General features: G+C 45.0%; 1 protein-coding gene across 5 annotated transcripts; it reads left to right on the top strand.

Annotated features, from left to right (window-relative positions):
- Window positions 1-19,301: 19,301 nt before the first annotated feature.
- Window positions 19,302-70,742, top strand: cep162 (centrosomal protein 162). 5 transcript variants are annotated; one of them, XM_064343203.1, is made up of 27 exons: window positions 19,302-19,404; window positions 20,094-20,188; window positions 21,795-21,951; window positions 28,156-28,320; window positions 29,213-29,396; window positions 29,529-29,599; window positions 29,764-29,825; window positions 30,086-30,116; window positions 30,254-30,367; window positions 31,180-31,380; window positions 32,928-33,009; window positions 34,561-34,744; window positions 36,044-36,260; window positions 38,050-38,189; window positions 40,207-40,449; window positions 43,334-43,471; window positions 45,664-45,776; window positions 49,016-49,121; window positions 53,885-54,011; window positions 54,529-54,692; window positions 55,337-55,438; window positions 56,762-56,983; window positions 61,992-62,659; window positions 67,995-68,136; window positions 68,739-68,837; window positions 69,114-69,248; window positions 69,662-70,742. In XM_064343203.1, exons 2-27 carry the CDS (start codon window positions 20,129-20,131, stop codon window positions 69,872-69,874), a joined length of 4,140 nt encoding a protein of 1,379 aa, XP_064199273.1. In that variant the 5' UTR covers window positions 19,302-19,404; window positions 20,094-20,128; the 3' UTR covers window positions 69,875-70,742. The 5 variants fall into 5 exon arrangements, with proteins under 5 accessions (XP_064199273.1, XP_064199243.1, XP_064199263.1 ...); XM_064343173.1 differs by having other exon boundaries at window positions 19,303-19,462; XM_064343193.1 differs by having other exon boundaries at window positions 19,305-19,457.
- Window positions 70,743-72,089: the final 1,347 nt, after the last annotated feature.

Below are 72,089 nucleotides of genomic sequence, written 5' to 3'. Positions count from 1 at the left end.
CACTAATTTCTAATTCTCTCTCTCTCTCTCTCTCTCTCTCTCACTCTCTCGCTCCCTATCTCTCTCTCACTCTCTCTCTTTCTCTCTCTTATATCATGTCATTTTTTCTTTTTCCCCCTTTATTATGTGTAGATTTTAGGGGTGGTCTTTAGTATATGTTTGGAATCCATCATTCAGCTGGAGAGGGGGTAAATCATATCAGGTGATGAGGAGAGGGGTGGGGTGGGGTGGGGTTGGGTGAGGCCCAAGGTGTGTGTGTGGTGGTGGGGGGGGGGGGGGGAGCAGCAGCTTCTTTGACAGAATTGTAAAGCAGCAGAATGAGCAGATGTCTGATGATGATAAATGTGCTTCTCTGTGCCAGTGCATCATCCACCTAGAAAAATAATCTGAAACCTTCGGTAAATCTTTCACAGAGACTGTATGCATTGGCCCACCTTCAAGTCTTGTCCCCTAAAAGTTCCTGTATCCCTTAGTTTAAGTGTCAACTTCAACAGTTTCTCTGTTCCTCAGGTCTGGTCCTCTCACAGAAACCAAAGCCCTAAAGCCCTTACAGTGTAGACTCAAGAATTTCTATCGATATATGCATATATTCTATATAATACATCCTTTTCCTCTTTATAAACTTGCCATTTAAGTACTGAAAGGGTGATAAAAGGTGGACCGTTTACCCAGTGTAATGTATTAGTGTCAGAGCAAAATATAGGGCTCATTTTAATTAATTTTTTTTTTTTTTGGGGGGGGGGGGCTTTTATTGGACAGGACAGTGTAGAGAGACAGGAAGAACAGGGAAGAGTGAGGGAGAGACGTGCGACAAAGGTCGCACGGTCGGACTCAAACCGCCAACATCGCGGCTCGCAATGAGCATGTGGACAGTGCTCTTCAGGCTACGCGACATTTTAATTAAATTCTAATACGGTCCAAAGGGGATAGTAAAAGGTGTTGTATCAGATGGCATTTAATGGTTAACATTTTCCTCTGCATCAGTTATAAAAGTGAAGCAGTGAATGAACCTCTTAGAATTGTCATTTTTCAGTGCTTCTGCCCTGTGCAGTACTTCTCCTCTCATGGCTCCAATAGTCTGAAGACTTCCGACCCAAAGCATTTATTCTTTTTACTCTATTTCCCTTGTGCACAATGTTCTGAGAACAGCGCATTGTGAGCAGACTTCTTGGAATTCAGTGAAGTATTCCCTTTTTTGTTCTTTAGAGCATTGAGAGAAGTAGCCTGAGCGAGAATCTTGGCCTAACATTTGTAAGAAAAGAAGGAGGGCATGCATGAAGGAGAGAGTGTCTAATAGCGCAGAAGTTGCAGGGGTCACACTCAGACTGAGCTGGTGTAGCAAGGGCACGCTCGCAGGGAAACAGTATCGATTGCTTTCCACGCGCAGGGGCGGGCAGGTATGTGGAGCTCATCACCATGGATACAGCAATAAGTGGTGTGGCGTGGGGGGGTGTTTTGGGTATTACGTGCAATATCCCACTGAACAGAAGAAAGGTCCTACAGGAAAGAAGTGCCATCGCTCCACAAAAAAGAAAACGTTTTGTCTCCTATTGAGGCAATTTATGGATATGCAAGTAGAGCCTCCCCTCACATGGTTCAACACTGACCCCTACTGGTATGCTGGGGTATTACTTATTAAAAATCCATCTAAATTGTTCAAGATTTTGGTGATCTGTATACTCTCTCTCTCTCTCTCTCTCTCCCTCTCTCTTTCCGAGTGAGCGTGTGTGTACACGTGTATATTTATATGCTACATACAGTGCCATAGGAGAGACTGCATTTTTGTCTTACAGGAATTATTATTACTGGAAAGGAAAAGTCACTTTCTAAACAGAAATAATATCCTACTCTTTTCAGATATTAAATTATTAATATCAACAACTATAAAACCTCAAGGTACTGAAGGTCTGGAAAAACATTTCACGGTTCTAATTAAGTATAAAATGTAAAATATCAAAGGTATAAAATATCCTTCTCAGGCGAAAAGCCAGTTGTTCAAAAGTTCACCTTTTGTTGCGTTCTGTTTCATGTTTCTTCATTGAACCTAGCGAGTGCTCTATAATTGTTTAAGCCAAATTAAATTAAATTTCACAAAAAGGCAGGAAAACACAAGGACCTAAAAAACTTTTAAATGCTGATAACCAAAGTTGGAAGAAATAGATGAGTAAATATTTATGCTGTGTATAGTAGTAATTTACAATGCCTTGTATTTATTAATAACAATGGTCTTGCCATTTCCAGGTTGTTCAATGCTGTTTTTGGGTGAGCACATATTTTATGATTTCCTCACTGTGGGATTCCTTCCTGACTTCTCTCTGCCAGATGATATCTGCTGGCTGGCCGGTGGTTATGCAGGGCCGCAATGTGCTTCTTGGTTTGTCAAACCAATATTGGCCAAAGGATGGCTGCTACAAGTACTAGTTGGGCTGTCATTGTTTCATTTCTGTACATGCAAAGTTCTGTAAGTTTCCAACCTGACAGTAAGCAAGTTCCTTAACTACTATACACGTCCTGAAATTGTGACCTCCAGTAGCTGTGCCAGGCTGCTCTCTTGTTTTCAGCGAGAGTGAGGTTGCTGCTGAGTGACTTTCCCAGTTTGACATTACTGATCTTCCATGTCTGTTTGGATTTTGGGGGAGCATTTCCAGTTCTCCAAGATCAACTCCGATATTTCAGGGTGGGATCAAACCTGAAGCTTCCCCTTTTCAATGTATCAGGTGTCATGTCCGCCTGATCGGGGTGTAAACATTTCTCAGGCTTCTTGTTGCTTTTGCTCTAAAGGGATGCAGTCAATGTGTGGGTGTGAGACTGGGCTAGTACAAGATATCTTAGAGGCTTTCTAAAGGCTTCTTTGTATCTGACGTGTTTCCCAGTGACACTGAGTAAGGGTATTTCTGGGATCTGTGGCTCCTGTTGAACACACACACTCTCTTGATAACCTCAGTTATACACAAACTTTGAGATATACTGTATGCCTTAAGTCATCATTGTGCACAGGAATCAGAACAGCCTGCCCTTCTAGGTATAAATCCATTCTTAAATGGCTACAGAACTTCAGGTCTCAGGCCTCAAGAAATGTGGTGAATTCAAATTGTCTGAAGTTGGGTGAATAGTTTTTTCTTTATATGTGTGGATTGACAAAATAGGCGAATTGAATGCATGTGACTGGCTACCCCCATTTTAATTTGTTTCAAAAATGTAATACTCTTTGAGTTAACACTGAGGTCTATAATGAACCTGCTGTTTTCTGTTTAATTCACAACGACATGTTGTTTTTGTCATATCTACCTATTCTTAGCTTGTTCTCATGTTTGCTTAAGCATGTGTTCAGGTGACAAGAGATTGTGGGAGAAAGCATCTGGCAGGGTTCTTGGGGATTCAGTATTTTTGCAGGAAATTGGATAGAACTACATATGAAATGCACTGTGTGTGTGTGTGTGTGTGTGTGTGTATCCGTGTGTGTGTATGTGCGTGTGTGTGCGTGTGTGCATGTGTGAATGAACGTGTACATGAGGGAGGGGGCAAATGAGAAAAGCTACTTGCCATAATTTCATAGCGAGCTATTTATTGACAATGGACCCCCCCCCCCCCCCCAACCCCCCACCTTAGAGGTGTGGCTTAATTAGAAAGCTAAACAAATATACAGCATGCCAGTCTGCTTTCAACTGCTGGAGCCTGTTCCACTCACCTTGCACTCGGGGCCCAATGAGTTTGCAGTTAATTATGTGTGTGGGGATCTATAATGGCTATAGTTAATAATGGAGCACCTCGGAAGGCCAGAGAAATGAAGCCAACCTTTCCTAGCATGCTAATAACCTCAGACCACAGTCGCAAGCACTTCACTACAGTATAAAGGCCTCTTGGAGGAAGTGAAAAGGGAAAAACAATGAGGAGCGCAAGTTTTCTTCAGTTTTTTGTTTGTTTTAACCCGTGACAATTCCATAATCTCTGGAAATGTGTGAACCTTGCAAAAGTGTGAACCTGAGAACAAATAGCAGCTATTAACATGGTTATTGCCATTGTGGGGGTGGATGAGGGGGGTGGGGGACAACAAGCTTTCATTACACGAGCCACATTTGTTTTGCTTTCCGTGCCTCTGCAACATCCATCTGGGACACCGGTGGGATAGCGAGACCGAGTCACCAGCCCGGCACTTTGACCAGAAGAGAGGCTATTCATCTAATGGAGTGAATGTGTCTGATCACTTCTGCCCCCTGCCCCCACCCTCAGTAACACCCCCTCCATTCCCCACGACCAAAATTAAGGCAAAATTCTATCCCTCGTTCACCTCTAGGTCTCAGGTTAAGCGTGTGAGAATACATATACTTTTTGATTGTCTTTCTTCAGCCCACTCTTGCTCTCCCTTTCCCTCCCGCTCACTTTCTTTCTCTCTCTCTCTCTCTCTCTCTCTCTAAATCTCACTCTCTCCCTTGCTCCCTGCTGGCCTCCACCACACTTTGATGTATGGCGTTATTATCATCCAGGGCAAATTACGATCCCCAATTACTGCCTTAGCGGGTCTATTGATTGCCAGCTCTGTGGCACAGCCAGGGTTATGAGCTCTCGCTGTTTAATCCACACCCCCACACCCCACCCCACCATTCTCCTGTTGATTTATCCCCCATTTTCTCATCCGGCGGTCCCCTTTCTGCTGTGTCCAGGAGGAGGGGGGGCATTACTGAAGAGAAGGAAGGCGGGGCTGGAGGAGACATGGTTCGAGCGGCAACATAAAAGGGGCTAATCGTTCATTCCAAAAATCATCTAGTGGCCGATGGGTGATTGACAGGCACCATATTGGGGAGGGGCAGAGCCCCTTTGGCACCCTGTCAGAAGGCCCATTGGACCGTACTGTCAACAACATGGTCACTCAGCCACCACCATCATACTGACAACAGCAAAGTAAACTGATTCGGGGGGTGTCAGGGGCTTTGGGCTTGAGGCTGTGTCAGTGTGAGACGACACTGGCCACCACCAAAGGAACAACCGTGAGTCTGAGACTTGTCCAGAATGTAGTGCATGCCACTACCCTGTCTCTCAGTCAGATCCCAACCCAAGAAATAACAAATACCTTCCCACTGCTTGGTATTTGGTACCGGTGAATGTAGCCAAAACTGCTGTTGAACAGGATGCTTAATGTAATGAAACCTTGTGACAGTACTTCACTAACCACTGCTCCACACTGCTGCTCAGACCATTGCTCCACACTGCTGCTCTGACCAGTGCTTCACACTTCTGTTCAGACCACTGCTCCACACTGCTGCTCAGACCACTGCTCCACACTGCTGCTCTGACCAGTGCTTCACACTTCTGTTCAGACCACTGCTCCACACTGCTGCTCAGACCACTGCTCCACACTGCTACTCTGACCAGTGCTTCACACTTCTGTTCAGACCACTGCTCCACACTGCTAATTAGACCACTGCCCCACACTGCTGCTCTGACCACTGCTCCACACTGCTGCTCAGACCATTGCTCCACACTGCTGCTCTGACCAGTTCTTCAGACTTCTGTTCAGACCACTGCTCCACACTGCTGCTCAGACCACTGCTCCACACTGCTGCTCAGACCACTGCTCCACACTGCTGCTCTGACCAGTGCTTCACACTTCTGTTCAGACCACTGCTCCACCCTGCTGCTGTAACCACTGTTCCACACTGATGCTCTGAAGACTGCTCCACAGTGCTGGTCCAATAACACCATGATGTAGTTGATGGAAGGTCAGTCGCTCTTCAGTTACTGCACATGTTTTCACTGTTATACTGTTTTCCTTCCCGCAGGATCGATGCTCTGTATAATCCTTGGATTATCTCCGTGGGTCTTCAGAGATCTCCATGACTGAATCGTTTCGGCACCCCCTGCTGGGCAGTCCCCGCCGCAACACCTTCCGCGCCCCCGTAGGGCATGACACGAAAGAAGGGCGGTATTACACCCACCGCCCCATTCACCCCTTCCACACGCGTCCCCCCCACCATCACCCCCAGGGCAAGGGCCACTGGTACGCTCCCCTGTAAGGTAATGAATACTAATCCCCGCTAAAGGGCTCACATTAAATATTTACTCCCTCCTTAATATTTGATGTAGCAATTTTGTATTTAAATTGGATTTAATATTTAATCTAAATACAGTCTTAAGTGGAGAATACCTTTCTTAAAAGTCAGACCCGGGCACTTTTTGGCAAGGTTGCAATCAACCACGCTGTCGTTATCATGCAGTGACATGGCACGCACGCGCCCACACACCAGCCATACTGTATGTCACAGACGCTTATTACTCCACTTCCCGTACCCCTTACCTCAGCCCAGACCTGCACTGACACAGCAGGGAACAGGAACGCTCTGCTGTCATTTCTGGGCCTATGAGAAAACATGAGAAAGCTGGCGGAATCAGCCAGCCCATCCCCAGCCCAGAAAGCGCCGAGAGCGGCGGAATGCAGGCACCATGTCATCTCTGTTTTGAAGCGTTGCGCTCCTGCCCACAGGACACAAATCCAATTTGAGAAAAGGCTCCAGCCCCTTGGAGACGGTTAATGAAAAATGTGGGTAGCATGTTGTCTTCTTTCATGGCATGTAGGCTGTCTGAACTCACCGTTGCAGTGCTGCGTTCAAACCCCTTGAGCCTGCCGATAAGGAAGCGTCCCGGTTAGACGAAGGGGAAGGGATGGCCTGGCTTTACACCGAACTGTGCGTACGCTTGTGTCCCTGTGTGTGTGTGTGTGTGCACATGTGTACATACTGTATATGTGTCAATGTTGGAACACTAAAATGAACTCTGTGAAGCATAACCCTGATCTGTATGTTGGCTGGGGGGCAGGGTGGGGTTGTGGGGCTGTGATGGTGTGTTAGCCGATTTCTATGGCTTTGTGTGTGTGTGTGTGTGTGAGAGAGAGAGAGAGAGAGTGTGTGTGTGTGTGCTTGTGGGGCAGTGGGTCTGTGATGGTGCATGTGTGCCCATGTGCATGTATCTGTTTTTGTGTGTGTGTATGTGCTTGTGTGCCTGCATGTGTGCGTGTCTGTGTGTGTGTGTGTGTGTCACTTAAAGACATCAAATGTGCATAATTGTAAGACTTAAATTGTAACTATAAAGCATGCCCCTGTTCCTTTTGTTGCAGCAAAGTGACTGTGTGATGATGAAACAATCAGAGCAAAGCCAGGCAACAAAAAAAAACAACTGAAAAACTACCCTTCTTTCCACAGAACGTACCCAAGAGTCCAATCAGACAATTTACTACAAAGAGACCAGAGAATAAAGAAAGACAGAGACAGAGCAATCACCTATTTACTTAATGTTAGATTGTGAATTCCTTTGATGATGTCGAATTGAACGCTAAATTACAAATTCATAGTGAGGGGCCAATTAATTTTACTACCAGTAATTAAGACTGAATCAACACTGCTGGAACCATTGTGTTCTCAACTGAACATGGCACATATCACGCTTGAGCAGTTTCGTCTCTCTCTTCCTTCTTCTTGCATGATTCTGAGCAAATAAAACCCCGGGAAGCTTTTCGGTTGGCCGTACGGTTTATAAATCATCCCTGCAAGGGACCATTTCCTTGACGTGTGCTTGTTACGTTCAGCTGAACAATTTGCTAGCTCAAATTAATTTTCCACGCATTTAATGACTTCTCTGGGAAAAGTTCAAATTAATTTCATCAAATGAATTACCAGACAATAAACTGCGCCGTAGCTGAAATGAGATTGACGAGGGAGCGTAGACGTCTCTGTTCGCTCCAGACTCGTCCGAGGAGGGATCACATCTGGCCGCTCGGATGAGGTTGATGAAGTCGCCTCTCGCCGCTGCCAAGCTGGTGAAAACTGAAGCTGGGCTTCGGTGACATGATCCATTATTGGCAGTTGTGCAGTGTAGCTTATCCCGCTCCCGGCAATCTTCAAAAAAATGGCCCGTCACTTGTTCTCCCAGTCCCGCTAAATCAGTCAGCCGTGCTTTAATGCCCCTCTCGTATTCTGCCCCGCGCTGAGCCGGGCTGCAGTGACTGCGCTCTGCGGCAGCGCCCATGCAAAGAATCGGCTGAGATTTGTGTTGCGTTGCATTTTGCCACGAGAGGTCATGAGAGGTCAATTATAGAGACACACTCGCGCGTCAGATCAGCGAAGACTCTCTGGGTAACTTCAACTGAAAGGACTTACCCGGAGAAAGGCACTGCAGCACACGGATCTTCTTTTAAATATTTATTATACGAACACGACCAACGTTTCGACGCTACTGAGTCTTCATCAGAGTCAGAAAGGTCTCATGGTATTTGTATACAGAATTATCCCCCCCCCCCCTACCCGCCTCCTGCCGCCCTCCATTTGCAATTGCAATCTACACCCACATCCCCTCTCTAATCCACAATCACAATCTTAATCTGCAACAACCCCAAAACCCACCCTCCAGTCCACAATCTTTATAAAACCTTTTTTTTTAACGTGACTCTTCTTAGCTTGTGCTTTCGGTCCTGGGTAGGATTCCCTGGATCAGAAACCACTGAAAGTTTTTTGCCACAAAAATATTAAACTGACCCACTAGATACACCATATTCTGAACATTTACTGTTTTCTCTCTCTATCATTGAAGCTGAAACACGATTTGATATTTCTTATGAATATTCATGGAGCCAGACTCCTTGTGTTCCACACATCTCAATGTTCCCCACGGTCGACCCTTTCATCAAATAGAACACTAAACTCATCCAGGCTGTCAAATCAACAGAGCAGTAATATAAAGTAAATGTTCCTCTTTCTGAGATCAACTGCCTGCGGTCATGGCTGGTTTCTGCAGGTTTCTTACTTATTTATTGCACATATTGACAATCCACCTGACTACTCTTTGACTGCGGGGTGGAGAAGGGTCAAGAGCAGTCGGGGGAAGCATGCTTTGAAACATAGCATCAATTTCCCCTGTCCTATTCCTTCAATTATTTAGGCTGTTATAAAAAAATAAAAACACACTTAGCGTCCATATTCACCTGACAAATGATCGAATGAACACCACTGAGGTCACCTCATCAAGATGAAGCAATGGCTGAATGGGACAAATATGGCGCCCACATCAAGTATTGTGTCACCAGACACCCCAAATTAAGGTGTCAATGATTGCGTGCAGTATGACTTGTAATTTCTGGGTCCACCTAGCGTGAAAAATAATGTGATGTGGCTGTCAGAACCTGCAGAAAAAATGGTTGTAATACACACGAAAGTGTACAGAACACTGTGAGGTGTCATTTTATTCCATACACAAATTTTCTTTTCTTTTTTTTTCATGTCTCCAAAATAACATTGGTATAAATCACATCAATCAATGCTTGGAACGTAGCTCTGAAATATCCCCAGACAATAAGGTTAAACTGACCAATTTTTTATAATGGGCTCTTCCCAATACTCTGAGTGTATGTAACACAGTGAGTCTACCTTAGAGGATTGAAGCAAAGCAGGAGCTGGCCATCTTGTTAGCCTATAGAGTTTGTGTTCCGGTGTGGGTGGAGTCATTCTGAAGATGGCCCGTCTCTATGTCCCACTCTGCTTCTGCTCACTGCCAGGGCTCTTGTTTTGCGAGATTTCATCCGTGTGCTTTTGCAGTGTCCATTCCGAATGTCTTCATATGGCAGATTCTGTACCCTTCGCATGCCTCCGACCGTCCCAGAGATTATTTTTAGGCAGCCAGCATTGCCAGCCTGCTTTTCTGAAGCTCTGAGATGTTGATGAAATTATTTGGGGTACCTGGAAATATTTCCTTTAGTGACACTGCTGATCTGGATCTGTGAGAGGCTGGTGGTATTTTTGCTCCAGGTACCAACATTTGGGGTATGTCCTGGGCCTAAATGCTGTTACCTCGGAGATATTGCTTACCAGAAGCTGCGAGAAGGTGATGGAAGATTATTTTGAGGTACTCTCAGGGCATAGTCAGCTTGGTGTCATTGCTGATATAGACCTGTGAGTCACTGAGAGTAGCAATAATAGTGCTCATAGAGACTTACCTGAACACTGTTTATAGAGTTATTTCTAGATGTGGCAGCCAATATGCTACACACAGGAAATGCTAAGGACTTTCCTTTTTATCTGATAATTATTCCCAGCCTGTTCCTGATTGTCTTGCATGATTAACAAGTGTGCCTGTTTTAATAATATCACCTACCGACAGCTCACTCACTTATATACTTTGATTGCATCTGAAGTGGTATAGTCCCTCAGCCTTTGTGCACTCCACATTAAATCACTTTATTTATTATGATGGAAAACATTTTTTAAAGTTGTTTTAAGTTCAAATGAGAAATCTCCAGTATGTAATCAAAATGATTGCATGCAGCCCTACTGGTTTAGAAATGCGAAGAGCCCAAAGGTAATGACACGCCAACTGAGTTAAAGCATTAACCGCTGATGTGCAATCCTTTCTTAAACCTGCAACCTTAGTTACCCAAGTCACATTCAGGTAATTTAAAGGCCAGCTCATCCAAGCAATATTATATCTCTATGGGTTTTTTGTTCTATGCAAATTAAAGGGTTAAAGGTCTTCCCCCTTCGTGTCTTCAGGTTAGTTCCAGCAATAAATTACCTCTAAATAGATGGCTCTTGAATGCAGCCACAGGATTTGCACCGAGATACATCAGCAGATGGTTTTTATACTAAAGATTTTTATATTGTAAAGCGCATAGTGTTATACATCTAACTGCAAATGTGTGAATAGCGATCTCTTTGTTCTTTTATTTTTAAACAGTTTTGCCTACAGCTCAGCAGCATGTGGTAACCCGATAAGGGTAGGCTATATTCTTGATATATGTATATCTGGACTGTAATGAAATGGCTGTCGGGTCCTCCGTGGCTGGTAGAGGAGTACTGCTCCACCACAGTGGGACGATAGTGCTCAATTATCCTAGTGGCAGAATGTGCACAGTTCTTCCTTTACTTTTATATGCACTTTGGACAGGTGAGCATGGTTGGTCAAGCAAGGTTTTGGCTTTCACTGATAATATAGCCTACGAACCAGGGCGAGAGTTTTTGCAAGGGATGTTTGTTGGCTCAAGTAGGAAGGGTGACATCATGCTTAGAATAGTTTTGCCGTAGGTGGATAGATGCCAGCTGTGTTCTTTGGTCTTTGTATAAGCCCCAGTCTTTCATTGGCCTTATGTAAATGTCATAGCTGCTGTCATAACATGGAGATGTTACCACAGCTGTTTGAGTGGGGATATTGTGAATGGTGTGCGAGCCGGATGGGACCACACTGGCTACCTTCAGCATATGCTCCAAGTACGTTTTCCACTTTTACCGGACCCTGCGAGGAAGACGAGGCTCGGGTGTTGTCATGGACGTGCCCAATCACATTCTGCCTTTTCACACAAGCCCAGGAGCGATTTCAAACTGCGCACATTCACATTTTACCGAACTGGCTTTGATGTCATTTGAGTGCCTGCCCCTCCAGCTGGTGCAGAGTAAATATCGTTTCAGCTCATTGGGCTGTTCGCTCCAAGGCCAAGCTGGCCTTTATGTCGGAATTAAGTCTTTTTTCTGAATTTTTCTGGTTTCTCAATTATACACGCACACACACACACACACACGCATGCACACACACGCACGTGTGCGTGCGTGCACCCACGTACTTACACACACATACACACATATACACATACTCGAATGCGTGTTTTACAATTGCCTTTCCCGCAATATAGAAGAGATGCACAGCAGACAGCTTCCCATGTCATGTACTGTCACCCTTCATTTCGTACAAAGCGATGATGGTCACATTTATAGTCTGTTCTGCAAATGGAAGAAATGACAACAAAAGAACAAAATATCATATTGCCTGCATATTGTTCTTCTTTCCTGTCCTTCAGAACTGTGAGGTGTTTCCATAAGGTGAATGTATCCATCCTTTTGTTGAATCCTATTCTGTCTAATTTTGTCCTTTCAGCAGATTTATTTTTATAAAAAGGTGAGAGGTTATTTTTTGACCTAAGTGAAGTAGCCTCACTTGCTGTCATGAGCGCATTTTTCAATCGGGAAAAAGAGAAAAAAAACCCTAAGCCATCCAATTACACAATGCACTAAAGATTATATAAAGCCAGATAATCACCAAAACTGCCACGCTTATGAAAACGTAATGTATTCAATGCGAACTTTAATTCCGAAAGTCAAAACAGAACTGCAGCACAAACCTGCACATCATTTAAGTGCATGGGAAGGTCAATATTCTTATCCTTCAAGGAGATGCACCCTCCACCCCCCCCCCCCCCCCCCACTAAAAATATATTAATCAGGAGAGCTTTGCATAAATATGTATAGGAATTACAGGTGGCTGTGGGGGGTGGGAAAAGGCTGTCTGACGATCACTGTGGAGACAGGCTGCTGCATATGTCCAATGTCATAGCGACAGAGGAGGACACTGTCTTCATTATGGGAACAAATTTCCATTGGGGTGGAAGGGGGAGGGGGAAGAAGCACTAACCAGCACCCATTCCGTCACCCTCCCAGACCCCAGCCTCTCAATCCCCAATCCCTGCCCCCCACCCCCCAAGTGGAGCAGGAGTGTGCACTCTCATCGTCCTGAGGGCATGCTACTGCAATGTGTTAGATATTCATTTTAAGTGATACGGAAGAGAAAAAGAAAAGTATGAGGGGCAGGAAGATGCCTGCTTTTGCTTATTATTCTACAACGGATCTATTGCTGTCTCTGTATCAACAGCTACACAGCCAAAAGGGCATCATTGGTAAGGACAGGAGGGGCCCTGTTGGCATTTCTGATCGTTTTCTCCTGATCACTTCCTGTTGCAAACATGAGAAGTGACCCTATGGTGAACAGACATATTATCTGAAGGGATTCATTTCATTTCTTTTTTTAATGATAGGTCAGATACTGTACATGTATTTGGAGATGTGTAAAGATAAAAAGCAAAGGTGTTCCTTTGCAGCTCAGACAGATTGCTAGTGCAGATTAATATTCACATGACTAATGGTCAGATTAGGTTTCACATCAACTGATAGATATTCTGAGAGATGTGCTTGGACAACAAGCTTAGCTTAATTAAAATAGAGAATAGATGATCGAGAATTAAATGGAGGATACCAATTAAGCTAAATTTGAGAATTGCTTCTCTTTGCTGTAGTCATTTTTATTAAATTATCCCACAAAAATATGCATTGACACAACGCACATTTGAACTGTTCATATTTTATACAAGTTAGGTTTGAATTTTCCGTATTTTATGCAGCGTATAAAATTCAAAACGAAGCATCTTTAACGAAGTTATTAAAGAAGAGATGAATGGATTCAGGCAAAATGACAAAATAATATTCTATGACTGCAACACCCACAATTTCCTTCATTCTACACATGTGAGAATCTTGAGTGATGAATAGAAAATAACCGACTTTTTGTTAAATAACTATCTCTTCTACTGGCATTGCACATTGATAGACAGTGAAATTAAAGGGGAAAAATGTGTTGCTATTCTCAGTAAACAGTAATCCAAACACCCATGCATGACACATGTAAAACCAAAGATTTTGATAAATCAAGACAAAACGTTGACATAGGCTATGAGAACCCTCTCCTGCATTATACCAAAATTGCATTTAATTTCACATTCATGTTGTCTGTTACTTGGCATTGCTTTAGTGACACCAGCTGGGGAGTTGGAGCGCTGTCCACCAGGGGGCAATGCTGGCCCACAGGTGTGGCAGCAGCTGTGCCTTGGGAACCTCTTTCTAGATGGTGGCGGCGAATTTTGTTTGTGAACTTTTTTGCCCTGCCTCTGGTTGTAGTTTTTGCTTTGTGTCTCCTTATTTGTTTTCTGATTAAGTGTTGTTTTGATCGCCAGGCCTAATAAAAAGCTTCAAGCTAATTATCCTTTTTTGCCAATCTTTGTCTGTTCACCATGTGATGCAGAGACCATCCCCAATGAGCACCACATGTTATGATTTTAAAATCTATGTGAACTGCTTGTCCTCTGTCAATCAAACAATTTGGTACATCAATACAATATAACTATCTTTTAAAGCATGTCTTGAAAGACACAGCCAATTTCATATTTCCCTTATCTCAAGCTCCCACTGTTCATTGACGTCTATGATGTCTGTGATATGTGGCTGAAAGCAGCAGACCGGTTTTGATTAGTTTCATGTAGAATGCAGAAGGCTGTTTTTCACAAAATTATCTTTTTTTCTGTCACATTATTTTTTATATACAGTGCCCTCCAAAAGCATAATAGTAGAGTGAAAGTAGTTATTTTGCTATATACTCAAGGCATTTGGATTTAAGACCAAAAGATGAATATGAGACAAAAGTACTGACAATCAGCTTTTATTTCAGAATATTTACATGTATGTACATGTATGCATTTGTCATTTTACAGACACAGCTGTTTTTGTGTTGTCCCTCCATTTTCAGCTGTAGAAAATGAAGTAAATGGATGAACTCAAAAGTAAATTTAAACAACATTCTGATATTTCATTGCATCGCCCTTAAGCACAATAACAGTATCGAGTCTACGACCTATTGACATCACCAAACGTTTGATGTCTTCTTTGGAAATGCGTGCAAGTAGAAGTCTCCACTTCAGCAAGTGAAATGCATGCTTAATTGGATTTAAATCAGGCAACTAACTTGGCCAGTCCAAAACTTTCCACTTTTTCCCATTGATGAATGCATTGATTGCGTAGGCAGTGTGTTTGGGGTCATTGTGTTGCCGCAGGACGAAGGGCCTGCCGATGAGTTTGAAGAAATTTCTTAGTACATAGCAAGACAAGATCTGTCTGTACACTTCTGAATTCAAACCATTGTTGCCATCCTCCATTACATCATCAATAAAGATGAGTGAATCTGTTCCAGAAACAGTCATACTTGCCCAAGCCATGACACTACCTCCTCCATATTTCATAGAGGAGGTGGTATGCTTCGGATTGTGGGCTGTTTCTTGGTTTCTACACATTTGCAGCGTTAAAGGTTTATTTTGGTCTCATCTGTCTAGAAAACTAGTCTGGCTTATCTCTGTATTTTCTGGAAAATTCTAATTTGGCCGTTTGCTTCTTGCTGTGAATGAGAGGTTTGCATTTAGCCCCTATAATTCTGCTCTCAATGTCTACTGCATCTGATGGCTTGTGATATTTACACCCCTGCCCTGTGGAGATGGCTGGTGATGTCACTGACCACTGTTTGATGGTTTTTATTCACAGCTCTTTGGATTGGTCTTTCATCGACTACAGTTGTCTTCCGTGGCCAATCTGTATGGTGTTTGATTCTGAGTCCACCAGTGCTCTCAAAATATAACAGTTTTGTAGCATATATGCTACTGTTAAATGAATGTGAGGCAAACACAATTTATTAAAAAATACTAACTACAACAAACAAAAACAATTACATATACATGAAATAAACTACATGTTAGTCTTGCAGAAAGTAAAGACTATCAAGCAGAACGTGTTGGCGATTTGAGAGATGTACTGCCCCTGCCTGTCTTTTCATATTAAAATCGCAATGTTTCATTAATATGCACAGACACAGCCCACTTTCGTTTGAAAGGCTGCAATTTTTAAAAAGTAGAGCATATTGCAGGCTTTTAATTAAAAGTTTACAATCCCTCAGGCCTGTCCTACATAATTGTGCTTTATTTTTCATTTTTTAAATAGTGTCATTGTCAAATAGGCCCTTAAGAACATCTCCAATGAGTATGTGTTTCCCACTACGTGCTGTACACTGTAGGCGTGCTTACTGTAGTCTTTATACATGGAGTTTTCCATTTTTCTGTGTGTGTGTGTGTGTGTGTGTTTGTGTGTCTTCATGTCCCAGTATATACATAGTAAGAGTATATAGTAGGTGCTATAATGTTGTAACAAGGTAATAATATGGCTATAACATTAATAACTATGAGGGATTTTTATGCATACAAAACTTTTAAATTCTGCTTATGGACTCCAGATTTTATTGTTGAGCAGAAAAAGAAAAGGTTGTTGATGCAGTTACACAGTGTGTAGTATATAGAATGTTACGTAAAATGTTCCAATAAAGCTAGATCTCAAAAATCAGGTATTATATTACTATTATTCCTTGAGATTCACAAGTAATACTAATAATAATAATAATAATATAACACATTTTTTTTGTTGGAGCAGCAAAAGGTGTTGTTCTTTAACAGGGGCGCAGTGAAGGAGACTGGGAGGTGGGAGAAAGTGAGTGCTTTAAATGGATGTATTTCAACCTCTGAGAAAAGACAGGCAGGACACAGCAAGGAGTTTATTAGATTACCACTGATCTCCCCACTGTGATGACCTGAGAACACAAGCAGTCATTCTCTCTCTCTCTCTCTCTCTCTCTCTCTCACACACACATGCCAGTGATGATAAAAGGAGACCTAGTTGTAGTACAATACTGCCCCCTGCAGTATCTCAGCAGAACAATTCACAGTTTGGCTCACTTCCAGAATAGCACATAATGTTCACACAGTCTGTGCATGTGTACTTGTAGAAATTATATTGTAAAAGAAATGCTGATCTGATGGTATTTTTAAACTGAGTCGTGACAGAAGCATCAGTGTCATACCCTTCACAACACTGGAAGTATGTTACCTGTCAGTCGGCTTGTGATAGAATCACATTCACCATTTATTTCCACTGACAGAATCCTCTCTGAACCTAAGGGCAATAATAGCTCTGTCTGCTGCTGTCTGTCAGGGCTGAAGCAGTACCTATCAAGACAGTCTGGCACTCGAACATTTCCCCCTCTACCTTTTCCCATTCAACCTGAATGGGAGATGACCCTCCTCCCAAATTGCACAGCGTTTCAGTGTGATTGTAGGCCACAGGGAACGTTTCTGTCACACCTCCCCATCTCACAAATAATGGGACTCACAGCAAATTACTCTACAGCTTAGGCCACAGCGCAATGGAGTTTGACAGTCTATGTTCAAAACTCATTCATGGTTTTTCCTCATTCTTTAATCAAGCTCGCTATCCATTTAAAATTACCCAGAGACATATAGGGTCATTTATCATATATGGAACATTTTTGTTGATCTATTATATGGAGTATTGCCTTAGTGCCTTTACTTACATGGCATGACCAAACTTGCCTTGTGCACAGTTAATGTTTTATCTGTAAATTCTCACTCATGGCAGCTGCATTACCCATATGATGCACGTGGAAATTTCCATTCACATCTGAAACCAGCCAATCAAATATGACAATGTCCAGTTCTTGTGTTATTTTTTTTTTCACATGTGAATATTTTAATTCACATTCCAAAATGTTAAATTCACATGTGAATTAGTGATTTTTACATGCGAAAAGGCAAATTTCACGTTTTTTTTTTCAAAAGAATATAAAAGGTTCAAGACCAGCTCCTTTATACATGTGGGTACAGGGTTGTCCAACTGTGGACCCTGTCCATAAGAGGGTGACAGAACAGTATTATCAATGGAAGCACTACCTTGTCCTATAGATGGAAGATATATGTCAGAAAAAGTTGTACCTTATTTTAGACACAAATGTTTTCAAAGGAGAACTTTTATGTGACAATGGGATAATGGTGAACGAAATAACAGCAGCAAAAACAAAAGCTATTTCAGAGGGGTTTTTTTTTTTAATAGCCAGCATTTTTTTTAAAAATATATACATTTATAAAGTTTCCAAAGTTTCAAGTTTACAGGAGTCCCGCTGTTATTTCACAGTCTGTCAGACATTACCAAGTGGTAACTCATTTGTCTGAACCTGATGCCTCAGTTCCGCTCTGGCTTATGTTGATGGGTGACGCACATTGGCATCTATTAGCTAGGAAGTGGAATCAGTGGAATCCAGCAAAACAATTAACTCAAAAAAAGCCCAAATGTGATTCTCCCTACCAACAGACCAAAGTCCCTGTTAATGCAGGGACTCTACCGAGTGGACCAAATACCAAAAACAATTTATTGGTGAATAACGAGTAGTTGTGTGCAGATTGACAGAATACTAACAGAGAGAATGAGCCTGTGCTTCCAGCTTCCTTTGTATGCACTGTGCAAAAGTCAGAGACCACCCTTCCATTTATTCAATTTCCAGTCAAACCAACCACTCAGTGAAAATGTTTTTTTTTCCAGTTGCAGGCAATGATGCAGTAAACATTTACTTAACAGAAAATTACAGAAAAGCCTCCACCACTACTTATAATATTAAATATATCAGTATGTGTTCACTCTTTCTCTTGTGCATCCTGCTACCACTTTGTCTTCCGTCCTTCCAATCAACAAACAAGTTACAGCTGTGGCCTCCCAACAAAATTTGTTACTAAAAGTGTACATGGTATTGTTAGAACTCATTGCCTTCACAAATGACTCTAACGTACAAACAAACAACTATCCAAACACACCTTAGCTGTACTGTACGTGCATCTAAAATGGCTACAGAAAATGAAAATAATTGAACTGCGTAGGGAAGGTGGAAGTCAAAGGAAAACAAGTAAAACTGGAGTTCAACAGATTATTGCAATATACAGAGAAAATGGCACTACCAGCCGTGCAAGAACTGGTAGACCAACAAAACTATCACCATCACAAAGGCAGTACTAAAAGATTTTTGTAGGAGATCTTTGAGAGAGAAAAAGTAAGTTCCGCTCTTACTACATATCTGTACACATTCACAGGTGTTTATGTGGGAAGACAACACAATGCTATGGGTCTGAAAGGATTTATGGCTGTCAAAAAGCCACTACTGAGAAAAGGAAATAAAAGGGACGAAAATTTGCACTAGCACAATGAAACTGGACACCTGAGATGTGGAGCTAGATTTTATGGATCAACAAGTCTAATTTTGAGATTTTTGGAAGTAAGAGAAAGCAGTATGTACATCACCAAAGCAATAAAAAGACTACTTGAACCATGTCTGCAACCATCAGTCAAGCATGGTGGAGGATCATTTCAAGTTTGGGGTTGTATAACAATATCTTGAGTTGGTGATAAATACAAACAAATGTATGTAGCATGCACTAGGTAGTATGCACTGAGTAATATGTTATATGTAGTATGCATGAGAAATGTACTAAGTAGTGTGTACTATGTAGTCTGCACCAGGTAGTATGCCCTATGCAGTGTGTACTACATAATACTAGTCAGAATGTGTACTAGGTAGAATGCGAGCTCAGATAGTCAATATCGTTTGTGGTAACGTGGACTCATTTTGATATCAGTACTTTTAATGGCAGTGCTTTGTACGCGTGAGTAACGTGGCATTTTAGTTGAAAACAATTTAAAAAAAAATTTTTATTGATATGTTTTTTTCCCATCTAGTTATCGTAAGAAAACCCGGAAGTTCATGAAACTCGGATTCTGTATGACGTCAAAGCTAGCCAATCCGCTTAGAGACAGGGAACCGGTCGACATCGCGGGAAGGACGCGACGCTATGAAATATCATGGCTGGGTTTTTAGGCTATTATTTGTTTAAACTATGTGCGCTCATATGCACTTTTGAAAAGTAACTTTAGTATTAAATTGGTTAGAAAGTAAGGTAAATCTTTGTAAAGTATAACTTTAGCAGTTAGTTTGCCAGCCCGTTGCATTGGTGAAAACTCTTAAGACTAGCTCTATTTGACTGGATAAACCAGCTAGGTTGCTAGGATAACACATACTCACGTCCGCTAGCCCAGACGCACAGTAACTGGGCGTGTAAGCGATTTCAGTTGCTAGCTAGTTTGACGGCTGTATATCATTTTACTATAGATGAAACTTGACGAATTGTATTAGCCTGCTAATTTGCCTAAGTAGCTGCTACATCAAATAGCTAGCGCTAACTTGCTATCTGGCAACCTATCCAAAGAAGGGATGCAAACCAACTACTTTACCCATAAACCCGTATGAATCGTGGTAGTGAAGTACTTATGTTGGATACGTTGAATTAGCTAGTCGGTGGCATTTATGTAGTCTTCGTCTGTGACATTGTTAACATAGCCGTATTGATGTAGCTATGTACGTAGCAATATGGTGTAACTTAGCAACTGACTAGCTAGGTTAGTGCAATTGCTAACTTGACGTTTAATCCCGTTGGTAACTACAGAGCTTAGATATCGACTTGTCTTAAGACGCCCCATCACAACCTGCCTAAAGTTACTAAATCAGATATGTGTGTATATTTCCTGCAGTGCACACCGTGAAGACTATATTCATAGTATGAATCATGTCCCGCCGACTTACTAAAGAGGAATTGGATGAACAGTTTGAGCAGTTTTTGAAGGAGGTGGGTAACTAACGTCACAGCATTGTAACCAATATACAAAAATGTATTTTATTTATTTATTTGACAGTGTCCCTGAATTAGCTATTAAGCTAGATTTCGTCTGTTGTGCCTAGGGAGGTATCAGTAAAAGATGATGTTTATAGAATGTCAGTGTTAAAAGACATACAAACCTATTACCATTTTAGTTAAGAAGGGGAAAAAAAAGAAAAACACACCATATTCTCCATAACAGTTTCATAGCTGATTAATGATCACATGATCGGTTTGATTTCAGTTGTGATTTATAACTTTTAAAACTGATCCATTTTCTTATGCTGTTAGGTGTTGCATTCCAAATATTTGTTGCTTTGATTGTAAATATTGATTGACCAAATTCAGTTGATCTATGATGTTATACAGTACACCATCGCCTATAGTGGATGTGCTAGTTTGCCTAGGCATATGTGAACACTGCAAACTTAAGTCATGTGTTATACATCCCGCAGGTATGTGCATGCTGCACAAAGTTATGTATTTATTTATTATATTACAACAATGATATTTGGTGGTTTTTTGTCTAAAACTTTCTAATTTTGCTGATATAAAGTTTGTAGCGGTCTGAGAGTGGTTTTTCCTGTTTGGGACCAGCTTGTAATAAAATAGCGTTAAAGAATGCATATATAACTTAGTAACATCTATTGACAGTTGATTTCTAATAAATCTGAGGTTTTACTATACTGATGACTTCTTTCACTCGTTTTTTGAAAGTCGTGTGAATCAGTAGCAACTCTGAGATATTTAAGATATGATACAACCTGAATGTTTTCACCATTAACAACTGCAACTGGCTGATCTACTTTCTTTTTCTTGATTGAGAAGCAAATAGATGCAATCTTACTCAAATTTAAAGTGAGGCAGGATTCTATGAGATTCTTGCTGTGGCTGATGCTTATTTATATGCAGTCTGTTGTCTAGTCTTAGCATGTGTATAGATGACTGCATCATTAGCATATATTTGAGTTTTGATGTCATACTGGTTACATTCATACTCGCATTTTATTGTTATTACTGGTTTAATCACTTGAGATGGGTCAATTCTCACTGCTTTATACATGGATAATAAAGACAGTGTCCATTAATGCATGTGAAACACATTACATGCTTCTTATTTTCTTTTTTTCAGTGGTTTCATGACATTGCCACAGTCCTACCATCTGAAATAGCATAGGCTAATATTACAGCAGGGGTTCTGAAACGGGTCCATGAAAGAGTCGGCGACATACCAAGATCATGCTGTTTCATTATGCATGTTTAACGCATAAATCACTCTTTTAAATGCTCAGATAAGTAATCCTTGCCTGGTTTACAAGGGTCACTCCTGGCAATTTTGTGATATATCCCTTATGTAATGAAGTAATGGTACAAATATGCTTGTGTGTGCTTCGGTTAAATAGCCGCTGCATGGTTACCTCCCTGCATTGTATTGTATTAAAGGTTTCAACCCTAAGCCCCTCCTCACCCTACCTCACTAAAATGCTTATCAGTCATCGGGTGTTCGTGTTAGGCAGCCTTGAGATGATGCTCCACGCACGTCCACATCTGTGATGCTTCACCGTCTTCTCCGCAGTCTGTCTCTGATGAATCCGTGGACCTGGGTGGCAGTACTAAAGGATCCAGCGTGCTGGACAGCTTGGGGAAGACCAGGCAAGCCCCAGCAGAAAAGAAGACAGTCTCACGCCCCTGGTGGCAGGACGATGAGGACAGCGCCGACTCCACCGCGGGAGGTAGGAATGGGCTTCCTGAAGGCCCGAAAGCTTTCTGCTTCGCCTCGCAATGGCACGTGGGATAGCCGTCCCAGAGTTGGCTTGAATGTGCTTCTATCCCAAATATTTTAAAAGATTTGAGTGCTGATTGTGACTTACATGTTGTGACTGAACTTAATTGAGCACAACTTGTTGTGTCTTGTTAGCAAGAAAAAGTTTTTTTAGTGTTTTCAAAGTTTTTTTAAATGACCACTTTTCTGTTTGCTGAAGATTAGTCCTAACACATCCTAAAATTCCTTGTGACTTTGTTGAATGCATTAATTTAGCATCATTTGCTTTCATGATTCCGCTTCAGGATTTGCCCCGTCTTCAGTAATGTGTAGTTCAGGAGATGCTACACTAGATGGCGCTATATATCAAAAGATGAACTGTATGTCTCCTGAGGCCCAGATGAAAATGTACAGTGTGCCGGAATCATGTAATCAATAACCTGCAGATGTAATCTATGGATTCAGTTCCTCCAGATGTCTATAAAGAGAAGAAGCAATGCTATTTAAGTATTTTTCTGTGATGTATTTAGGTAGTGCTCGAGATTGGAATTATGGGGCTGATAAGACCCATTTTTCTGTCTGTAATGGCTGATGCCAGTGTCGTCCTGTTTTACATGCGATGGATGAGACACTTTTCGGTCCAGTGGGGGCTATTAAGGGTTCAAAGATTTCTAATTATTTTGTGGGCTGTCCTGCAGCTTGTACAGCTGGGAGTCATTCAACTGAAGGGAGAGTACTGTCTGGCATGAAAAGGCTGGTGAAAGTATAGTAAGAAAAAATTACAGTAGTAAATAAGCATATGTCCACTTCACACATTATTTCAGCCGTGTTATTATTGTTTTAGTAATGGAAGCAAATGCGCTCCATAGTTTTTAATTTGAATGCCGTTGTGAATACATTTTACCAGGCTAATTAAAATGCATTTAACCAAATAAAATGGTTCCGCATGTTTATTATTAAGGTTTGAGCAGTAATTAATTAACCTGTTATAAAAACATGTTCGCTTAATGGAATTTCCATCCGGAATTTTGTGGGGGGGAGGGGGAAGGGGAGGGGGCGTGGGTTTCTGTATAAAGAAATGTTCGCAGTATTATCCATTCAGTCCACGATGTTGATTGAGGAAGCAGAGTGCCATCACGTTCCTTTACTGGAGTCATACTGGGAGCCAGCAGAAGAAAGGTTTGTGTGGGTTCAGGGGTTCATAAAGCACAGGAAGGAACCAGCAGTGTTTGATTGCTTGGCTCAGAATATGAGTCTCTCTGTGCAGGATATTCTGGGGGAAATTTCCTGTTTCCTTGGAGCAGTTTAATGACATGCTTCACATCCGTGGTCCAAATCAGGAGTCAGTAACTTCACCCAAATGCCTGGTCTCCGTCTTCAATAAGTAACTGAATTTGCTCTTGAATGGTACCCTAATTCATCATTCATTCATCAGTCTAGAGAGCTTCTGATTTTCAGTACTGCTTTGCATGTGAGTTTGGCTGGTATAAATAATCAATTTAAAACAAATAATAAGAGGGTCTTATGACTATGATTAAGCTACTACTTGAGCATGACATTTTCACTTAATTTACCGCATCAGTACTGCATCAAGTGCAGAGATTATATAGAGCATGTGTATTGCATCGTGATGCACTCAGAAAAAAAGGTATTAAACAAAATGTGCATCACTGGGGTGGTCCTCTATAGACACTGACAGTTGCACTGCTAGCCAGCAGTACATTCATTTAATAAATATATGTAAGCAGTGCATATATTTATTAATTAATTTGTACCTTTGTGCTTGTAAAAGGAATTTATTAGTATCCAAATGGAACGTTATTGTACGTTCTGGGTACACTTGGCAAATTTCCGCAAAGAACAAAAATGTGCCTCCACTGCACATTTATTTCTGAGAGTTTATCAGGTATAATCTTAGAGTCGGGCCAATAACTAAGAGTTTTTATTGCTGGTGGCAGCATTATTATGCATGCCCGGTGTTTTTCCATGATTTGTGCTCTTTTATAAGGGGGAGAGTGGAGGACGTAGATTCCGCTCTGGATTTTTGCAATATGTAAAAATGTAAAAATTTTAGTGCTAACGTCAAGTGGGAGTGAAAATATTAGTGTAACAGACTACGGTAAACAACCGCTGTTCGTACAGGAAAGTTTTGTGGGGCGATTACATTTTTGGACAAAGAATTTTTGTGTGGATTGATGAAATGAACCTCGCTGGGGGATGTGAGCTCGGCGGTGACCGCGCACTGGAACGCATTAGCTTCGCGCCGCCAACCAGAACCGCATTAATGAGCCTCTCACAGGTGGCAGCTGCTGGAGGGATGTGGGGGTGGAGGGAAGCCATTTTGTTTCCTCTGGGTAATCTGCCACACGGCACAAAAAAAGCAAAACAAAAAAAAAAAAAGCAGTGGGTGATATTAGTAGGTATCAGTGCTTTTAGCTCATGCACTGTAGCAACACTGGTATGTTTCACAGGTTCCATTATCTCTCATTTCCTGAAGCGATTAGCAGTGGTAACAGTGGGGATGTAGTCTCTGACTGACCAGAGAGTGTGTCTGTTTGCAATATGTGGGTGCAGTAGGTCAAAGAAGCCAAGCCACGACTACCGAGAAGAGCAAAGTCGTGTTTCTGTCTGTACCCAACTGAGTGCAGTCCTCAACTGTCGCAAGGCAACACCGACTTAAGAATTGCTTAAATGTATGAGCCGTATTGTTGTGTTCTCATGAATTTGCTCAGGTGATAAAGTACATTTGAAGCAGTGTCGAGGCCTTTCCCTGGGATTTGGTTTGCGTGTGTTTGAGGAGACCGGGGAGCAAAAGCCTGCCTTATGGCTGAGTGGATTTAATGAAGCGAGCTGTTCTCCAACTCCCTCAAAGGCTGCTTTTTTATCACTGTGTGTCAGCAGCCATTCAGGATTCAATAATATTTGGCTGGACCTCAACAGCGGGGCCAGCCCTACAAACGCGAATGTCTGTGACAGTGATCTGAGTGACTGACTGATGAAGTTACACCATTGGTCGGCCGAGTTATGAAGTTACACCATTGGTCGGCCGGATGAAGTCTGTTAGATCCAGCCATATACTAGGTTTTGACCTGATCTTGTTTCTCAAGAAAGGAAGCAGTCACAGGACAGAGTCCAGGACTTCACCTTGGTGTGAAGTTTGTGAGCTCTGAGAATTAAATAAGCATGGTCTTCATTTACTAAAGGAATGTATGATTGAAGAAGAACCACAAGATTGTGTTCTATGCAAATGAGCAGCCTAGCTGCTTTCTTACAAACTGAATGGGATTAATTTTATGTTGCAGCACAGCGCAGTTTGTGCTAGGCTAATATGCACAAGTGACTAGTTGGCTACTGACTTCCTGTTACCTACCTACAGTTTCTCAGGAACAGACTATGACATGTTAAGAATGTTTATTTTTATTTTTAAAGATAAAGTTTAGAGTGCTAGCTCTGGCACTGTGCCCTGCTCACTGACCAGCGATGTCCACTGCAATGCTACTGGGAAGCTGATTGAACCAGGGCGGAACAGCACTATTGACCAATAAATGATTGCTTTTCACACTGGTCCATCTTAACTACAGGTTGTTGTTGTTTTTTTGGAAATGTGACGTCAGTGTGAGTGAGGTGGGCACTCAGCGAGAGTTTCTCCGTGAAGGGACATGACCGACCACGGTCCCAAACAGAGGAAGACTCAGAGATTCATTGATTATTGGAGAGGGCGAATTGGGCATTGTTTGGCGTTCCATAGAACATGTTCCATGCCAAAGTGAATTTTACATTTTGTGCTGAACCAAATTAAGTAATGCAGTCTGCTGTATAATCTAGCTAACTACAGGCTTTGTTTTTTTGGGTTGTGATGGATTAGGCTATGTGTTTCCGCATCCCATTTGTGTGTGTGTGTGTGTGTGTGTGTGTGTACACTCTAGTAGGTTGGCATTCCCTCAATATCGAAACTGTAAGTAGTGAGATCTGTATAGTTGTCCTTTGGTCTATAGTCCTCTTTAGGGTTGTAGATTGTCATCTTTATGTTTGTATTTTGGTGACTAGTTTCCTCCAGAGAGACGTGGCCTGTGGTCATGTGTAGAGCACTTAAGCCTGATGGAGCTCTTCAGGAGATTCAGAGCTCCATGGAGACTGAACTATTTTCAGGGCAGGTTGGCACTATTTTCAAATGGAGAAGGAAGGGTTTATGTCAGATTAGGTATTTGGTTTTCCCTGGTTAATGTAGCAAATGAAAACCTCATGCCGTTATGTAGCAGGAGATCGAGAGCACCTGCTCTGCAGGGAACTAAAGCTGTTCAGTTGATTTCCTGTTCCTCAAATCCGTATTTCACTATCTCCTCTAAAATCCTACAGGTGCTCCAAGCGCGAGCAGAAACTTTGATGAAACTCTTTTTCATTTCCACATTCCCTCTCATTTCCTGTTTGTCTATCTGTTGACCTTCAACTCACATTTCCCTGTCCGTATGCTGCTGTTTCTGCGTGCTGGTGCCCCACCCCACCCGGCCCTGCCCCGCCCCACCCTCTTTCTCCTCTTGGCAGAAAGAACGGGGAGGCGCAAGTTCATAAAGGTGAGGAAGCCCAAGGAGGGGGCATTTCCAAGCGACCCCGTGGGGCAGGAGGATAGCAGCAGGCCCGGAGGCAGCCCACCCCAGGGTACGGCCTGAAGCCCTCAGAACCCCCAACCAGCAGAGCCCTCTGCAGCCGTCCGCCAGCCTCCACTGCGTGCTGCCATTCCCGTTGTGTCCCACCCCCTGTAGAGGCTCATGGGATTGGCTTAGCTCACCCAAATAATGTGTTTCGCTGTTGTGTTTGGCGACACGACCCTTTTTGCCGTCGTATGTAGAGATGTAGTGCCTGTAGTGCGTCCATTGCTGCCGGTGTGTCTTTTTCACCTTTTTTTGGTCGTCCTCTGTATCTGATCTTGATTTCCTGGCCCCTTCCTGCACCCTCCGTGTCTGGACCTCCTCTTCTGTACGCCACAGCCCCTGTCGAGCCAACTCCCAAACCACGCAGTAGAGCTCTGGACAAGTTCAGCCAGCTGGAAAATCTCCACAAGGCCAAACGGGCCTCCGATGATGCGCCGGGGCAGAGAAGACAGGAAGACGCTGACAAACAGGCTGCACACGATGCCCTTAGGCAAGGGAGTCCTGAGCAAGAAGAGCCTTGCGGTGTACGTGGACAGATCAGTCCAAAACAAGAAGACTCTCATGATGCATCTGGGCAGCTGAGTCCAGATCAGGATTCCCATAATACACCGGAGAAGACCAGCATTAGTGATTCACAGGGAAACGGGGATGGTAACAACGCTTATATTGCTCTGTAGCAGACTCAGATACCCTTCCCATGCTCCTAGTATAACTAGAAGTGGACCCTGTGGAGTTGAACCCTTTGGAGAGAGGTCGTTCTGTTCTGTCACATCCATACAGAACGTTCTGTTTTGTCATCATTAATAGGACATTCCTTGGTTTATGGTAAATGGTAAATGGACTGCATTTATATAGCGCTTTTATCCAAAGCGCTTTACAATTGATGCCTCTCATTCGCCAGAGCAGTTAGAGGTTAGGGGTTAGGTGTCTTGCTCAAGGACACTTCGACATGCCCAGGGCGGGGTTTGAACCGGCAACCCTCCGACTGCCAGACAATCGGTCTTACCTCCTGAGCTATATCGCCCCACTGGTTCTGTTTTTTATGTGGAAATAGAGCATTTACTAGTTGGTCTTTTCCTGTCTTTTTCTTCACGAACTCACTTTGACAAGTTTGTTATTTGTTTATTCGAGTGTTCAATTTCCAAGTAAGCCTACCTTGTTATTGTGACTGTTTTGTTGAGGAATGATGTCTTCCTGTAGTGGCTGATTGTTGAGGCCATTGTGACACTCATTAATAGCACTTTACTTCCATCACATACTAATAGAGAGCTAGCCCACAAAAGGCAGAGTCACGTGGTGTAATCAGTCGTTAACTAAATAATGGCTACCTCCCTTTCTTTTACGTAAGGCCATTTTCAGAAAGGCCATTTTCAGAAAATTTGTTTCCTGAGCTGTTTGTTTTTTCAGCCTTGCTTTCAGGATGTGACAATGTCCTCTCTACACTACTGCCCTGAATACTGCTCCACGCTGCTGCTCAGTCCACTGCTCCACTGCTACCATGACCTCTTTTCCTCATTGCTTTTCAGGGCTGCTGGCTTCTGGGAAGACTTTCCGGAAATCTCTGAGAAAATCTCAACCCATTCAGGAGGAGGATGAGGAGCAGCTACCAGCCATGCACCAGAGAGAGGAAGAACTGGAAGAGGGAGCAGCAGAGCAAGTCCTCTTCAGCAGGGACAGTCTAGAGCCAGAGGGTGAGACATCATTGTCACCATCACTCTTGGAAGGGCTGAGGTTCATCTCTGATATCATAAAAGGATGTCATGACCCGTTTCCTCTAATGACAGAGATTTGTTTGTAGATTAAAAGCAGTCCCGCTTGTCCCTAAATATAACCTAAGCACCGCTTGTCTTGCAGGGTTGCTTTTGTTTTTAATGATGTACGAAATTGCATTCTCTTCAGTTAAGTTTCAAATGATGAAGGTTTTAACACAGAAGTACCAGAAATATGCTTAAATATAAGAACAAGTAAGAAAACTAATATTTTGGGGGGGAAATGGATACATATTCTAGCACTTGAAAGGTACACAAATAGCCAAAAGTATGTGGACACCTGGCATTCAACACCACTTTGCTGGTTGTTGCTATAACAACTTCCACTGTTCTGGGAAGGCTTTATACTAGATGTTGGAGCATTGCTGCAGGGATTTGCTTTCTTTCAGCCAGAAGAGCATTAGTGAGGTCGGGCACTGATTGGGCGTTTAGGCCTGGCTTGCAGTTGGCTTTCCAATTCATCCCAAAGGTGCTGCATGAGGTGCTGTATGCAGGCCAGTCAAGTTCTGAAACACCGTTCTCAACAAAACCATTTCTGTGTGGACCTCGCTGTGTGCCCCGGGGACATTGTCATACTGAAACAGGAAAGGGCCTCCCCCAACTATTGGGAAAGCACAGAATTGTCTACAATACGATTGTATACTGTAGCATAAAGACTTGCCTTCGCTGGAACTAAGGAGCCTACCCCAAACCATGAAAAACAGCCTCAGACCAAGTGGTGTCCAGATAGCTTTGGTCATATAGTGTATGTAATCCAAGAGATAAAATCTATCTCTTTTTCCCTTTCTCTTTCCTTCCTTGTCTCTGGACTCAGAGTCCATTATGGCATCGGGGCCGGGAGTGGACGGCTTTGGAAAGGGTCTGGACACTCTGGACGAGGAGGAGGAGAAGGCCCGGTTCTTCTCTGCCCTGGAGAGAGGAGCCTCCTCCACCATCGACTACTCCAGACTGAACAGGGAGCTGGACTCTGCGCTGTCTACTCCCGCTCACACCTTGAGGTGCCACCCGCCGTCCGTCTGACCGGCTGTCCGTCTGTCTCTGTCTCCCTCCCTGGCTTTTAAAATCTTATTATGCATGCTGTGGCATGTTGTATTGCGTCTCAGAGTTTAACACAGGTGGTTGTTTTTCAGGAAGGCAGACGATGTCAGGAGTGAAGAGGAGCATAGAGCAGAAAGGGTGCGGGACTCCAGAAGCTCTCCAGGTTAGCAAGCCACATCTGCACTTTCCCCTCTCTTACTACACAGTGTCTGTCTCTTCACCTCCCCCTACCTGCCACTCCTCAGTATGACATTTAAGCTGTCAACACCACCGGTGTTGGGTCCCCTGTTATCTAAACGATTGCGTTCTGCTTCTGCTTTGTTGTAGCTTCTCCGAATTACAGCGAGGATTTTGAGGATGAAGTGAGCCCGAAAGAGGCCCAGGATGAGGTGAGGTTCTTTTTGGTATCTGTGAAATAATCTGGCCTCTTTTCTTTTTAAATAAACATACAGTATTATTCAAGTGTGTCGAATAGAAGGAAATCTAATAGAACATGGTTAGATCCTCCTCTGGTAGCTTGACAAACTGTAGAAGAGGTGTCTTTCTTCTTTCGGGTCTGTGATTACTAATTTTTTACTGATTAGAATATGACAGTGAGGGAGGTATTTCCTGGCTGCTTATATCTTCCCCTTCTGTTTCTGTGTTTCAGGAACACAATATACCTTCCATGCTAGCTAAAGGTGAGCTGTTTCCCGTATTCATGTTTCAGTATAAAACCACCTCTGTGTGTGGTGTGTGCACAGGACCGCAGAACCTCCTCTCACTGCTGCGGCTGCTGTGTGTGTCTCCGTGCCTGTGCCTGTGTTTGTGTGTTCAGTGTCCCTCCATGATTCCCTGGACTCGATGGGCGGAGCTCAGCAGCCGGAGGCGAATGAGGAGGCAGGGAGGGAGGACTGGGCGGGGCCTGTGGAGACTGAGGCAGCAGGAGCAGGTGAGAGCCCCTCTGTCCCTCTCAGCTTGTCCCATCCGGCCCATCAGAGTCTCTTTGCCTCTTAATGATTCAGGCCTTAAGCGCTCGGTCGTCCTCCGCCCATACCCTGCGCGCTCAGAGCTGGCCAGGCCAAAATACCCCGGGAAAAGTCACTTACACGCATGCAGTGCCTCCTTTCGGATTTCCTGTTATTGCGTATTTGTTACGCTGAATGGTTTTAGATCTTTTGACTATATATAATATTAGGCAAAGGAAAATACAAAACACTATATATATATAATTTCATTTTGAAGAAGGTTTTGCCTAGAGATCTGCAACCATTCACTTTGACAGATGCAATAATAGAGGAAATCAGGAAGGGGGAAAGCGCTTTTTCTCGGAACTGTGTGGGCCTTCAGTTGACCTTCCACTCGATATGCAATAATGTGAAATCAGCATCAACTTTGTCAGCAGAGCACTCATCCTGTTAAAATAAAATAGAACGATCTTCACGTGTAAGTGGGTGTTTTTTTTTTCCCCCCCCCACAAGGTCACGGGTGCATGTGTGTGGAACTGAAGCGAGAACCTTTTCTGTACTGAGCCGTAGAGGCAATGCTTATCTCTCCCTAAACAGTGTGGGTTTTCCCCGGGAGCTTTGCTATTATGTAGAGTAGTGGATAGAGCACCGCACTCTTGACCTGTGGGTCAGAAAAGCAATCCTGTAGTGAATTCTGTAGTGCGTGGTATAAAATCCAATGCTTTAAAGTCCCCTGTGCCTGAATCACTGTTGTAATTGTGCTGGGTAATTATCTTATTCTCTCTCTCTCTCTCAGCTCAGTCGTATGGGCAGAGCGGTGTCAGTGAGATGGAAGCCCTGCAGGAGGCCTACCGTGAGATCAGCGGCTCCGTGGACGAGGTGGAGGGGCACGGGCGGGGCCTATCGCCGGCCGGGAGCGCGAGGATCCCAAACCGGCGCACCCCGTCCCCGGAGCACCCGCCAGGGATGGCAAAAAACACCATGACAACGGGGTCAGGTGAGCCAGCATCCAGAGGGCCTGGGCCAGCCTCATGGGACTTTAATTATGGCTGCTGTTTGCCAATCAGAAGGTGCCGTCTCACCTGCTTGACCAATCAGGGGAGCTGAATTTCTGACACAGGAGAGTGAGGGGGATTGTGATTTGTGAGGTGTGAGTTTTGGTGGTTTCTTCTTACATTGGAACATTACATGAGATAATTGTTTAAGATTTTCAGAATTTTCACACTTACAGTATATCTCCGGGCACCCTAAAATGACTGAGCTGTTGAGCCCTACCCCTGTAATACTTTCTGTGTCTTTAATATAAATCTTCTACAGGCTGTCGTTCAGTGTCTATTTAATATGCTAGTACTAATGAGCATGGATGAATTGGCATGTCATTTCCATGGATCTTTAGATGTAGCAGTCTAGTAGTTATAAGGTCTAAGCAGTGCTACCCTAAGGAAATTGTAGGGGGGTGCATTCAGCTTAGAGCAGTACTCAAACTTCATTGACATTCAACAGGTTTGATAGTTAACATAATGTTAAATATCACAGTCAGGATATGGCTTTGCCATATTTATGCTGGAAATAATGTAGCCTACTAGTACAGAATAAGTGTGTAGCTTATGTTAGTTTGTGTTACTAGACAGACCATTGCAACCACTTTGTTAATTTCGATGTAAATGTAGCGAGAGTTACCTCAGAGAATAGGCTACTCTATCAAACCTGACCATCCGCTAATTATTCATGTCGCAGTGTGAATATCTACAGTGTCCCTCCCTCACATAATTGGCGTAACGTTAGGCTTCACAGTCAGGTACAGATAGCTTTGCTAACTTGATCTTGGAAATTATGTTGTAAACCATTGTAACCACATTCACGTCGATGTAGCTAGAGAATGGATAATTACCTCAAACGTATGTCTGCTCAGAATGAGTTCTGTTCCGTGGAATAGCTTCAGGTGCAGGACTCGAGGGTTCTGAAGAGACTACAGTCAGTGCCGGAGGCCCACTCTCATCTCGTGTGCACGTACAGCAAGGGGAGGCTTTCTGGGGGAGCTGACTGGCTGCTAGTGAGAAGTGCTTTGCTGTGGCAACGGTGTAAAAAACTCATGGCAATCTTTCATGTTCATTAAGAGGAAAGAAATATTTTGGCTTCATTCTGAAACTGGCGGTACAAATTATATTGTGGCAGGTCACCACGGTTTAGTTAATGAATGGGAAACACTGCTAAAGACATTTTTTTAAATTGGGCCAGGTGCTGCAGTATCAAATAAAGAATTAAAACGTGGTTGATTGAAAGAAAGGTTTGGGACTGATTATATAAGGAAGGTATTCCCAGCATTCACTCTGTATTTATGTAATGTTGCATGATGTGCATGTGTGTGTGCATGCATGTGTGTGTGTGTGTGTGTGTGTGTGTGTGTGTATGTGCATGCATGTGTGTGTATGCTTGCGGGTGTGTGTATGTGTGCGTGTGTGCATGTGCATGCATGTGTGTGTGCGTGCGTGTGTGCGTGTGCGCATGTGTGCGTGTGTGTGTGTGCGCCTGTGTGTGTTCTAGATCTGCCTACAGCCGAGGAGCTGATGCAGAGAATGGGGCTGGAGTCAGACAGCACACGCGGTTTCTCTCTCCAGCCTGTGAGGTGAGCGCCAATCCCACAGTGAACCCCACTCAGACAGATCATCCGTTTGTCAGCGCAGGGCTGTTAACCGCAATTAGAGGCCTGCTCTTAACCCGACAGGGCCGAGGTGTGCTGGGACTGGGCTGTGCATCAGGCCTATTTCTGTTTCTGTGATACCGGGTCAAATCGAGTGCAGGCCTGCTGCTGACCCAGTAGTTTACAAATAGTAGCATAGCAACACTTCTGCCCGCTGATAACGACTGAGCAGAGCTTCCCGTTTTTGTAGTGTCAACGTTATGCTGAAATAGCAAAAAATAAAAACACCCCAGAAAAAACAGCCATATTTGACAGCACAGAAGCGATGAACTTAGTAACGTCACATTTATCAGAAGGTAAAACAGCACTAAAACTGCTTGGCTAGCCTGCTCTGATCAATACGAACAGTGACTAACTTATTGTGTCACATTTACAGAAGGTCAATCGTTAACAGGTGTCCGCTCCGCCTCGTTCCCTGACCGCAAGCAGCTGTCCTGTGTGAAGCACTGCATTATTTTCTGTTGTGCTGTAGGGTGCTGTTCTCTTGTCGGTGTTTTGATCGGGCTCTCTCTGGTTCGGGTCTGAAATTTAGCAACGGCTTGTCGGGCTGTTTGGAGTCGGGCCGTAAAGATGTCAGGCATGGCTGGGCTCGGGCCTCATTTCCAGTCTGATGCAGACCTCTACTCACAATCCATTACTGTGGATCTAATTGAGTGCCATACCAAGGAACATCAATGTATCCTTAGTGCACTGAGTGTACAGAGTGTCCTTAATTAGTATGGAGTGTTTCAAAAAATACTAGTACCTAGTGTCTTTCTCAGAACACTTATGAAATGGACTGAGAAATCCATTTATTTGAGATGTTCTGCTTCCCCCACGCACACACACACTTACAAACAAACAAACTCAGGAACTCACAAACTTAAAATGAGTGAACTCTTAGTTTCATGTTTACCGTCTGCACTCCCCGACCTCTATCATTTTAATTCTCTTTAAATCCGCCGTCAAATCTCAACGTTTCTCCCCAGGCAGAAAATGGCAGCAGTAAATGATTTCAAATCCAAATTGCTGCAAGTTCAGGGGTGGAGGATATAAATGAGACAAAAGCAAATGTTCCATAAGCCCATTATAATTGCATAACTAACAGCAGGCAACTGAAAAACACTAGGAAATAAAAGTAATTTCAAACGGGAAAAACAGCTGAATTGCTGAAAAGCTGAGTTGAGGTAAAGTGTTCTAAATTACCTTGTCAGTGTTATGTCTGTTCTTTTTTTGCCATTTTTATTTATTTCTTTATTTCTATTTATTTCGGGCTGGCGACATAGCTCAGGAGGTAAGACCGATTGTCTAGCAGTCGGAGGGTTGTCGGTTCAAACCCCGCCCTGGGCATGTCGAAGTGTCCTTGAGCAAGACGCCTAACCCCTAACTGCTCTGGCGAATGAGAGGCATCAATTGTAAAGCGCTTTGGATAAAAGCGCTATATAAATGCAGTCCATTTACCATTTACCATTCTTATATTTTCCCCCACACATTAAGTTATCATGCAGGGTCTCAGAAGGACAGCCAAACCTCCGTTGGGGAGACACGCGGCTCCGCACCCACAGACGCCCCGGACGAGGGGCACAGGAGGGTCCAGGAGGAGGCGGAGCGCCTGATGCAGTATGAGGAGGACTCCCCGCGCGCCTCCTCTCCTCCTCCCAGTAAAGACAGAAAGCAGAAGGTGAGGGGGGGGTCCTGAGAGAGGGACAGAGTAGAGAGAGAGGCGCTGAAAGGTACATTACATCTGTAAGACACGGTACACACGGAAATCTTAATACTGTTTTTGAGCACTGTTCTGCATTGTGTTTGTGATATGACTAGTTTCACCAAAAAAGTTATGTCGCAGTAAAATATATTTTTTATTAGCAGCATGAACCATGAAAGGTCTGCATTCTGCAGAATTTGTTAAAAACAGAAAAAGGCAGAAGCAGTGGGGGGAAGGGGGTGGGTGGGTGGGTGACTCAGCACCTGTGGGAATATAGAAAAGAGACAAATAAAGGAGTTAGATTAACTGTGTGGGCTCTGCATCTCCCACATCTTTTCTTTCTGTCATCTGAGCTGTGGACTGTAGCGCATAGAGGAGCAGAGAGATTACAGCTAACAGCAGAAAGCCATCTCAGGCATATGAGCGTTCTCTAGGGGTTTTCACTCTGCACTTAACTCTGGGCTAAACGCTTTTTAAAACAGTTTTAACCCTGAGTTAACGGACGTTTCACACTGGCAAGTTATATAGTGGGCGGACCCTAACTTTAACCTAGGGTTAGCTAGCCCTGCTCAAGCAGGGTTTTCCCCACATTTTCTGGGCTATCCCTGTAAACAGGAGCTGACTGTTGCCAGTGTGAATGGAGGTTTGAATAAACGATGAGCATGTTGTGATATTTCTGTACTCCAAACACAATGCTTCACCATGCATTTCTGGTGTATTCGTTTTGGTTAAAAATGAGACAAATGTAAGCAGTTAACATTATCTAAGTAATAATAAATAAATATAAAAACGTTTAAACTAGTAACCAAACAAACTAACTGTTCTCAGGAGGAGATACATTTATTTATTTGTTTGTAGGTGGAGAAATCTGTTCAAAGTAAACTTGATGACACCTGTAGCAATAAATAGGTTTTTCACCAGATGTCTGCAAAGCTGTCAAAGGCAGGATATACAAGGTTCCCGCTCAGCTGAGGGAAGAACTAAAGAAGTGTGAGAGAGAACACAATCAAGTTAAAGACAATAATGCATCATCAGGAACTGCAAATCAATTCTGGAATGTAAACATTGTGTACCAACAGACATTTAACCCTGGGCTAACAAGATGCAGTGTAAATCATTAACCCCGGGTTAAGACTTAGCCATGTGTTCCCAGTATACAGTGTGTAAAGGGATTAGGTTAACCTAGGGTTTTTATTTATGATGTTGGTTATGATGATGGTGGTGATGATGATGATATGATGATGAAGATTACATTGAAGTCTGCTGTTCCCCCAGTCTGCTGTGTGGTCTCCGGTTTCCTCCCCCTCCTCCTGGAGGAAGAGTGCAAAGAACAAGAGAGCATCAGACAGGCCGTCTCCCACGGCAACAAAGACCTCCGGGCCCAGCAGAACTGGTCCGACCGCAAAGCCCTTCCCTCTCCCTCAGAGGAAGCCTCTGACCCAGGGTCCAAAGAAGAGTCTGAAACCAGGGCCTCTGAAGCAGGACGGAGCAGGTAACTCACCTGATCACTAATGCAGAGAATCAAATAACTCACCTGATCACTAATGCAGAGAATCCAATAACTCACCTGATCACTAATGCAGAGAATCCAATAACTCACCTGATCACTAATGCAGAGAATCCAATAACTCACCTGATCACTAATGCAGAGAATCCAATAACTCACCTGATCACTAATGCAGAGAATCCAATAACTCACCTGATCACTAATGCAGAGAATCCAATAACTCACCTGATCACTAATGCAGAGAATCCAATAACTCACCTGATCACTAATGCAGAGAATCCAATAACTCACCTGATCACTAATGCAGAGAATCCAATAACTCACCTGATCACTAATGCAGAGAATCCAATAACTCACCTGATCACTAATGCAGAGAATCCAATAACTCACCTGATCACTAATGCAGAGAATCCAATAACTCACCTGATCACTATGCAGAGAATCCAATAACTCACCTGATCACTAATGCAGAGAATCCAATAACTCACCTGATCACTAATGCAGAGAATCCAATAACTCACCTGATCACTAATGCAGAGAATCCAATAACTCACCTGATCACTAATGCAGAGAATCCAATAACTCACCTGATCACTAATGCAGAGAATCCAATAACTCACCTGATCACTAATGCAGAGAATCCAATAACTCACCTGATCACTATCAGAGAACAATACTCACCTGATCACTAACAGAGAACCCAGAAAACTCACCTGATCACTAACAGAGAATAAACTCACTGATCATACAGCAGAGAATCAAATACTCCTAAATACTAAGCAGAGAATCAATAACTAGCACGGGATCACTATGCAGAGAATCCAATAACTCACCTGATCACTAATGCAGAGAATCCAATAACTCACCTGATCACTAATGCAGAGAATCCAATAACTCACCTGATCACTAATGCAGAGAATCCAATAACTCACCTGATCACTAATGCAGAGAATCCAATAACTCACCTGATCACTAATGCAGAGAATCCAATAACTCACCTGATCACTAATGCAGAGAATCCAATAACTCACCTGATCACTGACTCAGAGAAGCAGATATCTCACCTGATCACTGACACAGAGAAGCAGATATCTCACCTGATCACTGACACAGAGAAGTAAACTCATCTGATGAGTCACACAGAGAAGTAAATCTCCTGAATACTGACGCAGAGGGGGTCCTAGTGACACACCAGGTAGCGACAGGCCAGTCCTATGATATGTGCTAGCTCCTCTATTAGAGCTTGCCCTGCTAGTTCCTCTATTAGAGCCTTTCCGCTGACACGGTCCGGGTGCTGGAGCTGGGCCGGGGAACCTGTGAACCAGCCCACACTTCCACAGGTTTCTGAGTCAAACGATTTCATAACTGAATGTGAGAGTTCCCTAGTGTGAAATAGAAATTGTAGCATCCCAAGTTAAGTGATGGGCAAACTTGTCTGATGTTTCATGAATTTCTTGAAATCCTTTAAGCACCACTGGAGCTAAACAGGTCAGTTTAAGTCAGTCAGTGTACAGTCATCAGGGTGGGTGCATCAGATCATGGTTGAAGGTTCCAATTTTACAATTAATAACCCTAAAACACTACTGTGTCGTGTGAGCTGATCCTGGTAAGTCTCGAGCAGTATGCAAGCGTTGGTATTCACGGTGGCTACAGTCGGTTAATATTAGTTTTCTATAGCATGAAAAGTAATCGCTTCAGACTCTAGCCCAGACATTATTTAATAGCCATGCAGTTTGTGTTAAGCTCCTATGATGTATTGCTTTAATTCATGCAGGTGCCCAGTCTAATGCTGGGATGAAGGTAAGCAGTGAGCTCATCGCGTCCGTGCAGTCTTTCGCCGACTACCTCCAGCATCAGATGGAAAGGAGCGGTTGCCAGGACAACGGCGAGCTTCGACGTCACTCGGAGAGAAAGGTTGGACGGCCCGCACCTCGCCCCTGTACGTGTGGATTGATTTCACTTTTCTCGTGCCCGCCGGCTTTAGGATTAAAAGGGTAGGGTATTTTCATATCGTTTCAGATTTAGCATGCGGTTTATACGGGCTCAGGCAGTCTCTGTGCGCTGTGAAGGGTAATTCAGGTGCGTCCGGAAGGGTGTGACGCCCTGCCGGCTTGGTGACGCGTTTTCGTACGGCCGCGTGTGTCTCCACTCCAGCCTGCGGGCCTGCCTGCGGGCCCCCACCCACCGCAGGTTCTGGGGAAATAAAGGCTAAATTGCACCGGAGGATCAATGGACTGCTGCTTTTTTTCTTTTTAGCGCCAGACATTAAAGAGAGGACGGCGGGATGGGGTCCCCAGGTCTCTCTACAGAAGCGGCAAGACAAAATAACACGTCCACCAAAGTGCTTTCAAACACTCTGAGAGGGTGAAATGGGGCCGGAGGAATTATGAACAAACAGTCTGCAAACAGTCAGGGAGGACAGCAGTGCCTATTTTGCCACGTTCGACTAAAAGTAGTACATAGAGGCAGCGGTGCAGAATGGGTAGCAATAACATGCTATGAGGAGAAAGTTATGGAGTGAGCCTGTGTGTGTCTGAACTCCGGGTGCCCTGGCTTGCCTTGGTGCATTCTTGGTTGCCGGGCAGAATTGTTTTGCATTTTAAAAAAGCAGCTGCTAGCTGACTTGCCACACGTCCGTGAAGGAAGTTTAATTGCTTGGAACCCAGCTGCGGATAAAGGATGTGCAGGGCAGTCAGGCATTCATCGCTGCTTTTAATTTGTGAGATCACAAGCGTGAGTCATCAGAGATGGTTTGATCTAATCCAGTAAGGAGGGGAGTGTGCCGGGGGGGAGTATCACGGCACCACGTAGATCAGTGTCGCTCATCTGTATCGTAATCGTGGCGTAATGTCGATCATTCATCGCGCATTGAACGCGGGCTGTGTTTGGTGTAGGATCCTTCAACAGTGAAACGTTTTTTTGCAATCCACTGGGAACCTGACGCACGCACAGTTGCACATCAGAAGTTTTGATCATTGTTCACCCCTCCCCTGCACACCCCTCACATCAGATCATTTGCAGTCTGGATTATTAGATGGTTTCCTGAGCACTTCTGTGTTTTTGCACTTATGATTTGAACAAACAAAGATATTTTGTTGGCACATCTCAGCACATTGGCCGTCATTTTGGGATAAGTTCCCTTCCAATACGCACAGTGTGCGGGCTCAGCCCCATTAAGGTAATAGTCTAGATTGACCAAATAATTACACACACACACAGTCATCCACATTTTGTTGACGCGTAGCTGTCTCCTGCTTGACTCTTCGTCAATGTCGCTCCCAAAGCCGCTCTCAGTGGACGAGTCTGTAAAAAGCTGAGTTCAGACGGCTCCTTTGATCCGCTTTCCCTCCGGCTAGAGAGGGGAATATCAGTCCACAATGCCTGAAGGCACTGCTCAAGTTTTATTTTATTACTCGATATCATGCCAGAGTCTATGCAATGCTAATCAGTAATACTTACATTAAGAAAATAAATGAATGTCAAGTAGCGTTGCGTCAAGAATTGGTAAATGTAGAGGTGCTGTAGATATTCTGACCATGTGACTTGTGACATGTGACCAGTGTTTCAACCCTCAGTGTATCACTATAGGGGCTGTAACGCAGGCATACAGCCAAGCAAGGATTCATTGGAAAGGTCACAAAGTGAAACATGGATGTGTCAACAGCATCTTAAAAAGCTATAACAGAGGCAGTTATCAGCCAGAACATTCTAAAGTGTTCCAGTGTTCTAAAACCGGCCCAGCTGTAGTTTTAATTCATCCTGATTACCATAAAAAGGCATTGTTGTCTAAATTTGCTAAACACGATCACACAATCCCTGATGCTCATTTTCTCTTGATTGCGTTTTATTTTAGTTTCAGTGAAAAGAGAAGCGTCGGTTGAGCGGACGCGTAAGTTGTCAGTATATTTAGAGCGGCCCCGTTTCTCTGCAGAAGGATGAGGCGGGGGGGGTCAGGACCCCGGGCAGCCCCCAGCGGGAGAGCGAGGTCGCTCCGACACGGCGCAGCGAGGACGTGCAGGAGTGCCGGAGCTCGGAGCGCCACCCGGTGGCCCTGATGGAACTGCAGCTGGAGCGCAAGGAGGCGGAGCTTCGTGCCCGTGAGGAAGAACTTCAGCTGGCGCACGGCAAAGAGGTCATCGCCCTCAAGCAGGAGAACTACATCCTGCAGAGCAAGGTGAGCTTTCCCGAGCCCGCTTCCCTCAGATTAAACTTGGCACCGCCAGAACTCTGTCCCACTGCACCACAGGGGCCAAGTGCCTCTGTGGGGAAACCTTGACTGAATTGAGTTTTTTTTATGACCGCTTGTTTCTAACACAGCCTGGAGCATAGGGAAAAATACAAGTGGTGAATTTGAAAAAAGGATACATGAAAGAGAATGAAAATGCGTATCAAGTAAAAACAGTAATGTAACACCACCCTCCTCTCCCACATCCCAGCCCACGCACCACCGCGGAGGACCCCAAGGGAACCCACGCGTGCCAGAACTTTACAGCAGTCGTCTTAGTTTGTCTCGGTTAGCTGTGAACGCGAGCATTAGACAACAACTCCATATGTACCGCACTCAGAAAAGACAGTGTCCACTGGCAGAAAGACAATGCAGAGGCGAGCTGAGCTTTTAATATAATCTCTCATTAAAGTCGGGCACAGAAGGCCCGTGTCAGCGGCTGTTGTCATGGTTTTGCTGCACCATGTCCTCATTACTCTATTGTGCTAATAACAGGTTGTGCTGTTCTGAGCAGATTAGTTAATGGACATTTTCATCTGAACGGGGCTGGAATTCATTAAGCTCTGCACTTGTACGGTCTGCTGAAGAGGCAAAGCTCAATTGAGCAGTTGTTTATTTTCCCTCAGTGAAACTTCTCGAGATGTCAGCTGTTTATTTGAAGAGCCGAGTGCTCTGAACACTTCAGGGATGTCCTCTTCTTCGGTGGGCCGCGCTAACCTTGCAGTCAGAACGCTTTTGTGGTTCCAGTCTTCAAGTTGGATTTTTTTTTCTTCCTTCCTACATCTCAACTCAAGCTCAAAGTTTGCCACTGTTCTCGATTTGGTCATAGAGGTTAAGGTTGGAGCTTTACATTTATATTGTTCAGTTACAGACCAAAGCAGAGATAAACAAAGTGGCTAAAGCTTTTCATTGGCTAAGAAACTTGGCGAACGTTATCTGAAGCAAATTAGCTCCTCGCTCTCTCATCAAATGCAGCCTGCAATGATACAGTTTAAAAATAAACCTCACTCGCTTCCTGCCTGACTCTACCTGGCCTTGATAGCCCACAGAAAGCCTGACAAGACTGGAGTTTGTGGATTCCAGTTAGCTAGCTGTTTTTTTATTTTTTTTAACAGCACGCTAGTTCAGGGAGCGACCTTCACATCAGTGTGGGATTGTTCAGTTGATTATTCAGTTATTACAGGGTGTGCAGATCCCGAATCACAAGCGTGCGATTAACAGAACATCTGTCTGCTCCTGACGGTGCGGTGTCAGTGCAGTGCAGCAATTACAGAACCTCAGAGAGCGAACGCGGCTCTTAAACTATTTTGGGCTACGGAAGCTGCCGGCTCGGCGATGATTGCAGGCGGCTCAATTTGAGAACTCTGCTGTGAACAGCACCGCGGTCAAAGGGGAGAGGGGGACTGATGAAACACAAACTGCCTGTTCTACACAACCCTGTGTGACCGTCAGCACTGTCGAGCGGCTGAATTAGTTTTATTTGATACAGCACTTCCCACGTGTTGCGATTTGAGCAGTCCTTCCGGGCCCTTCCGGATGCCCCTGCTGGTGGATTCCACTCAGGCAGCACGACCTGGAGCGTGGTGAACAAATAAGGCACGGCAGGAAAACTGGAATGAATAAATCATCCGATTTAACAGGGTCAGTTTAAGGGTTTGCGGGGAGCTCTCATTGTCCGCAGAGCCGTGCTCAGCACAAGCTCTCCCACTTACTGAGCATCCGCAGGTCTCTGCCGTCTTCCCGCCGCGGGAATGCGGACGTAGCCCGAGAGCGAGGAGCGGGAGCGCGGGCGGGTATTAATAGACCGGCGACCTCCGGACCCGCCGGATGAACCGCCGCTAACGATTCCCTCGCGCTAACGCGCTCATCCGAATGCAGCGCGCGTCCCCTTCCCCCCCCCCCCCCGGCTACCGCGGTGCACCGCTAGCTCGCTCGCTCGTTCGGACGCCCACTCGCTCGCTCGTTCGGACGCCCACTCGGACTATTTAATCAAAGAACCCCTGGTCCTTTCAGGCAAATATCAGCGCTATCCGGAGGGAAATCATTGCGCCGAGCTTTGGCACAGATTAATGGGCCTATTTTTAGAAGTAATTGCTCGATTTTAATTAGCCTCCACCGCCATCCCCTGTTCGGCTGTGGTCTTCACTCATCTTTTAGGAGCATCGGTATCTGCAGGCTGGGTTTATGTCCTCAGGCTTGCGCTGGGAGAAGCAGCACATACATTAAGCCTCAGTGGGATCGAGGGTAGATATGATGGAGCTCTGTTTAATGGGGGTGTGGGGCGAGGGGGCTGTGAGGCACGTCCTTCTGGGTGCTTATCGGAGCGTGTCGTGTCTGGCAGGCCTGTGTGTTTAATGGGGTGCGTGGGGCCCAGCAGGGGGTCTGCAGTGTGGGTACGTATAAGGCCAGTCTGGTCAAGAAGCATCTCAGGAAGCAGAATTTGTCAGTTTAATGAATAGCAGGATGGAAACGGCACTCCTAATGCAGTTTGAGCCACTCAGACTGTTTTATTTGTGGCAGGGTACTGTAGAGTGCCTGTTCTGAAGTTTATATTACTGCTAGTTGAGAGCAGAATTGGTTATTGCTAAAAGTATTACGTCAAATATTTGCGCACTTAATTTCAAACTTAGCGGCTGTGTCACATTTAGCTTTGTAAAATATTTGAGTGTTACTATCTGCTCTGTTGTGGTGCTTGTAGTAGTGCAGTGGGGTGTATTTTGGATTTATGTGAAACCCTTCCCCTATGTGCAGATTTGATTGTATAGAATGAGCATGATGTGTGGAGCGATCCACGCTTCTCTCTGTGTGACTGAGTTAACTGTCCGCTCCACAGCTGCGGAGCATGGAGGAGGCCAGCAGGAAGAGGAAGTGGAGTTTTGGTGAGGCTTCGGACCCCGTCACTGAGGAGAAACTCAAACTGATCGAGAAGGAGGTGAAAGAGCAAGAGACCCTGATCCAGGGCTACCACCAGGTAGAAACAACTTGCCCCCTCACTTCCTGCCTGATTCTAGCTGGCCCTGCCCCCTCACTTCCTGCCTGAGTCTACCTGGCCCTGCCCCCTCACTTCCTGCCTGACTCTACCTGGCCATACCCCCTCACTTCCTGCCTGACTCTACCTGGCCCTGCCCCCTCACTTCCTGCCTGACTCTACCTGGCCCTGCCCCCTCAGTTCCTGCCTGACTCTACCTGGCCCTGCCCCCTCACTTCCTGCCTGACTCTACCTGGCCCTGCCCCCTCACTTCCTGCCTGATTCTACCCGGCCCTGCCCCCTCACTTCCTGCCTGACTCTACCTGGCCCTGCCCCTTCACTTCCTGCCTGACTCGACCTGGCCATGCCCCTCACTTGCTGCCTGACTCTACCTGGCCCTGCCCCCTCACTTCCTGCCTGATTCTACCGGCCCTGCCCCCTCACTTCCTGCCTGACTCTACCTGGCCCTGCCCCCTCACTTCCTGTCTGACTCTACCTGGCCCTGCCCCCTCACTTCCTGTCTGACTCTACCTGGCCCTTCCCCCTCACTTCCTTTTTCCTTCCGCGGCACACTTTCCAAATATCATGGCACACCACGCCGACAGAAAAAAACCGCGAGCGACGTATTGACGTTGATGTGACGTGCCAACAGTAGGCCTAAATGTTCTTTTGGGGTTTTAATTAAGCGATATGCATTTTAATGACATTTATTTTGGCTTTTGTGAATGGGATTTGTTAATTTAAGTTTTTTAAATTCATTTTAACATAAAAAATTTTTTTAAAGGATATTTGCCGCGGCACACTGGTTGGGAAACGCTGTACTAAGCCCTACTGTTTCATCCCAGCAGTGGGATGATTAGTTCACTTGTCATTCAGGTCAGAACACGCATTCATATAGGACTTAGATAATTAGCTTTTTCTGCTGATTAGAACTACTCTGAAATGATTAGGGTAATCCTCCATTTAGACCAAATTGCCATGTAATTCTGGCTCCGTTTTTTCCCCATGAAGGTAAACAACGGTCAGAATTGGTACCGTTAATGCAGTTTTGCTTTTTTTTTTTTTTTAAATAAATGTGTGCGGTAATGTGACTGCTAAAGGCCAGGTTATCAAGATTATCTCAGTTGCACATTTTAGAATAATTACTGATGAAAGCACCAATACCTGACTAATACTGTATGCCACAGTATATGAAAATACAGAGAGTATTTCAAAATAGAGAGAGCTGACTGTGGCTGGTACCTCCGTAGGGTGACGCGCAATTTTGGCCGCCTGTGAAAGGTCTTCCTCTGACTCTGGTTTGTGTAAGCGTAACTGTAGTCTGCGGTGTGAAAAGAAGCAGCTGGTGACACCATGTGTTTCGAAGGAGAACCACAGATGTCTGCATTCCCCGGGGTCAGCAGTGGGGTTCACGCATGAACGTGGGTTGGGTTTGCAGATAATTGCCCATTCCAAATTGGGGTGGGAATTTGATATGATCTGTCCCATGTTGGGCTCCACATTTATTAAACAAAACAAAAATAATGTTACAAGGGATCCTATTGGCTTGCGGATTATACAAGAGTAAAGGGGCCGAAGCCGAGGCCAAAGATCTCAAATAAAATGTGATAGTTGCAGTGTGGCAGTTCATTGGCTTTATACCAAATTATAAAGGGTAACTTAAAGATATAAATGAGCTAATCTGCTGACTTTAGTGATGGTAAAGGACTGAACTGTCATGTGTACTTGCAAGATTATCGTCCTGATCGGTCCATGCACAAGCAAAATCTATGTTTCAAAGCAAGTTGGAGAGTTTTGTTGTTTGTTCCATTACACCTGGAGGGACCAGATGTCCTGTATTGTGCAGAACAGACCTGAATTTTGACTATTGCTCTATATCCCTCAAGGATGCATTGTGTCCCACATATTAATTCACATTTCAAAAAGGTAAAATTAAATTGTTATTCTGGAAGCATTCATATCCATTTCAATTGTTACACTAGGCCACTGGCACCCACTCCTTCCATGTCATGCTAGGGCATTTCTATGGAAACCGTGCTGTACTGCACCTGCAGTATTCAATTGCACCAGTCAAATATGGTAAATTGTGAGCTAAGGAGTTGATATGGCTAGAAAGCTACATGGATGGATTTTGATATAGTGGAGCCATTGTCCCTGATCAGTCTTCACTCTGTTTACATTTTTGCTTGCTGAAGGAGAATGAGAAGCTGTACCAGCAGGTGAAGGCCCTGCAGGCCCAGAGCAAGCAGAGCGAGGAGGCCATGTTCCAGGAGAACCAGAGGCTGCTGTCCGAGCTGGCTGCCGCTAAGTGAGTGCGCGCTTGAGGGTGGCAGGTTTCAGTCCCATCAAAGAAAATAAAAAGAACCCATCTGACGACTAAGCGAGTCGCGGTTTGTGTGAGAGGCGAAGGTGTGAGCCCTGAACACTCACTCTAATTTCGGCTGGAGTCACTGCAGCGTATAACTGAGTGGTTCTCATCCCTGGTCCTGGAGTACCTCCATGTGTGTAATGCCGAGTAATGTAGTATTGAGAGGGTAAACCATGACTCAATATATAAAGAGCTGCTAATTGTTTTTAATTGGACATGAATAGAGTCTAATTAAAAACAATTATTTGAGATTGGAATGAATACCAGCCTCCACGTGGGCACTCCACTTCCAGGAATTAGAAGCACTGGTAGATGGTGAGTTCACCTCCTGCATAATCCAAATGTGTGTTTGTGTGTGTGTGTGTCAACCAGTTTGTTCTAATGAGTTTCTTCCGATTATATTGTTTTTTTTGCTTCCGCTTCTGTATTTGTAATAATTTACAAACCGATAAACAAAATAAGAAAAAGGCCTTGGCCGGTTAGTAAAATTGACATGGTTAAGTCGGTATGCTCCGACGGTCTGCTACCTCTGGGCCTGGGTGGAGACGCAGTGGATGGGGGAGTGGAGGCAAGGTGGGGGGGGGGGGGGAGGTCGATGGAAGAAGCAGGATTTTTCCAGCCTCTGCAGCAGCAGTCTGAATCGTGCTTATGACCCGGCTGAGTCATAATGAAGTGGCGCTTTCGCAGTGCTGACGGCTGTTCGGCAGGGCGATTATTTCAGACTCCCAGAACAGAGTGACTGCACGCGTCCCCAGTAGGATAAATTAGTGTGTTCACACAGCATGACTTACTACATTTGCAAGGTAAGAAAATGATAGTTAGGAGGAACAGGCTTATGCTGCTTAGAACACTACCGCTTCACAGTGACACAGCCCTTTAATGTAAGTGTGACAGTGACACAGCCCTTTAATGTAAGTGTGACAGTGACACAGCCCTTTAATGTAAGTGTGACAGTGACACAGCCCTTTAATGTAAGTGTGACAGTGATACAGCCCTTTAATGTAAGTGTGACAGTGACACAGGCCTGTAATGTAATCGGGACAGTGACACAGGCCTGTAATGTAATCGGGACAGTGACACAGCCCTTTAATGTAAGTGTGACAGTGACACAGCCCTTTAATGTAAGTGTGACAGTGACACAGCCCTTTAATGTAAGTGTGACAGTGATACAGCCCTTTAATGTAAGCGTGACAGTGACACAGCCCTTTAATGTAAGTGTGACAGTGACACAGCCCTTTAATGTAAGTGTGACAGTGACACAGCCCTTTAATGTAAGTGTGACAGTGATACAGCCCTTTAATGTAAGTGTGACAGTGACACAGCCCTTTAATGTAAGTGTGACAGTGACACAGCCCTTTAATGTAAGTGTGACAGTGATACAGCCCTTTAATGTAAGTGTGACAGTGACACAGCCCTTTAATGTAAGTGTGACAGTGACACAGCCCTTTAATGTAAGTGTGACAGTGACACAGCCCTTTAATGTAAGTGTGACAGTGACACAGCCCTTTAATGTAAGTGTGACAGTGACACAGCCCTTTAATGTAAGTGTGACAGTGACACAGCCCTTTAATGTAAGTGTGACAGTGATACAGCCCTTTAATGTAAGTGTGACAGTGACACAGCCCTTTAATGTAAGTGTGACAGTGACACAGCCCTTTAATGTAAGTGTGACAGTGATACAGCCCTTTAATGTAAGTGTGACAGTGACACAGGCCTGTAATGTAATCGGGACAGTGACACAGGCCTGTAATGTAATCGTGACAGTGACACAGGCCTGTAATGTAATCGGGACAGTGACACAGGCCTGTAATGTAATCGTGACAGCCACTGTGTTGACTGTGGAGATGGTGCATAGGGAGACAGCCTTTTGGTTATCGGGATTTTCCCGCTCTCATCGTGCAAGAGATGCGTATGAGCGACTCTTCTGGTCACACAGTTAGGCACCTATCAACTGCCTCTCCCGGCTGCATGTGAAAGTGTAGCCCTCTGACTCAGTGACTGCGCAGCTGCGTGTGAAAGTGTAGCCTTCTGGCTCAGTGACTGCGCAGCTGCGTGTGAAAGTGTAGCCCTCTGACTCAGTGGCTGCGCAGCTGCGTGTGAAAGTGTAGCCCTCTGACTCAGTGGCTGCGCAGCTGCGTGTGAAAGTGTAGCCCTCTGACTCAGTGACTGCGCAGCTGCGTGTGAAAGTGTAGCCCTCTGGCTCAGTGACTGCAGCTGCGTGTGAAAGTGTAGCCCTCTGGCTCAGTGACTGCAGCTGCGTGTGAAAGTGTAGCCCTCTGGCTCAGTGACTGCAGCTGCGTGTGAAAGTGTAGCCCTCTGGCTCAGTGACTGCGCAGCTGCGTGTGAAAGTGTAGCCCTCTGGCTCAGTGACTGCAGCTGCGTGTGAAAGTGTAGCCCTCTGGCTCAGTGACTGCGCAGCTGCGTGTGAAAGTGTAGCCCTCTGGCTCAGTGACTGCAGCTGCGTGTGAAAGTGTAGCCCTCTGGCTCAGTGACTGCAGCTGCGTGTGAAAGTGTAGCCCTCTGGCTCAGTGACTGCAGCTGCGTGTGAAAGTGTAGCCCTCTGGATCAGTGACTGCAGCTGCGTGTGAAAGTGTAGCCCTCTGGCTCAGTGACTGCGCAGCTGCGTGTGAAAGTGTAGCCCTCTGGCTCAGTGACTGCGCAGCTGCGTGTGAAAGTCTAGCCCTCTGGCTCAGTGACTGCGCAGCTGCGTGTGAAAGTGTAGCCCTCTGGCTCAGTGACTGCGCAGCTGCGTGTGAAAGTGTAGCCCTCTGGCTCAGTGACTGCGCAGCTGCGTGTGAAAGTGTAGCCCTCTGGCTCAGTGACTGCAGCTGCGTGTGAAAGTGTAGCCCTCTGGCTCAGTGACTGCGCAGCTGCGTGTGAAAGTGTAGCCCTCTGGCTCAGTGACTGCGCAGCTGCGTGTGAAAGTGTAGCCCTCTGGCTCAGTGACTGCGCAGCTGCGTGTGAAAGTGTAGCCCTCTGGCTCAGTGACTGCAGCTGCGTGTGAAAGGTAGATGCTCAGCTGATGGACTGCAAAATGAAGAGCGGAGTGGGAGTTTGGACTTTGGAGAACAATTTGACGTAGCAATGAGCACTTAGGACCACTGTTAATGTGACACAGTTTACTCTATGGCCTAACATCATGTATTTGCATTCTGTGAAATCTCTTTCTCTTTCCAAAGGGAACAGATCAACAGGAAGAGTGTGCAGAGGATTGTGGGAAGGGACAGTGAGATGGATCCTAGCCACAACCTGACAGACCTGCTGGCTCAGCTGCAGGCTGCACAGGTGAGTGCCTTCAGGGGTCTCGCCCTTCAGCTGCTCTTCCCAAGGCTGAGCGAAGGGTATTCTGTGTGGTAGTATCTCTGCTGTGGTGATGTTTATGCACAGTTTAACAACGTATGCCTCCATACATAGCATTCACCGGCGTAGTGATATGGTTTCACTAGTATTGTGTATACAGTATTAAACAGTGTAATTTTCGCTCTGGGGCAGCAATGTTTTTTCAGGGTTTTTCCTGGCACAGAATGCGTCTCAGGTGGCAGCTCCTGGTGCTGAGTGGTACATTTCACGCGGCCGTTGTGTTGATGGCTCACCTTCGACCCCTCTAACTTTCCCACGATGTTGATAGAGTAATGAATCCATAACAAGGTTAAAGTTGTAAGACGAAAGGTTTGATTGATAGGTGTCTTTTTTTTAACAAACAGCAACATTTTAGGTACTGATTTTGCTCTCAGCTGTAGAGCATTTTGCTCTCCTCAACCTGTCCTTCGCCAGGTTCCTCTCCTTGAGCTTCTCATGGGTGGTCTTGAGCACAGCCACTTATAGTATGTTTACATTGAGAACTGTATCAGTCACAAAAAACTGAGAATTATAACTGTACAGACTTGAAAGCTTTACATCTCTTGTTCAACTTGGGAGAAAAACAGATTCCTCCTCTGGAACATCTGGAACTGCCTGTGCTACTTCTCATGGATTACTTGCGTCAGACACACGGTTGGAGGGAAGAACTCAGTCTTTGCAAAAGGGTTGAAGTCTCTGTGCAGTGGGCTCACTGCAGGCTTGCAAGGACAGGTCAGCAAGCAAGGCAGGAAAAATCCTTCTGTTTACATCAATGGCCCCCTTGTGGCTTTTCCACCATGTTTGGTTTCCTCCCTGAAACAAAATGTTTATTTCAGAATATAATGGTGTTACATACACAATTGTGCAGTCTTAGAATCCTGACGTTTGTCATCACAAAGCTAAGAAACTCAGACACCTTCTCCGTCTTCTGGAGGCTGCTGGTTCTGTTACTTAATCCCTGGTGGAACCAGATGGTCCCTAGGGTCCCGGGAGTGCTTTGTGAGGTAAGGCACTACCTTTCCTCAGCTAATGCAGTCTGAAACTGCAAGATTCAGGCGGTTAAGCCACAAGATGAACAGTCACCATGTCCTTCAGTCGCCTCCCAACTCCAGAGTTCTTGTATGGGAGTACAAACATTGAATCCACTTAAATAATTGCAATTTAACAAAAACTAGAAACACTGTCTCGCGGTTGTATGCCTCGGATGGAAGGACACAGGGCTGGACTGGGACAAAAAAATAGGCCCTGCCATTTTTGGCTCAGACCGGCCCACCGCAATCGGTTGGACACCGCCCATCAGAACAACATCCTCGCAGACCGTTCAATATGTATATGATGCGTATCTAACCATTTGCCAAACCCCCTACAGAGCGGAGTGTTATGGACAAGTCAAGTATACCAATGCAAGTGGAGCAGTGTACTCACTCACTCTTGATCCTGGTGATCAGAGGTGGCTATGGAGTAAACAATACCCGTACTCAATAAGTAATTATTAAAGAAAAACTGCTAGATGTTGTATGAATAATTCAAATGATTTAATACAATTGTATGTATAAAAAAAAAAACACATTGATTGCCATTCAAAGGCAAAGAATAAAGGTCTTAAATAAAACAAATACAATACAGACTCTCTACAGTAGACAACGTAGCCTGTTTCCATTTTTGCCATAAGAATTTGAGAATACAAGGTGTTATTGTTCATTCTGTTAAAATATTCATAGAAAAGAAAAAGCCCAAAAGCATTTTTGATCAACTTGTTTATGTATGAATCTTATTAAACCCGCCCCATTAGACAAACGGTTGTGACTGGCCTTCAGCTTCACTATCCGCTCATTTTGGACGAAATCCTTTATAGCCTGGTGCCAGACTGATCTGCAGAGCGAATTAAGTGTGTCTAGGCAATTATTATCAGAGCAGACCACAGTACATTTTAGCTCATCAGGAAACCTTCACATCTCTGATTTTAAACACCTGTTGCTGGCACTGACTGCCAGCAGCAGGTACTGCAGGAGCCCCCACAGTCGTTCCAGCAAACATTGAAGTCATTTTGACAAATTTTGAGGCATCCTCCGCCAGCTTTCTTATTTTTTTCTCCCGCAATTTCTCAGCACCATTTTTACGCTTTCCTTTCTCCATCACACACCGCACCGACTACGAGGCTGAGGTGATGTCGACTCGAGTCTCAAGGGCAGAAACGGACAGCGAGGGGTGGGGCCTAGACATGTGATTGGGCCAGCCCAGTGTCAGTATAGAAAACGAACCAATGGGCCACTGATCAGAGGGGGAGTGGGGCCTAGGCATGTGATTGGGCCTGCCCAGTGTCAGTATAGAAAACGAACCAATGGGCCACTGAAATTGGGCCAGGTCAGTGTGAGTATGAACCAAAGGCCCACTGGCCCAAAAGTAGGTCGGCCCACCGGGCATTTTCCCGGTAGAATATAGGCCCAGTCCATGCCTGGACGGACATCCTGAAAACATAATGCCTCCGGCCACGGCTGTGCCATCGCGGAGGCATAAAAATACCTGTCATCCCAGCAGCCCCATCACTGGCAAAAGATGTGAACTGATAAAATATGAGGGCCATGGGAAGCGTTTTAGTTCTTGCAATCACTAAGATGCTCTGTTACAAAGGCTGCATCTCCTCCTGACATTTCTCATGCAGCGGACTTTACATTTGACTGCAGTTTTCCTATTTTCTGCAGGCTCTAGATAGCTGAAGAGAACATTTTCGGTTTCTCACTTAGTTACGCCACTAATAAAATAATACACTTTTGTAGGCTAGCCTGCCCATCGGCTGCTTAGTGACAGCGATGTCAGTTGTCTCATTAACCATCAACCCTCAGACAGGAGCCTTTGACACCGCTGCCACTACCCACATCTTGCCAATTATTTCCAGAATCTCATTAATGATGTGGCTGCTGCTTGTGTATGTGGTGTTGCTATCAGCCTAAAAGAAAGTAAATTGTTCCTTTCATTAATGCAATACCTTTGTTGTAATGTAAGTAATTACAACAACTAAATGTTATTTAGTTTTTAAGGCCACTGCATACTCTGGACTTACTCTTTGTCCTTTAAATAAGGAACAGCCAAGTCTGTTGCTTAAGTGAATAAATGGTTCATAGCTGTTGTGGTGGGGCCACTTCTGTTATTTTGAAGCAGCCCTCAAGTGCCTTGTGCTCATTGTCCCACTGGGGAGCTAAAACTGTCTGCTGCGCTCTCCTTAAAAATAATAGGCCATTGCTATTTGTTGCTTAACGTTAAATTCTTCTACTCCTGACAGGCTATACCATCGTTCTTATTGCCTTTTCGTTTTTTCTCCTTTTCAGTCGCTTGCTTGTGAGTTGTGGAGTTCTTGTGTCTGGTTAAAGCGTCCAGCCTGTGGTCTGTGCTCGGCTGCTTTATCCACAGGCCGCCTGCCGTGCAGTGTTTCCGGCACACCGTGCAGCTCGTACCTGCCGGCGAATGGCTCGGCCAAGTGTGGCTTTTTGTCCAAGCTGGGTCAAACCCACTGGTTCTGTGCGTCAGTCGCCCGCAAAAGATAAATCAGTTCTTATCGTCAAGTAAGAGCTTCTGAGTTTCCAACCTGTTGCCCCTTGGCGCTCGTCTGCTTTTTTCACCTGCATCTGTCCTTCTCTCTGCCTCTCCTCTCTCACGTTCACCAGACTCTTCCTCTGCAGACTCTTCTGAGATCTCCACAGTGTTTGTATTCTGATGCTGCAACTCAGGTCTAGCTGACGTACATCAATATTATTGGTGAAGTGGTTAGGCTCCAAGGAATGTCTGTCTGTTTGTCTATGTGCACGTGGTCTGGTTAATTCCAATTAGCATTAAGTCTGATTCAAATTTTTTTTTACCTCGCTTGTACCTCCTTGCTGTCTGTCCTAGCTCTTTTAGGACTACTAAGAGGAAGAATGCATTGACATGGTGTTACGTGTCTACATTGATAATATTTGGGCACAAACTGTTATAATAGGTCTGTGGCTAAATGTTGAAATGAGCTTTTATGATATAACGTTTTGTAAAGTGCTGAAATAGCTGGCTAGATATAAACATATGTCAAAAGCAGGCCTACGCCATGTGAAAATAATTTATATTTGTGTGTTTACCTGCTGTGTCAATGCAGCCACCAGCATTAATATAACTTCTCCAGGCCATGTGTCTCTATGTTATGTAACTTAGTTGCCTGTTGTTGACAAATGTTGTGAAAACACGCTGCATCATGGACTTCACAATTTTAAATAGAAATTTCTGGAGACGTCACGTCACAACGTTGTCATGAAGTGATGAAAAGATCACTAACTCGCCCCGTTGTCACGACCTTCTGTGTAGCTGGGTTTTGATTAACATTGGTTTCATATTAAGGGGCTTAAGTGGACACTTTTTTACCTTTTGAGTCAGTATTCCGCACTGTCGAAATGAATGCGAGTTGAACTCGAACAAGAGAAGTCAGTCTTCAGCTAGTAGGAAATATGGATTGCACCGCCAGATGTTATACAGTAAGGCACAGGATGGTGAAATGCACCATCTTTTAGCAATGGGTCAAATGAATTGAATAATTGTAAAATAACTCTAAAACCTTTGTTTTTTTGAATACCTCAGAAATATCTTTAGGCAGTCTGAGATTTGGTTTAGGTGGCCACCTAAGAATTCTCCATGGGGGAAAAACCCTGGCATTAACCTGAGTGGAGTCCCTTTTTAAAATTTCATAGAAGGCAGAGGCCAGGCTGATGGAGGAGACTCGACGGCTGAGGCAGGAGAAGCAGGGCCTGGAGGTGGACCTGGAGATGATAAAGAAGGAGAGAGACCAGGCCAGAGCGCAGGTCACCTACACCTCAGGTGAGAGTGCGGGAGGGTATGTTCACGCCGGCGGGGTCGTGCAACACGAAGAGCAATTATGTGTCTGCTCTGACTGCTGTCAGAACAGCTTCAGATGTTTATAGATCACACTCATAACTCAAAAACGTATTGCAGACATACCATCTATGACTTCAGTCTAGTTTTCATGCTGCTTCTGAGGTGCACAGAACATTCGTGCTCCATATCTATTTTCAAAATGGAACATGACAGGAAGCCTACCCTTATGAGCGAGTGTTCAAGAAAGTAAGCACGGAAAAATGTTATTTTTGTTGGCGAATCTTGACAGAATGTCTGTATTTTGACATATAGAGGTGAAGCAAAAAAAATTCTAGACTCTAGGATTCAATCTAGGATGTCTGATGCTTCTATGTGAGTGACTGGCAGGTTTTGTGTAGGCAATCTTCGAAAACAGTTGGAGCAGTGTGTTGGATAATGGATCACTGGTCACTGGTGTGAGTGACATCATCTGGGACGGATGCGTGAATGTGATTGACAGGTGACTTGAACTTTGAGATGCGGGTGCAGCTGGAGGAGCACAAGTCAGAGGTGTCTGCGCTCAAGAAGAGGCTGCAGTGGTACGCCGAGAACCAGGAACTTCTGGACAAGGACGCAGCCAGACTTAGAGCAGCCACTGCCGAGACCCAGAAACTGAAGGAGCAGGTACCGCACCTACCACACCTACACAGTCCCTACAAACCCAGCTACTGCACTTACACCATCTCAACAAAACCAGCTACCACACTTACACCATCCCTACAAACCCAGCTACTGCACTTACGCAGTCTCTACAAACCCAGCTACCACACTTACACCATCCCTACAAACCCAGCTACTGCACTTACGCAGTCTCTACAAACACATCTACCACACTTACACCATCCCTACAAACCCAGCTACCACACTTACACCATCCCTACAAACCCAGCTACCACACTTACACCGTCTCTACAAACCCAGCTACTACACTTACACCATTTCAACAAACCCATCTACCACACTTACACCCTCCCTACAAACCCAGTTACTACACGTACACAGTCCCTACAAACCCAGCTTCCACACTCACACGTCTCTACAAACTCACTTAACACACTTACAAAGTCCCTACAAACTCTGCTACCAAGTTTATACAGTGCCAACAAACCCAACTACTACACTTACACAAGTATCTCTCTAAGCTGTCCCTAAAGCCCCAGCTGTCAAACTTGCTCTGTCCTTAAACATACTGCTACACGCTCCAGAACAGAAGCAGAACAGAATCTTTGGAAGCTATTGAATGTTTTGAGCCCATGACTTTCTCCCAGGTGGAGAGGCTGAAGATGGAGGTGGGGAGGAGAGATGGAATGCAGCAAAAGAAGAATGAGAGGATGGGTGATGCCAAGAGGATACAGGACCTGGAAAGACAGGTGTGTCTGATATCCCATCACCTGGAGGGGCCGGTGTGTCTCAAATCACATTTATATATTCATGATATGGAAACAATGACCATATTTGGTAGTTTTTTTAATGGTGTACAGTATTGTTTTATTAATGAGCAGGACAAAGATGCATGCTTTGTGTAAGCAGGTTGGTGTAATGACACTAGTCTGGAAGCTGTAAAAATGGCCAAGATAATGTCTTGGGTAGACATGGGGTTATACTACTAAGCTGCAAAAATCCAAATCAGTTGGATGATAACATTTTGAGATGCCCAGATCATCCTTAAAATAACTGGTGACTCATATACCTGAAAATAGCTCTGGTAACAGAAATGAACTCTGTGCCGTTATCGGTTCTGTGTACCGAGCTGTACCCCTGGGAGTCTTCATATTAATCCAGAATATCAATTTCCTGAAGAGACGCATCGGTCACAGTGCAGAAACACAGACATCATCGCTCACTCAGACATATCGCTGCAGTCGGTTTTCTCTCGTGTTTGCTTCTCCCTGCATTTCCCCTGAAAAGCGGGGCCCCTTGTGCCCGGTGAGTTATCGCGGGGGATGCAATGATGCACTCCCACTGCAGAAGCGAAGGAGCTCCCCGTTGGTTGAAATCAGTCAGCCGCTCCTTTGTATCCTGTCAGGAGACGGATCCCTTTTTGGGCACAGCTCGGCTAACTTCTGCCAGCATTTGCGGGGAGCTGTGGGGGGGGCAGGGTCTGCGGCGCTCGTATCCTGGCGAGGCGCTCGTATCCTGGCGAGGCGCTCGTGTGGAACCGGGCAGATAAAACCTCCATCGGGTCTTGCGTCAGAGGCAGATGAATCGCTCAGCACACATGTAGCAGCAACGCGTGGCCAATTGGAGCGCGTCGTGCAGGAAGCGCACGCACGCTTTTCATCATCCCAGTGTGTTTTATCAAAGTACGTGTGCGTGTGTGCTTGTGTTTTTGTGTGTGTGCGTTTGTGTATGTGTGTGTATGCGCGTGTGCGCACATTTGTCAATGTGTGTGTGTGTGTGTATGTGTGCGTGGGTACATTTGTCAATGTGTGTGTGTGTGTGCGCGTGGGTACATTTGTCAATGTGTGTTTGTGTTTTTGTGTGTGTGTGTTTGTGTATGTGTGTGTATGCGCGTGTGCACTCATTTGTCAATGTGTGTGTGTGTGTGTGTGCAATTGTTCTGTACGCTCACTGACCTCCTGCCTTTGTTCTCACCATCTCTCCCATCACCCCACCTGTCCATTCCTACATCCCATTCCTTCCCTCCCTCCTCTCTCTCTCTCTCCTCCTCTCCGCTGGTCTGAACCTTGCAGGTGAAAGAGATGGAGAAGATTCTGATGCGTAGGAATCCTAACTCCCTCCCGGCGCTCATTTTTGCCGCGGCCTCGGCGGGTGGGGGAGGGGCCCCAGAGTCCCCGCAGACCGTGGCCCTGCTGGAGCGGCGCATTCGCAGGCTGGAGGCCGAGCTGGAGGGCCGGGACGAGGAGGCCAAACGCAGCCTGAGAGCCATGGAGCAGCAGTTCCAAAGGATCAAGGTAAAGGCCTGGATTTACTATGGTACAGTACTACTGGATTAAGGTAAAAGCCTGGATAGTCCAAGTTGAACTATGTCTGACTTGCGGACATTTTAGGGTTAAGGCCTGTTTCTGTATGGTTACATTGTACGCTCTGGATTAAGAGTTGCAAATGCCTGAGTATTATTACTATGGTACACTACTACTGGATTAAGGTAAAGGCCTGGATTTACTATGGTACAGTACTACAGGATTAAGGTAAAAGCCTGGATTTACTATGGTACAGTACTACTGGATTAAGGTTAAGGCTTGGATTTACTATGGTACAGTACTACAGGATTAAGGTAAAAGCCTGGATTTACTATGGTACAGTACTACAGGATTAAGGTTAAGGCTTGGATTTACTATGGTACATACTACTGATTAAGGTTAAATTACTAGGTAAGTCCCAGGTTGGAATACTGATTACTTAGGTTCCCTACTTGAAAGACGGTTTTCTCTTGGGTGTTCGTTAAGTCCTTGGTTATGTGATATCAGTGTGGGATCCTCTCTTTGGGTAATGAATCGCTTGCAACAATGCTGCAAGTACTGTAATGTGTATTTACTTATGGACTACATACTACTGCTGGCTCCTTAATGAGGATCTTAATTGGTCTTGGAGTTTACTAATGCCAAAAAGGATTATGTACCACAAAGTTTGAAAGGTATCACGCCATGCACTTCGTATTAGACTAAGACATGTACTACGAAGTAAGTCAAATAATTCATTGTTTACTATGGTACAGTACTACAGGATTAAGGTTAAGGCTTGGATTTACTAGGGTACAGTACCCTAGGATTAAGGTAATGTACTGAATTTACTTAGGTACAATACCCTAGCATTGAAATAAATAAGGTTTTTACTTTGGCGCTCTGTGATCATGGTTAAGGCCTTGGTTTACTGTGATATAGTGGTGGGCATCCTCTCATTTAAATGATTTTATTGAATGCCTTGGTAACAAACAATTAAAGTACTGTGCTGCTCTATATGTGTGTATATTAGCCTACATTACAGACCAATACATTAGCCTACTGCTGGGCCTCCTGCTAATGAGGGATCATCTGTAATTGAGTCATTGGAGCCTTAAGCTTTCTCCAATGCCAAATAAAGGATTATGGTACCAACAAATGCTTCTGAAAGGATTATTTTTCACGCCATGCACTTCGTATTCAAGACAAAGACATGTACCGTGAAGCTACAAAGTCCAAATAATTACATTTGTTTAACCCATGTGTTCAGTATGGATCATATTGACCCATTTTGAACTACTACTGAATGAGGAAGCATTTCATAACCAGTGACTTAACCAGTGTAAATTCTGTATTTGCTCTATGTCTTTTTGCCTATATGGGTTCTTTGAATATAAAATAAAGTTAAAAAAGAATTGAGTGACAGTTCAAAACAAGAAATATCAATAAACTACTGCATGAAATGTACTGCTCCTTGAATCTTCTGCACCTGGTTTCATTTGAATTCTTCACAGATAAACACGATTTATGCCCCAGTGCCTTCATTATAGTGGGGTTTTTATTTAAATCACAACTCTTCTGGGACGGACAAGTTCAACCTTTTGCAGAAAATGCACAACGCTATGTTTGGAGGGAGAAAGCACATCCTCATCCCACCTGTGAAGCGTGGCGGGAGGAGCATCATGGTTTGGGGCTGCGTGGCTGCCTCAGGGCCTGAACAGCTTGCAGCCATTGAAGGAACAAAGCGTTCAAAATTGTATCTAGAAATTTTACCGGAGAATGTCAGGGTAGTGGCCCGTCACCTGAAGCTTAATAGAAGTTGGCTGATGCCACAAGACAGTGACCCAAAACACAGGAGTAAATCATAAACAGAATGGTTTAAATAGAAGAAAATGAATGTTTTGGATTGGCCAAGTCACAGTCCAGACCCTAACACAGATGAGATGTGGCAGGACCTGAAGTGGGCTGTTCATGCAAGAAATCCGAGAAATATCAATGATCTGAAGCTGTTTTGTATGGAGGAATGGTATAAACTTCTTCCTATCCATTGTGCAAATCTGATTGGCAGCTATAGGAAACATTTGTTGGAGGTTGTTGCTGCTACAGGTCTTTCCAGTTACTAGATGCAATGTTTCACATACTTTTTCCAGCCTGAACTGTGAATGTTTAGACAATGTGTTAAATAAAAACATGAAACGTGCAATTGATTGTGTTCTTAGTTTAAGCAGAATCTGTCTATTATTGTGACTTGGATGAAGATCAGACCATATTTAATTAATATTTAATTCAATGATAAACCTTCGACAAACCTTTTCTTGAAAATGTATATTGAGTTGTTGTGCTTTAAAATACCAATATTATCCTGGCTATATTTGTCCCAGGATAACCGTTTCACAGGTGCTAGTAAGTAATCAGAACAGAAGGATTGAACCAAAGAAAGTGGGTGAGAAAATGAGAAAAGACAGCTCAAACTGGTGTTATTTATCCTAGAAATGAAATGAGAACATTTATATAGTTTCATTCAGTTATTGGTGTCTCACAGATGAAAAATGCTTTAATGTTATTAGATGTGTTGCGTAGGTGTTAAACCATGTGTGCAAGTCAGCTAAACCCCCCCCTCCCCCACAAGAAAAAATATCTGGAGATGTGCCTTGAATATAAAGAAGTTCAGGATGATTTCAGGTTTGCAAAGATCCCGAAACAATCTGCCCCCCCCCCCAAACAACATGATTACGGAAGCTCATTACTGTGAAAGTGAAGCTCCCAAAAAATGGCGATGGTCTATATAGCTGCAGTTAGTTATCTGCTTAATCACAACAGAATGAACTGTAGCTTTGTTAGCTAGCTAAGTGTTCATTTAAATGCAAGTGATCACTGCTCAGTCGCACGTCTGCCTATGACAATTTATGGTGTTAAGGTGTTGTGGAGCGCATGGTGTTGAGGTGTTGTGTAGTGTATGGTGTTAAGGTGTAGAGCATATGGTGTTATGGTGTTGTGGAGCATATGGTGTAAAGGTATTGCTGAGGTGTTGTGGAGTGTATAGTGTTAAGGTGTGGAGCGTACGGTGTAAAGGTGTTGTGGAGTGTATAGTGTTAAGGTGTTGGGGAGCGTACGGTGTAAAAGTGTTGCTGAGGTGTTGTGGAGTGTATGGTGTTGTGGAGCATGTGGTGTTAAGGTGTTGTGGGGCGTATGGTGTTATGGTGTTGTGGAGCATGTGATGTTAAGGTGTTGTGGGGCGTATGGTGTTATGGTGTTGTGGAGCATGTGGTGTTAAGGTGTTGTGGGGCGTATGGTGTTATGGTGTTGTGGGGCATATGGTGTTATGGTGTTGTGGAGCATGTGGTGTTATGGTGTTGTGGAGCATGTGGTGTTAAGGTGTTGTGGGGCGTATGGTGTTACGGTGTTGTGGAGCATCTGGTGTTAAGGTGTTGTGGGGCGTATGGTGTTATGGTGTTGTGGAGCATGTGGTGTTAAGGTGTTGTGGAGCATGTGGTGTTAAGGTGTTGTGGGGCGTATGGTGTTACGGTGCTGTGGAACGTCTGGTGTTAAGGTGTTGTGGGGCGTATGGTGTTAAGGTGTTGTGGGGCGTATGGTGTTACGGTGTTGTGGAGCATGTGGTGTTAAGGTGTTGTGGGGCGTATAGTGTTACGGTGTTGTGGAGCATGTGGTGTTAAGGTGTTGGGCGTATGGTGTTACGGTGGTGTGGAGTGCATGGTGTTAAGGTGTGGTGGGGCGTATGGTGTTACGGTGCTGTGGAGCATCTGGTGTTAAGGTGTTGTGGGGCGTATGGTGTTACGGTGCTGTGGAGCATCTGGTGTTAAGGTGTTGTGGGGCGTATGGTGTTACGGTGCTGTGGAACGTCTGGTGTTAAGGTGTTGTGGGGCGTATAGTGTTACGGTGTTGTGGAGTGCATGGTGTTAAGGTGTTGTGGGGCGTATGGTGTTACGGTGTTGTGGAGCGTCTGGTGTTAAGGTGTGGTGGGGCGTATGGTGTTACGGTGTTGTGGAGTGCATGGTGTTAAGGTGTTGTGGAGTGCATGGTGTTAAGGTGTTGTGGGGCGTTTGGTGTTAAGGTGTTGTGGGGCGTATGGTGTTACGGTGGTGTGGAGTGCATGGTGTTAAGGTGTTGTGGGCCGCATGGTGTTACGGTGTTGTGGAGCGTCTGGTGTTAAGGTGTGGTGGGGCGTATGGTGTTACGGTGCTGTGGAGCATCTGGTGTTAAGGTGTTGTGGGGCGTATGGTGTTACGGTGCTGTGGAACGTCTGGTGTTAAGGTGTTGTGGGGCGTATAGTGTTACGGTGTTGTGGAGTGCATGGTGTTAAGGTGTTGTGGGGCGTATGGTGTTACGGTGTTGTGGAGCGTCTGGTGTTAAGGTGTGGTGGGGCGTATGGTGTTACGGTGTTGTGGAGTGCATGGTGTTGTAGGGGAATCAAGATGTTCCCAAAAACAGGTAAAATGACTGTTAGCCCAGGAAGAAGCAGATCAAAAGTTTGTAGTAAAAACAGGAAGATTTATTACGCAGCCGGCTACGGGAACAACTCAGCAAGGAAGTTCAAAATAGTATTGGTGGGTGATCAGATTTATACAGTTTACAGTAGACTGGTATTTGCATATTGTGGAATTATATTGTTGAAAGGGAGCACTGCCTCTGATTGGTGATAGAGGCTGTGCTTCCTTCCGATTGGACCATTCAAATTCAAATCCATCCTACCTATTCAAACAGGTACCATTCACATTGAAATTGAATACAACAGGGGGGCTCACCCCCTTCCCCCCTGGGGCCCAGCGGAAACTTCCCAAACGCAGAATACACAAAACTGTCTGTTTCCCAACAGTGTTAAGGTGTTGTGGAGTGCATGGTGTTAAGGTGTTGTGGGGCGTTTTGTGTTAAGGTGTTGTGGGGCGTATGGTGTTACGGTGTTGTGGAGCGTGTGGGGTTAAGGTGTTGTGGGGCGTATGGTGTTACGGTGGTGTGGAGCGTCTGATGTTAAGGTGTTGTTAAGGCCTTTCCTGTGTTGCAGATGCAGTATGAGGAGCGCATCTCAGAGCTGGAGCAGCAGTTGGCGCAGAGCTCTCCGGTGCTCCAGGGCGACGGGTCCAGCTCTCCTCAGGGCAGCCAGTCGAAGGCGCAGCTGCTGCAGGCGGAGCTGGAGAGCGAGCGGGAGGCCGGCCAGGCGCGTGAGCGCTCCTTGCAGGCCGAGCTAGCGGCGCTGCGGGAGCGGCTGTCCCAGGCCGGGCTGGGAGACGGCTCATCTCACAGCCCTGCCCGGCTGGACCGGCAGGCGGAGGCGGCGCAGAGCGCCCGGGTCCAGCAGCTCACCAAGGAGCTGGCCAGCAAGAGCCGGAGCGTCCAGGAGCTGAGCCGCACCGTGGAGCGGCTGCAGAGGGAGCGCCGCACGCTGCTGTCAGCCCCGGCCCCGGCCCCCGCGGGGCGGCCCGGGGAGGGGAGGCGCCCCGGCGCGCAGGGGAGGGGCAGAGGGGCCGGAGCTGGGGCCGAGGCGCAGACCTTCCCCCCCACGCTGGACGAGAAGGACTACCAGCCCACAGCCTTCTCCGGCTCGCACATCTCAGAGGTGCTGCAGGAGAGCCAGAGGCTGCGGGCCCGGCTGGAGCAGCAGGAGCTGGAGGCCGAGCAGGAGAGGGTCTCACTGAGGGCCACTGCCGCACACGCTGAGGCAGAGCTGCGCAGGTTAGGATATACACACACACACACACTCACACTCACTCTCTCACACACTCACACACACACACACACACACACACTCACACTCACACTCACACACATACTCACTCTCTCACACACACACTCACTCATTCACTCACACACACACACACACACACACACACTCACACACACACACACACTCACACTCACACTCACACACATACTCACTCTCTCACACACACACACACTCATTCACTCACACACACACACTCTCTCACACACACACACACTCATGCTCTCACACACATTCTCTCTCTCACACACACTCGCTTTCACACACATTCGCATACACGCACTCGGGCTCACACACACTTGCCGTCACACACACTCGCTCTCACATACACTCGCTCACACACACACACTCGCGCTCTCACACACACACGCTCACACACACTTGTGCTCATACACGTGACAGGAATAATCCACTCCGAGAGGCGTAGAACCCCTGGACGCGAAGCGGAGGGGGGTTGCCTCAGACCTGCCAACCTGCACGCATTTTGTGTACCAACCACGCAATTCTTGGTCAAAATACGCAGGTACGAAATGCCAGCTGAAACTACGCAAAAAAACATTATTGTAATTTAATTACGGAAAACAATCAATTAATACAAAACAATACCGTACATTTATTCGGTATTTAAACTACATCCCTCGGATTGAACCAGATGCTACGACCTTGTGCTTGTGGTTCTGTAACCCCTCCCCGACACACTCAACATCCACTGATACGCAGCGGTACTTTATTATCCACCGAGGCGTAACGCTGCATTGCTGAGGTAAAATGGGAAGTGGGAGAGTAATAATCAAGCACAAAAATGTGACATGTTAACATGTGACATGTTAACATATAAAACGTTAAAACATGTTCGGTAACTTTACGAGATGATGCATTTCAAGGGGTATATCCTAATGAGATAAATTTGTGTAGTTATCCGTAGTAGTAGCTTGCATGCGATTTAGCCTCGTTACGAGACGTGAGAATAATTGATGGAGTAATTTAGCTGCAGTAACTCAAACGCTACGGAGACTCCCTGTTCAAACTTTGAATCGCGCACGCTCTGTTGGAGCAAAGTGACCATTGCAAAGGTGTTTGACTATAGACTGCTAACGTAGCAAATAATTCCTATTATTGCAGCCGGTCACCCGACCAGCCTTGCAGTTAGAAAATAATCATGACGTCAGATGACGAGGATACTAACAAGGAGAGAGAGTGAGAGAGAGAGCAGCAGACCTACTAAAAAGAAGCGAGTCCATGCCCCCCAGAAGTTTCTCGCAAAATATCAGGAACAATGGCCGTGCCTCCGCCCCTCAAAACTTCCGCACCAGGCATGTTGCATATTGTGCATTTGATTTTGACATTAGCCACCAAGAAGCTTCAGGTAATAATTTAGCTAAACCTCTAGTTACAAAAGCCTACATTCCTAGATAATTTTTCATTTGAATACTATTTTTTTCATTAGTCTTATATGATGTGTGCCTATATAAGCTGATTTAATTATTTAATTATTAAATAAAAATGGTAATCATGAACACAAACTTGGTTTTATTTATAATTGACAGTGTTTTACATTGCAACATAAGCTTTTTTTTTTACATTACAACATAAGTTTCTGTAAATACTTGAAAATTAAAACATATGTTACAATATACAAAATAAATTATTTCCATTTTTATTAAGTGTATGCAATTCACTTATGGTTATCAGTTTGTATAAGCACACATATCATATAATGAAATATTAATCATGACAAATTTGTTTTAAGCAGGTGTACTCAAACGTTTGACTTGAAAGTATATCATAATATAGCCCAGTGCAGTGCAAGTGATATTTTAGAATCAGGTCAATTCAATTCAAATACACAATTTTGCCTGATCACATCAACAGTCAAAACCAGAATTATGAAGAAAGGCTTGTGTGTGCGTGCAAAGCGAAGTGGTGCGAAAGCATGTGATCTAAGCGTTACACTGACTATTGTGGTACTCAAAATATTTTGGCAGGTCTGATTTATTCACTCTTTCACACACACACACACACACACACACACACAGGATTCACACTTTCTCACACACACACACACACACACACACACACTCTCACACAGGACTCACACTTTCACACACACACACGCACACTGTCACACAGGTACTCACACTTTCACACACATGCGCACTCACACACAGGTACTCACACTTTCACACACACGCACACTCTCACACAGGTACTCACACTTTCACACACACACACACACGCACACTGTCACACAGGTACTCACACTTTCACACACACGCACACTCACACAGGTACTCACACTTTCACACACACGCACTCTTTCACACACACACACACACACATGCACACTGTCACACAGGTACTCACACTTTCACACACACACACACACTCTCACACAGGTACTCACACTTTCACACACACGTACACTCTCACACACGCACCCTCAGGCACTCAAGCACATACTCACCGTTTCTCACACACACGCACGCACACTCACGCATATACTCACACTTTCCCGCACACTCTCACACAGGTACTCACTCTTTCACTCACACACACGCATGCACACTCACGCATATACTCACACTTTCCCGCACACAGGTACTCACTTTCACACACACACACGCACATACTCACCGTTTCTCACACACACACACACACACACGCACACTCATGCATATACTCACACTTTTCCACACACACTCACACTTTCACACATTCACTCTCATGCACATGCTCGTAGTTTCTCAGACAAACACACACTCTCAGGCACGTACTCACACTTTCACACGCACTCACACTCACGCGTACACATACACACACTGATGCTTTCAAACACGCACACTCTCACACTTTTCTCACACACACACACACACACACACCTCCCTGAACTGAGAGAACTTCAGACTCCCAAACTTCAGTACCGAATTTGCAGTTTTGCATGGAGAGCCAAGAAGTCATTATTTAAGTGTTAGTGGTTCTGTTCATTTACGTAGGTGGAGGGCAGGCTCAGAGCCATGTTATATCGTCATTAGCATCATTATCAGCCAGCACGTCCTCCAAGTAAGATTGAGCCAAACTGCGTAAAAAGCTGTATTGAGCCATATTTTTAAATGTAAAGAACATCTATCAGATGAATGGTAATTTGACTGCTTTGGGTTATGCCATGGGTATAAAGTGAGGATGTGTGGTGTAATTGGCTCAGACCTACTGCTGTCATTTCCCTATTGTAATCCTCTCCGCTCTTGCTTTGATCAATAGCCAAGTCAATGACTTTGGTTTAATAGTGTGGCAGGGTTGCCATTGTTATTTTTGCATTTATTTTCCATGCGAGATATGTGGACACGTAATTGGTTGTTTTGGGTCATTCGGTTCTTATTCAAGCCATTAAAAGCACCCCATTGCTTTTAATAAAACAAACAAAAAATTATTTATGAGGAAATGCATAGGAGTAACAGAAAATGGAACATAATGCAGAAGGCGGTGGCCTACTTCAGTTACAAAGAGGACATGATTAGACTTTCCCTTCTTTAGAAGCGGTTTAATGATGCGGTTCCTCTTGAGTTGGGCACGTGGGCACGCAGCCGTTGTGTGAGCGTGGAAAAGGACAGCGGGGGCACGGTGCTTAATGAAGAGCACGTTAGGGCCCGGGGCCCACAGCGTTCCTCTCACGGTCCCTCAGGCGGACTGGTCCACAGCGTTCCTCTCACGGTCCCTCAGACGGACTGGTCCACAGCGTTCCTCTCACGGTCCTCTCACGGTCCCTCAGACGGACTGGTCCACAGCGTTCCTCTCACGGTCCCTCAGACGGACTGGTCCACAGCGTTCCTCTCACGGTCCTCTCACGGTCCCTCAGACGGACTGGTCCACAGCCTTCCTCTCACGGTCCCTCAGGCGGACTGGTCCACAGCGTTCCTCTCACGGTCCTCTCACGGTCCCTCAGACGGACTGGTCCACAGCGTTCCTCTCACGGTCCTCTCACGGTCCCTCAGACGGACTGGTCCACAGCGTTCCTCTCACGGTCCCTCAGACGGACTGGTCCAGGGTCCACAGCGTTCCTCTCACGGTCCCTCAGGCGGACTGGTCCACAGCGTTCCTCTCACGGTCCCTCAGTTGGACTGGTCCACAGCGTTCCTCTCACGGTCCTCTCACGGTCCCTCAGTTGGACTGGTCCACAGCGTTCCTCTCACGGTCCTCTCACGGTCCCTCAGACGGACTGGTCCACAGCGTTCCTCTCACGGTCCCTCAGATGGACCGGTCCGGGGTCCATAGCGTTCCTCTCACGGTCCTCTCATGGTCCCTCAGACGGACTGGTCCACAGCGTTCCTCTCACGGTCCTCTCACGGTCCCTCAGTTGGACTGCTCCACAACGTTCCTCTCATGGTCCTCTCACGGTCCCTCAGGCAGACCGGTCTGCAGCTGGGGACTCCCCCCTCAGTAAAAGCGTGCCGTTTGGCTCTCACACCCACTCATGCTCATCCTCACGATGTTCTCTCAGCCCTTGTGTTCGGTTGACTTATTAAGCACCTGTCAAACTGTTAGCCTGGGTCAGATGTGCCCAGGACATTGATGGGATTTTAAACAGATACAGAAGTGCAATTTGGGCAAAACATTACTCTTTCTCTATCTATAATTCAAAACAGTATTAGCAGTATGTATGAGTAATGGTTGCCATTTACCTCTGCTAGATTGTATTTACCAATGAAAATGTCATTCATTTTTTTGGTAAAGATGTGATATTTAAAGTTCATCACAATGAAGGCATGGGGGCATAAATCATTTTTGTGAAAATTTAAATGAAACATAAGTTTTTAACCAGAAGATTATTGATATGTATTGTTTTGAACTGACATTTTCAATTATTTTTTGTATGTAATTATATAGAAGAAACCATATAGGCAAAAAGACATGAAGCAATACAGATGATGAACAACAAATAGAAACACAAACCAAATGTACACTGGTTTAGTTACTATGAATATGTAATTCATAGTAACATATGACTATGAATTACATGACTCAAACGTGTCATTGCCTGTCAAGTTTAAAACAAAATCACTATTGTGTTAATTAAGCTACACTTTCAACATAATGGAATTAATTAAGCTCTAATCGAATCTGCCTCACTGCCACTCATGGACAGTATGTTGCTGTCCCAATTCTGCACAGGATGCATTCTGGAATTGTGTTTCAGCACTGCGCTGACAGGTTAGGCAGTCCTATGACTCTCCCAACAGCTGATAAATGGAGGGATCTGTACTCAGCTCCTCCCTCTGTCGCCCCCTACAGGACGCGAGAACGTGCTGAGGAGCAGCTGCTTGCGCTCCGGTCTCAGCACCAGAAGGAGCTGGAGGGCCTGCTGGCTCGCCACGCCCTGGAACACTCCGCCTCCAAAGTGGCTGAACTGGCCAATCAGATGTCCACGCAAGAGGTACATGTACGCACTCACACCCAGTGGGGAAAGTGCAGATGGATAGGGCAGCAGCCGTTACTTCATTGATATTTATTGACATATGCCCGTGTCCAGAATGACATTTAGACTTAAAGCTTGAACAAACTATATTTATTCCGCTGAAGTTTTTACAAAAAAAAGTTTGGATTAAGTGCCTAGGTCAAGAGAGAATCAGCTTTACATTACATTACTGGCATTGAGCTGAAGCTCCTATCCAAGGAACTTTCCAAAGCAACTATCCAAAGCACAGTTTTTGCATGTTTCAAATAGTATCCTGAATATATGTCCTGAATATATATACTGAAGCAATGCAGGTTATGTACCTCTAGGGTGCGACAGCAGACGTCCTGCCTTGGAATCAAACCTGAAACCTTAAGGACACAGGCCCCAGTTCTCCTACACTGCTGTCCTCACATGGCATGTGGTGTTGAGTTGGAGGAGTGTACAGCTGACCGCTGGGTCATAGAGACCTGTTGATGGAGCGGTATGCTGTAATCAGCGGTGTGAATCCATGTTATGTCCAATGCAAACAGAGAGCAGGCGTGCAGTTTTCTCACCTTGTTCTGACCTCATAACTGCAGATCATGATCAGGCACCTGCGGGATCAGCTGAAGGATCTGCAGGGCTGCAGGGAGGCTCTGACACTGTCTCAGGTGCGAGAGGAAACCCTGCAGACCCAGGTATGCCCTCCCCTCTTTAACACTCACTCTGCCTCATGGGGGATTTGTGATTGAGTCTCTTAAGGTGTTTGTGTGTGTGTGTGTGTGTGTTGATGCGTGTGTGTGTGTGAAATATGTGTTTACTGTGTTATTGCGTGTGTGTGCGCGTGTGAATTATGTGCTTACTGCGTTATTGTGTGTGCGTGTGTGTGTGCGTGTGCGTGTGCGCGTCTGCGTCTGTCTGTGTCTGTGTGTGTGTGTGTGTGTGTGCTTGTGTGTGTGTGCGTGTCACTGTAGATGGCCAAGCTTCTGGAGGACCTCAGGGAAGCGAAGGAGGCTCACACCCCAGAGTTGCGTCACTTCAGCGCCCTGGAGAGAAAGATCGAGAGCATGGAGCTCAGATACACACAGAGGGAGAGAGAGCTGCAGCAGGTACTCCACACACATGCACATACACACACACACACACACGCACACAATAATGCAGTAAGCACATAATTCACACGCGCACACACACGCAATAACACAGTAAACACATTTCACACACACACACACACACACACACACAGTGAACACATTTCACACACGCGCACACTATCAAATCAAATATGCATACATTTTCATTTCTATGGGCTTTATGATTCATTACCACCGCAGGCTCTCTGTGCCACGCTATGTAAATGCTTCTGGTGTAAATGTAAGTGTAAGTGCATGTAAATGTAAGTGCATGTAAATGTAAGTGTAAGTGCATGTAAATGTAAGTGGGAAGCGTGTGCTTTGTCGGTGAGCATCAGCAGCGAGGCCCTGTGACCCTCCCTGAGCTGCTTAACCCCTGCGGCTCGCAGGTGATCGCCCAGACGCGGCTGGTGGTGGAGGCGGAGCAGCAGAAGGAGGTGGAGCGCTGGAGGAAGCAGGCGCAAGCCAAGGGCCAGGAGCTGGAGGCCTTCCGGGTGGAGCTGGACTCCATCCTGGACGTTCTGAGAGAGCTGCAGAGGCAGGGCGTGGTCATCCCCGTCCCGGAAGCTTCTAGAGCCGAACCGTTCGGCTGGGGAAGCTGACCCACCGGGGTTTGAGGCAGAACCTGCAGACTGCACACGCTGACCGGTCCAGTGGCCCGGTTTCCCTCCAGTGTCGATTCACTGCAGGACCGCACCACAACAGCTGCAGATTGGCGTTATTGCTATTGATCGCATTCAGGTCCTCCTGCTACCGGTCTTTGAATTGCGTATGCTGCAGGCGCAGAAGGACCTGTGTGGTACTTTACTTCCTCAATCTGCTGGCCATTTAACCTGATGCAGAAAGAAACTGAAGGGGAATGCTTTGTGAAGAGCTCAGGAGAATAATGTGCAGGAACAGTGGTGCACACACCATCAGTTGCTGAAATAATGTTGCACTTACCAGCAACTGGAGAAATGCTGTTGCTTGTTTCAGCAGCTATGAGAAAAAGTGTCGTTACTATTATTGCCTACAGTATATGATCAGTAACAAGAAAAGTGAACAGGATTCTGTGCTGCAGATTGTGCTCTTATTCTCCGCGCTGTGTCTGGTATGAGTGACAGTAGAACAGGGGATCAGGAGGGTTGAAGGGTCATTGGATCTGCACATGCTGTGCTCCGAGGTTTCCCCTGTTCTCCAGTAGGGTTAACATTTTTGGTTGCACTTAGGTTCCTGATTGGAGGTTCTTTTGTGGTCATGTCGGGTTTGCGATGTGTAAATCAACCCATGTTTTAGGGCAAGACCACAAAAAATGGCATTTTCTCCTTAGGTAATTTATTTATTGTTTAATACATTTGCAAATATTTTATTCTAGCTATTTTCGGATAATGCGTGATATATTTCATTGTTATTCAGTTGCTGACATGTTTTATGATCCTGTGTGTGTAGTTTTGTAATTAATTTAAAACAAAAGTAAAAGTTCGTTTTTCTGCTTTTGTCAATTTTAATTGTCGCATATTTAAGTTTATTCTCAAACTCTAAAAAAAAAGTTTTGCTGCAGGACACCAGTAAGTATATTTATCAGAGCATGATTTCCTTTAGCATCGTGCTTAAATATTTACCAGTGGCATCTGTAAATAGGGATGAAGGGATGTATTTTAACTATAATACTGTGTGGATGTAACATCTAAATCTAAATCTGACCATGTGGTAATATCACGGGTCTCAGGAATTGTGCATAGGCAATGGAGCCTTGTCTCATAACTGAACATGCTGAAAAGTTAATGGCTAACTAGTAGCTATTAAACTGTCATAAAACAGAAATGCCAAACTCCAGTAACTTATACATTTGATACAGTTATACATTTCACAACCCATGTAATTCAACATTCAACTAAATAAAAAGCAAACGCCAATGGACTAGGTGTGTGATCTAAGCGCCTTCGACCATGGTGTGATGGTTGGTGCCAAATTTTTTTTGTTCCAGCATCTCAGAAATAGCTGCCCACCTGTTATTTTCATGCACTACAGTCTCTAGAGTTTACACAGGATGGTGCAAGAAAAAATAACATCCAATGTGAGAGGCAGTTCTGTGGGCAAAAACACCTTGTTAATGGGAGAGGTTAGAGAAGAACAGACTTGTGCAAGCTAACAGAAAGGCTGTAAATGCTCAAGTAAGCGCAGTTTACAGCAGTGGTGTGCAGACGGGCGTCTCGACGCACTACACGTCAAACCTTGAAGCAGATGGGCTACAGCAGCAGACCACATCAGGTTCCACTCCTGTCTGCTAGGGACAGGAAGATGAGGCAACAGTGGATGTTTGAAGATTGGAAAAACCTCACCTAGTCGGGGCAATCTCAATTTCTGCTGCAATATTCAGATGGTAGGGTCACAATTTGGGTCACAATGGATTCATCCTGCTTTGTGGTAATGGTGCAGGGTGGTGGTGGTAATGGTGTAGGGAATGTTGTCTTCACACACATTAGGCCCATTAATAGCAATTGAGCATCATTTAAATCCCACAGCATACCTAAGCATTGTTGCTGACCATGTGTATCCCTTTATGGCCACAGTCAGTCTACCCTTTTCAAAATGGAGACTTCCAGCAGGATAGTGCGCTGTGTCACAAAGCACACAGTATTCCAGGCTGGATAGATGAACATAGCAGTGACTTCAGTTTACTCCATTGGTCTGCATCGTTCCTAGATTAAAATTCAATAGAGCACCTTTGAAATTAAGTATAAGGGGAGATTCACAACATGAATATGTGGCCAAAAAACCTGCCGGAAATGCTCCAGAGTCTGATGTGAAGAATTCAGGCTCTTCTGTATTTCCAGG

The sequence above is a fragment of the Anguilla rostrata genome, chromosome 1, assembly GCF_018555375.3.
Source record: "Anguilla rostrata isolate EN2019 chromosome 1, ASM1855537v3, whole genome shotgun sequence".
In the NCBI taxonomy this organism is placed as follows: domain Eukaryota; kingdom Metazoa; phylum Chordata; class Actinopteri; order Anguilliformes; family Anguillidae; genus Anguilla; species Anguilla rostrata.
The sequence above is the reverse complement of the archived record's forward strand: the minus strand, read 5'-3'. Positions and strand labels throughout refer to the sequence as shown.

Bases quoted from the DNA above. Each gene is read 5' to 3' on its own strand.
- cep162 (XM_064343164.1), top strand. From the start codon at position 26,447: ATGCTGCTGTTTCTGCGTGCTGGTGCCCCACCCCACCCGGCCCTGCCC. The intron at 38,190-40,206 runs GTTGGACGGCCC...GTTTCTCTGCAG, and splicing joins GACGTCACTCGGAGAGAAAG to AAGGATGAGGCGGGGGGGGT. The intron at 45,777-49,015 runs GTGAGTGCGCGC...CTCTTTCCAAAG, and splicing joins TCCGAGCTGGCTGCCGCTAA to GGAACAGATCAACAGGAAGA.